Source organism: Vidua chalybeata, chromosome 1, assembly GCF_026979565.1.
Source record: "Vidua chalybeata isolate OUT-0048 chromosome 1, bVidCha1 merged haplotype, whole genome shotgun sequence".
Lineage (NCBI taxonomy): Eukaryota > Metazoa > Chordata > Aves > Passeriformes > Viduidae > Vidua > Vidua chalybeata.
In genome coordinates, this window is record NC_071530.1 from 139598374 (window position 1) to 139670462 (window position 72089).

The 72089-nt window shown below is 40.5% G+C and overlaps 2 protein-coding genes across 2 annotated transcripts; both read left to right on the plus strand.

The window, feature by feature from the left end:
* The first annotated feature begins 21252 nt into the window (after positions 1 to 21252).
* On the plus strand, positions 21253 to 40919 carry COLEC10 (collectin subfamily member 10). The gene is made up of 6 exons (XM_053946788.1): positions 21253 to 21509; positions 31861 to 31932; positions 33334 to 33405; positions 35047 to 35100; positions 36066 to 36161; positions 37636 to 40919. The coding sequence occupies exons 1-6, from the start codon at positions 21362 to 21364 to the stop codon at positions 38025 to 38027; spliced, it is 834 nt and encodes a 277-aa protein (XP_053802763.1). The 5' UTR covers positions 21253 to 21361; the 3' UTR covers positions 38028 to 40919.
* A 12441-nt stretch (positions 40920 to 53360) lies between these two features.
* On the plus strand, positions 53361 to 64203 carry MAL2 (mal, T cell differentiation protein 2). The gene is made up of 4 exons (XM_053946801.1): positions 53361 to 53536; positions 55665 to 55835; positions 59823 to 59981; positions 62330 to 64203. The coding sequence occupies exons 1-4, from the start codon at positions 53402 to 53404 to the stop codon at positions 62408 to 62410; spliced, it is 546 nt and encodes a 181-aa protein (XP_053802776.1). The 5' UTR covers positions 53361 to 53401; the 3' UTR covers positions 62411 to 64203.
* Positions 64204 to 72089: the final 7886 nt, after the last annotated feature.

A 72089-nucleotide genomic window follows, 5' to 3' on the forward strand; every position in this document is an offset into this window, starting at 1 on the left:
ACTTCAGTCATTCAAGTTACCAAAATAGTGACTTTTTTGAAGATGTATCTATTTTGCTAAAGTATCAGCAAGCCAAGATAAATTAGCAGATCTTAGTCAAGTAAGTCCCCATTATATCAGCTCAGCTAACAAACCACTTGATACAAACTCCTTCACAAAAATGTGATACCTCTGCTGTACAGCTTTGACCAGAACAATCATAACTACTTCATTTGACTTTGCATCAATCGTTTCTCATTGTGCCTATATTCTGAGTACCACATTGCTATCTCCAACAAGATAGCAGAGGCAGAATTCTTTCTAGTTCTTGGGAATATTTCAAAGTGGGGAGTAGTGAGGAATTGTTTTGAACTGCCAAGACAATCTTGGCAATGAGAAATGGCATACATGTTTGGGTTGACCTACAAATAAAATATGCATTTTGGCATAAAGTTTATTCACTTTACTGGTCATTCGGAAAAGAGTAAAGATTGAAATCACTAACTTCTTCCTCATTTAGTTCCTCATAACAGAGTCTGTTGTTTCTCAGTTTACATACAAAACAAGCTTTCATGCTAGAACTGATGTGGCTTATTTCAGTTTCACACTTATATTTCCCAGGGCTAAGCAAGGGACTCCAGGGAGTCCAGCAATAGCTCTCCTTCAGCAATGAGAATAAGGGAAGGTTTGGCACTGGAACATCCATCAAAACAGAATTCAGTGATGACAAATATAAAGGGATCCATCATCTGCTTTCCTGTATATATTACAGACCCTGAAGCTCCCTAGTTTTCAAGATCAGAGAGACTAAAATGTGTGGCAGGATATGAGGCTGAAAGTGCTATTCAAATTCTCCATGTAGCAATGAAGTAGGGCTGAGACAGTACTGAATTTTATGCTGGCTTCCTGGGCAGGTGTGCTTTTCACCCTGGCTAAGGGACATAACATTTTCTTAACTCCCAGCAATTGTGGAATGCATTGCTAACCTCACCACAGCCTGCCACAAGTGCAAACAGCAACCTACAGCAGCATGACAAACCTACCTCCGTGTCCAGCTTTGAGCAGCCTTCTCCTTCCAGCCACATGCATCCTGGCAATCATTCAGTCCCTTACTGTCCCTCACCTGCTTTTTGTGAAAACAATGTAATTTCCATTACTGGCATCCAAACCCCAATGTTACAAATATAAAAATCAGACGGCTATTCCCTCTTTGTTTATGGGATTTTCCAAGATTGTCTTGGATATATTTAGTATTCATGTGTAATGAGTCAGATTGTCCACCTGTGGTCTCCATAAACCGATTTTGTAAATAGCATTGACTGATGTGACTCAAAAAAAAAAAAAAAAAAAAGGCCAGTTTCTGTTTTCCAGTTTTAGTCTGAATTCAAACACTGTTTGCAGTTCCAAGAACTCTGTGGGTTTCATGCTCTGGGTCAGTGGGTGGGGAATACTGGAAAAGGCACACTCCATCCTGTCCCCTTGTTCCGGTGGGCTGTAGGTCTGCAGAAAGATGACTTTATTTTACAGCACAGCAAACAGCCTTTTCATTTAGCAACTGTTTAATATGGAACCTGTAGAAGTGGCCCTGGCATACATATCTTCCTGTGTCTCTTCCTCACTTGGACCTTGCTTTTGAAAAACACTGAATTTTTATCCAGCACAAATGAATACAGAAAATGAGCTGAAGTCTGCTGAAAAGTGTGGAAGGATGTAAGTCTGACTTACATCTGTAACGCTTTGAAGAATGTGAGAGAACAAGTTACTTCAGTGTTCTGTTATCTAAGCTCAATTTAGCCTCATGCTGATAGAGGTGGCCACACTGTGAAGTGCATCTAAACTTCTTAGTTCGGACTGAAGTTACTTGCGTGTGTTGTGAGGTCCTTTGGGGCTGCAACAGAAACACAGGATTCTTAAGGTTGGAAATGCCCTCTAAAATCATGGAGCCCAACTGTTAACCCAACCCTACTGTGTCCATTGCTAAACCCTGTACCCAAGTGCCAAATCTACACACCTTTTGAACACTTCCTGGGGCAGTCCATTCAAATGCCTGACCACCCTTTCAGTGAATAAATTTCCACTAATATCCAATCTAAACCTCCCTGAGTGCCACTCAAGGCCATTTTCTCTTGTCCTGTCACTTATTGCTTTGGAGAAGGGATCGATCCCCACCTGGCTACAGCCTCCTTTTAGGCAGTTGTGGAGAACAATAACGTCTCCCTTGAGCCTCCTTTTCTCCAGGCTAAACACCCCCAGCTCCTTTAGTCGCTCCTCCTCAGATTTCTGCTCCAGACCCTTCACCATTTCCATTGCCCTTCTCTGAACATGTTGCCCTTCTTTGGACAGCACTTGCTCTTGGTTTTTGAACAGCTGAACTGTGGGTCTGAAATGCTCCTGTATAAATTGAGAGGCCTTTTTGGTGCAAGAGAGAAGTTTTGGACAGACAGTAAAAGACTAACAGCAAAGAGGAGGAGGCAGCTTGTATCCTGTTAAAAACTGAAAAGTTGTGTTAGTTGAAGTTTAGATTAACCTCTCTGGCAGATCAATATCTCAAGTTAAAAGAACCATCATGCATAATGTAGAGATATATAGATTTGGGTTTAAAGTCAACTATAAAAGGATAACTGAAATCAGCTCTGCAATGATAGCAAACCCCATCTCCAGAAAAGATATACCTGAAACTCAGGCTTCAATTTAAATTTTGGCATTTCTTAAGACATTCTTAAGACTTTTCGTAAGTTGTTGTATTAAAATCTTTCATCTGCTTCCTTGGTTATTGCACAAAACAAGCAACTTGACACGTGTTATATGGTTGCTAAAGAACACTATAAAACCAGTTCAAATTAAGGTGTTAAAAAGATATGTAGAAGTGCGTAGGTACATGCAGTATAAGCCTGTATATATTAAAAAATAACCAAGGAAATAAAGCAATAGGATATGCTGAGTGATTAAGCAGTCAGTTGACTTTAGTGGAAGTTTTGGCAAAAGCTAAAGGCAGGCTGGCCACTTCCTAAACAATTTAATTAAATAATTGATGATTATGGCAGTATCCTCTGTGTTTCTTTTAGTTTCTGCATTAAATGCATTGTGTTTAGGGCTTAGAAATAGACCCCTAACTCTCACATGTGTATTAAAAGGTCCATTAAGACTCATAGAGCTTTTGAACCTTAATAACCAGCCTTAATAACACTGCTTATTTTCCTTTACCACAATTTTATGAAATTTACAGTTAGCATGTCTTCATTATGAAAGTCAAGAAATGTGGTACCTTGAAGGATTTTTACATTAATGCTTCACAAACACTTGAATCTGGTTCTTAAAGAAAATTTCAAGGCTTTCAAAACCACTCAGGTGGGAATGTATAATACAATGAAAGACAATATCTGCATGACTCTTTGCCAACTGAAACCACCCAGCACCACACAGATATATTAGGACATGATTTTGCCAGGTGCTGACGTGTCTTGTGAGTCATTGTGTACTCTCAGCTCTTTGAAATCAACAGAACCAAGTGAAGAAACAGCCAGGACTTACTGAAATCAGGTTTCTTACAGATCACTAAAACAGTTTTCTGCTATATTCTTTGAATAGAAGAACAAATGCCAAAGCATCCATTTGCAGACATCAAAATACTAAAATTACCAGGGAACCAGCATTTCTCATGTTGTGATGAATGCAAAGCAAGCAGCTGAGATGGCAGATAACATGAACCATGCTAATTTGGAATTACAGAGGCATTTGATAGTAAGGCAATGGCTTAAGTTCTATCAGCATTTGTATTATAATCATAGAAATCTACTGAACCACCATAGAAATCTACTGAACCCAGATATTTGGTGTGTGCTTTCTGAGTTTTAGACTCATTCTAATGTTTTCATTTGATCAAGTAGTTTCCACTGAATGAAATCAAATCAGTTATAATAACTGGCATTCTAGATAACAATTCAACTGAAGTTTAGGATAATTAAATATATTTGCACTTCTGGTACCCAGCAAACTTTGATCTTTAACATTAACATTAATTGCAATGCTTATTATTCCATAATTGTAAGAAAGAGCGTTCTTATTTTAAAAATAACCTGCAAGAGTAGAGCAATTGCTCATTATTTATGACTTTGTGCTGTGTTCCTGATGTAGATACGTGTGACTGACAATTTCATCTTAGTGTTAAGATATGCACTAGAAATAAAATATAAGAACTACTTAAGTCCATTATGTCTTCTATGTGGGAATGGTGTCTTCTGCCTATTGTACTTCATGCTTTTTGGTGTCTGTGATGCTATGTCAAGATTTTTTACTGGCATAGTACAAATTTCCAGTCTTCCTCAGGCTAGCAGTATATCCTTTCTTGCAAATGAACTCCAGTAGGCTGGGCACTTTCCAAATACAAAAGGCAGAACAGCTTTTTTTTCAATGGTGTCACAAGCTAAAAAGGCATGACTGAAGCAGCAACTCAGCAATTAATAAAATCCAGCCAGGTCCCCTTGAGCATTAAGCAAAGCCAGACACCCCTAGAAACACAGCAACTGTTATGGCAATGCCAGCAACTTGGCACAGAACAAAGGGAAGGAAGTACAGAAGAAAAAAACATAGGTGATTAAAGTAGCCAGAATTTTAAGGTAATTACCCAGCCTGTAATACAGCCCAAAGCCAAGATAAAGGCTGCTATTCTTATGACAAGTGTCATCCAATATTTTACAGCCTGAAGTGGTCAGGACTCAGAGCCTCAGTGCTGGGATTCACCTGCAGGAGAGCACCCCAGCAGGGCACGAGTGACTCAGGGTGAAGAATGTCATTTTCTGAATCATGATGCCACTTCCTGTGTCGCTTTGTTTTATTTCCAGGATTCCCCTGGCTGTCTGAAACTACTACTAGTTTGTGCCCACTGCAATACAGTCAGTGTTGCTGGCTTTGCCTCCAGATTGAAGGTTTCTTTTAATTTCCTCTAGGCCTTATAAAGGTAAGAATGGTAAGTCTAATTTTAAAATATGTCCCTGTGTTTTTTAAGTGTTGCCCAGCCTTCTGGTTCTGTAGTCATTTAAAAATTAGTCAGTGCTTCCATTACAACTCCACTTTCAGGGATTTATCATTGCAAGAAAAACATGCTCATGGCATATATATACTCACACAAATTCTCTGGTGAAGGAAGCTGAATTCAAGTGTCAAAAATTGCTGTATTAGAGCAGGACACAAGGAAAATGACAAAGAACTTGATTCTGAAATGAATGCAAAATACTTGGGTTAAGCATCTGAGGAATTCTATTGAGTTCCAGAGCTTTGTTTACATTGTTAATAAGCAAGTACAGGGATCAGAGTATTAATACTTATTTTAAGAAAAGTAATAAACAAGTAAATAGACACCATAAATATGCCTTACATTCATTTAAAAAAGCCACATTTGTCTAGAAGGAAGGACATAGACACACATAGAGGAAACGACAAAGATTACAATCGTAATAGTGAAAATAGTGACATCTCAAACACATAATTAATTTCAAGTGTGCTTTTTACCTCCGCTCTTGTTCAATTTAACTGTAAGAAACTTAAGCTGTTAAAAGAGGTTTGTCTCCTACCTTCTGAAGGTTTGATAATGCAGAGATCCTTATGCATCTTCCTTCTACCTGCTCATAATATCTATTTTGCATAGATATAGTAGGAAAAATTAGTATATATTACAGTTATTGAAGGAAGATTACTGTGTGATGGAGAGAAACTGAAGGATGTTTCTATAGATAACTGATTCTTCTTCTGAGGCTAGATCTCTAATCCAGCATTCCCTCTCTATTCTTTCATCTTGTACCACACATGCCTGCTGAAGGGATTAAAGACACTATTTGTAAGAGTTGCTTTGAAGGATAAGGGAAGAATCTGGATAAAGTCACATCTTTTTCACATACTCTGCACCAAGTCCCAGGAGTAGATGTATTCCCAAAACAACACAGCGGTGCACTTATATTGCACTGAAAGAAGTAAAGCAGGTGAGGATAATCTGATGAACAAAAACAACAACAACAAAAAAACCCTAAGCCAACATCCAGAAAACCAAACCAAACCAACCTTCTTAACAATTTTCCCCGTGGAGGTACTAAGCTATTTCTTTAAAATTCAAATCTATCAAAATGGTCCTTTGGCCTGAAAACTTTTTCAAGTGCCATGCTGCTTAAGACAAAAAATGTTTTACAGTAATATCTTTTGAAACTCAATTCACTTTTAACCATTAGTTTATAGTTACAAACAACTGGAACACGCATGCCTTTGGGCACTTGCATCAAAAAGCTTTTACTGAGAAATGGTAAACACACTCAGACCCAGCAAAGCACTGCTGATGTAGACAACTTTGTCATATTTAGTCAGTATGTTACGATAAAGAAAAGCCATCTGGGAAGGGCTCTCTTAACATCTCAAATTTTGTGGAAGGATACTTGTCTTAACAATTCAAGTGTATCTGTTCACGTCCACTGGCACCACAATATGCAAAACATCAGAAAAAGATTCTTTGTGAAAAATAAAAAAATAATTACGGTTGAAAATCATAATACATTGTTATTATTAAATTTGCCCTGGGGTAGATATCCACATGAAGAGAAAGTCATAGGAAAGGGACAATTTTTCATAAAGGCCTACTTGGTAGGCAAAACACTAAATGTCTGGGTCTGCTTGTGGCAGGCAGCAAGCCAGTGACAAATGACACCCTGGAAGTGTTTAAGAGGTGTCTGAGTCTGGCACTGGGGGATGTGATTTAGGGTTTAGGGGTTACAGTGGCATGCTGGGTTCACAGTTGGACTGGATGATCTTTATGGTTGCTTCCAACATTGACTTTCTATGAAATCCAAAATCAAGGAGCAGGTTTGCTAAGCCTCAGCTCAGAAGCCTGGTCCAAAACTAAAAATAAAGAACTATCTATAATACTTAGTCTTCTTTATGGCTGAAGCTGTTTTTTTAAATCTTCTTCATAATTTGATTTGGGGTCTGGATGGGTTATCTTCCTATTGATTTTAAGTATCTGCCAGTTTTCCTACAATTCCGCTCTACTGTTCAGTACAAAGGCTCAGTTTCTGCTTACAGCCCACCTATTATTTTCTTTTCTCCTTCCCATGCCTTGGAGCTTATACTTGCCTCTGGTTTAGGTTCTGGAAAAGTGACAGGTACAAATGAATGGATGACTGATCCATTAAGTGCAGCAAGGCTGTATTGGTAATCACAGTCCATGCACATCATTGATCCTTTCAGGTCATTGGATTCAGTGGGTTTTTATACACCATGATACTTTGTGTTCAGTCTGGCATGACTAAATGGGGAATGGCAGGCATGCAACATTGCAGAATGAAGGATTCTTGGGAAACCCCAGGTTTGGTACTTCCTTATTTCAAAATGTTGATTTTGTAACCAGATCTGACTTCATGTGAATCAGGACCCAAGGGAGCAAAGAGTCCATGAAAAAGGCAACTGAAGATTGTAGCAGGGCACAAAACAACCTGGCTGAATTTGGATTGGCCAGATAGGCACATATCTGGCAATTCTCAACTTCAGAGGACTTGATTTTGCACCTAAAAATGTGAGTTTCAAGAGTATATTGCTAATTTATTTTGTTTAAGAAAGTCCACTCTGTTCACATGAAATCACCTCTCATCATCAGTGGGACATTGATTCTGACTGCTTGTGATTGCTGCCTATAAGCCAGCTCTCTGAGCAATAATTTATACACTCAGCTACTAGCCACACACACCTTATTTCCAGTGGAGAGAACTGATTAAAAATGGGTTGGAGAGGGCTCCTAAAGTGGGGCAAAGGAAGGAGCTTTTGCCAGCCCCCATGACTCAGAGAGTTGCTCCAGCATCTCTGGAACCTCTTCTGCTGTGCTGGCTGCAGTAGAGCTACACCAGCATCAGCTTGTGGTGCTGGCAAGCTGTCACAGCTTTGTAAGACAAAAGTTAGCATTTCTTTTTACAGTAAGAGCTTCTCCTTTTTGTCCTGCCACATACATGTGTGCACACTACTTCACCACACGACAAAGCCCTGCTAAAGCACCAAAGATGTTAAAACTTCTCAGGATGAAGTAACAAGAACATTTTATGCTGAAATGGGTCAGGGCTCCCAGGTGTGCACATAGAGCTGCCACCCTGATGATTAAAGCAATACAAGATACAGCCTACCACAGGATGGAGAAAAATTTCCTCCTTTCCTCCATAACCACGTATGATTTGCAAGTTGCTGGTCCAGACTGTCCCAATAGAAGTGCTATCACTGTCAACAGGGTGAGAGGAGTTCTCATCAGGTTTCTTGTCTGGTCTTCCTGAATTAATGTGAATTTTATATGTGCAAAATAAATGCTGAGTATCTGCCACAACTATTACAGGAAGAAAAAAAGAATAATGTCACATAATGTCTCATGTCTCTCTCAAGGCGCTTTGATGTCAGGAAAAAAAATATGCAAGCACAACTATTTTTCTAACTTATTTATCTTTGGGGGTTGCCAGAGGAAGGTCTTTTTTGCCTCCCAGACCACCACAAAGTTGAGACATGGGGAACAAGTGATGATCTACATGACTCTTCTGTGAAAGTTCTGGATTTTCCGAAGGGCCGTTTACAGTTACATGTTTATTCATTTTTCCAGTCAGTGAGCATTATAAAAATAAAGGACAGAAAAACAGAGGTTATGCTAATAATTCCCAAGGGACTATCAAGAGCATGCAGTTTCAGTCTCTGATGCAGATGATAGCAGAGTTTCTCAGGAAGCTATGGGAAGACACAACCTAGCTTTGTGAAATTGCTTAGAAGCTGGTAATTTGTAAAATTTGTATCCATAAGTTCATATCAGCAATTGATTTTTAGGTGATTCTTTGAATTATTGGTAGCATTTGTCACATTCTTTGGCAGATATCAACTGTAATATTTGTAGTTAGGTAGTCAGGAATTTTCCATCAGAGCTGAAAAGCCTTGATGGTCAGCAAATATATCTATGACTTAAAAAAAATAAACCTTTTAATTGGAGAAACAGTACCAAATTTCTGGTCCTCTCACATTCAGAAATATTCTTTACTTGATATCTGACATTTAGACTGTTTTATTGTTCATTGGATTTTCTGTCTTACAAAAAAAACCAAGTCAAATTAGAAAAATTCTGTGAACTTGACTAAATACTCAGAATGTTGGCCCATTTTACTGCCCTCCAGCATGATTGACTGAATAATCCAATCTGTTGCCTTCCTTCAGTGGAGGTGAAATAAACTATACCTTGCTTCCTCATGGGGATGTTGACAGTAGATAAGCTGTTCATCTGCATTAAATGTAACAACTCTTTGTGATTTCTCCTTTTTGGAAACATCTGAAACTTCTGAAGAAAACAATACAAACTGCTAAGCCATGCCAAAACAGAAGCTGTTATGGACAAAATGTTGTACTGTTGGGCAAAAGCACAAAATTGTCTTCAGTGGCACCTTTCTGCATAAGTCTCACTATCTTTATCATATTATTTGTCTTGTGATTTCACCCTGCATTTTTTTCTACTTTCCAAAGCAAGTGAAAACCAGTCATTTTTAATGGAAGGACCTTTGATGTGTCCATTCTTATGTTCTTCTACATATACCTGTTCCCATTGTGAATTTACATCTTTCTATTGAAATGAACCTGGTGAAGAGGTGAGGTCATATTTAAACACTCCTTTTTCCATTCTATATTCACAAAGGATTTAGTACAAAACTCGGGGAAGTTGATGGGGGTTTTTCATTCATTTGCATTGAAAGACGTGCTGGAGAATCTCATTCCAGTTCTGTAGCTTCCATTTATTTTTTCTCTTTATTTCTTCTTTCCACACAAAAGAAAAAAAAAGAAAAAGAAAAAAAAAAAAAAAGGTATTTGTGGTTGCTCCCATGTCTTTTCCATTTGCATCATGCATCCTTCCCAAACCTTGTCACACACCTATCAGGTATAACAAGGTGTGTCTGAAAAAGCTACCTGGCTTTCTTATTCTCATTCGTAGTGAAATTTGTTTCTCCCACATACAGGACAAAGACAAATGATTTGTGGAAATCTAATGGAATCAACTCTCCACTCTGGAGTTATGAGATACAGCCAAAGGAAAAATACAGGCACATCTTCTGGACCTGAACTGTTCTTGGGAACAACTGCATAAGCAGTACTGTGGCATTGTGCCAAAACTTCTTGGCTTTGCTGGATGTAGACTGACTCACAGGATCATCTTAGCTCTCTCTGTAACCACTGCACTGGTTGATCTGCAAACCAAACTGTCTTCCCCTGCATAATGGGAGATGACCTTTATCAAGCTAATTGTCTGTGTCATCTAAAAGGTTATTTGGGCAAAATATTGAGGTTTTAACCTCAGATAAAGATATTTGCAAATATCTTAATTCTATCCTGGTTTGAGACTCACTTTTTTTTAAACAGAGACAAAATGGAGCATCATGTGAGAACTACCAAGGTCACTGGGAAAGCAAGGCATCCCCAGTTTCCTCACCACTGTGGCCATATGAAAAGCAGAAAAAGCCTTGTCTGTGTATGCTCTGCTCAGCAATAACAAAAAACATCTCTATATTATCAACCCTATGTTGATAAGAACAACATCTCAGCCACCTCTCTAAATGAAAGACAGAAGTAAGACAAGGCTCTAACTTGAATAGCTGTGGAGTTGTCATGAATACTGTATGCTGCAGAAAGTTAAGGCAGTGGGCCTTGGGACTATTATCTAATGGAAACAGATTGAGCATGGCTGTAGGCTGTAGGCTGGAAAACTTCACTGGTAAGAGTTGCACTTCAGGAAGAAAGCTACTCTCTAACTGTAATACATCATGAGATAAATCAGCTTTTAGGAAAAAGGATGTAGAACTAGTTGGCATTTGGGCCTAAAGTTGGTAGAAAGTTATAAATACAATTTTTTATTTAAACAGGTAAGTATATTAAATATACTTTACTAAATATGCATTTCAGAGATCCAGCAGGTTACAAAACAATGATAACTAGGCATTAGAACAGGGTACTTGTATTTTCACTTGAAGTAGTAATATAGAGATGACACATCTTCCAATGACCACCAGCAGCTCTGAGCAGGAATCATTATGTGAAATTAATTCCCAGGCTTATGTTACGTACATGTGCTTGGTTTTGGCTGGGATTGAGATAATTTTCTTAACAATGGCTGCTGTGGGGTTGTGTTTTGGATTTGTGCTGAGCACAAAGTTGATAATATATCAATTATATTGCTTTTGTTATTGCTGAGCAGGGCTTGCAAAGAGCCAAGGCCTTTTCTGCTTTTCATATGGCCACAGTGGTGAGGAAATTGGGGCTGCCTGGGAGGTTGGGAGGAGACACAGCCAGCACAGATGACCCAAACTAATAAAAGGGATATTCCAAACCATATGACATCATGCTCAGGATACAAAGCTGTGAGAAAGCCAGAAGAGGGGGAATGTCGGTGTGATGATGTTTGTTGTCCCAAGTCACCATTGCACATGATTGAGCCCTGGTCTCCTGGAGAAGGCTGAACACCTGCCTGCCCACAGGAAGCAGTGAATTGATCCTTGTTTTACTTCACTTTTGTACAAAGCTTTCACTTTCCCTATTAAACTGTCTTTATCTCAACCCACAAGTGTTCTGGCTTTTACTCTGCTGATTCTCTCCCCACTCCTGCTGGTGGGAGAGTGAGTTAGGAGCTGCCTGAGGCTTAGTTGCTGGCTAGGGTAAGCCACAATAATAGGTGTGCTGGTTTTGACTGAGATTGAGGTAATTTTCTTCACAGTAGCCGGTATGAGGTTGTGTTTTGGATTTGTGCTGGAAACAATGTTGATAAGACAGGGATGTTTTAGTTACTGCTGGCAGTGCTTACACAGTATCAAGGTGTTCTCTGCCTCTCACTTCACCTCCACCACAACAGTGGGAAGCCAGCCTGTACCACCGTAATGATCCCTTCTGTTTTAAAAGCTCAGAATACTATACGTAATCCCTGTAATTAATCTAGCTCCATAGGCTTCTGTTTACGTGTCAGTTATTTTGGCTATGTGTATCAGAAGAAATAACTGGTTGCACCCAGTCAGAGTTTATTGAAAGCAGGGAATTACTATTTGGAGCAAAGACTGTTTCTAAAAAGCCTGCTGTATAAGCTTATGCTCATTGGAAACACCGAAGTTGATCTTGGTGACACATCCTATTTGCTGAAAGTTTACGGTAGATTGACTCATGCAGTTTTATGTTGTGCTCAGTTCAAAACACTTTTTTTTTTTTTTTTGGTTGAGTGGTAGCTGTTTCAGTGGTTACCTTTTGGTTTGATGGTTTGTTTTTAGAGGGCAGAGAAAGTTTACCCAAATTACGAGCAGTTGCCAGTATTGCCTGAAGAAAAATGTCATCCTGACATTGATTTCTTTGGGGAATGAATCATGCAGCTATATAACTTTTAGCAGAGCTGTCTGTCTAGATTTGTGATCTTTTACTTGCTTTTAGTACAAAGTTTGTCACTTGAAACAATGTGTGATGTCTCGTCTTAAGCATATTTATAGTTTTCTCCCTGTTTACCAACAGTTCTGTTCTGTGTGTCATTCGTGTCTGGCATATGCATCATCGCCAGTTCCATTTCAGTATAGAAACCCATAATTTCACTTTATATTTTGTGCATATGCATCATTTTTGTGGCTATGTTTTATCCATGATGGGGAATTACAAGGAGGCCTTCTTAATGATAGAAACCATAACGTGTCCCGAATATAGCACAGTATGGATAATTGCAGACAGGAGTTTAGAGGTATTTTTGGTTTTGACAATTAATGACTGCCTACATGGAAGTTTTATTGAATTGCATCACATAAAAAAACATGAACAGAAAACCAATGACACATTCCTTTGGAGAGCTCCCTTGAGGTCATCTAATCCAAAGAAAATCAAAATGGCCAAATCTTTAAATCAGCACAAACAGAAAACCTAAGTAATGAATACAGCTTGATGGATTTCTTCAGACCAGATCCTGTTCACTTGAAGTCTTCCCACTTACGAGGAAAGGACTGAGGAATCCCAGGAGCAGCAAGATCAAAGCAGCAGATGTTTCTATTCTGGTTCTAATCTCAAGTAGTTAGAAAAACAGATAAATCGTAACTTCTCACTGCCTCATCCCTGCTTTCTTTTTAAGATCGGTAATTTCCTTATTTCCTTGTTCTATTATTGTGGGTCCCTGTTACTTACTATTTATTAAGTGCTGATTGATGCAAATCTTCAGAGGTATAAAGCCATAATGTTTGCACTGATGTTCAGGGCCTCTAGACAAAAAATCTCATCTCTTGCCTTTTGTTTCCTTGAAAAAGAGCAGCTCAGCATTCATTTTCTGACTCCATTGCCTGCCTGCCCCTCCATGGAGCAGCACTCACTGGACATGTGCCTGTCTGTATGGCAGAGCATGACAGCAGGTACACTCATCACATCTGAGGAAGCTGTCACTAAGCATTCAGTTACTGACTCATTCCCCACCACAAATTCTTCTTAAAATAAAACATGTGACTATCTTCCTAGTGCTAATTGGCAGTAATTCACTTTCAGATTGATTAAGCCTAGAATTTTTTTTTTTTTTTAAAGTTACAGTTGAAAATTAGCCAGTTCCAGCTGGGGAACTGGCAGAGGCAGCATTGAGCAGAATGCAAGTCAAAATCTATTTCCAGTGCTCGTCTGTACCCTTGTGAAATTGTCTTCCAACCTCTGTGAGCAGGCAATGTGCCATCCTGCTGCATGGGGACAAGGGTGGGCAGCCAAGCCATGGTGTGCACACACTGACTGTGGGCAGGAAGGGCACAAATCCAAGCCCATGAATGTGGATGCAACAGCATGGCTGGAGTGTAAGCACAGATTCAACAGTAAATGGACCATATCAACAGCATGAAGCTGAAATCACCCCTGATATCAGCCAAACAGCCTCCTTCTCTGAGTGAAGTAATTTTCATTGCCAAGGAATCAAGACATATACTGCACCAGAAAAGAGGTGAAGAAGGAGAAGAGCAGTCAGATCTTTGTCATGCTTTCCCTGCTCTTTGCACAGCCTTTTTGCTTTTGATTAAGTTGTTGCTCTTTGCAAAGAGAGCAACTGCTCTGTGATGTAGCATTGCGGATGCTTTGCATGGCAAATCTCTTCTGTGCTGTAAAGCCAAGGACCAGTTAATGAGAGATAATCTCTTACCATTTACCCAACTGCTCATAAGTTCAAGTTTATTCTTAACTAGTTCTGGTAAGAACTTAAGGATGTGCTTTAACTGCCTGGGGAGTAAGACCTCTTTACCACAGAACAGTACAAGAACCTGCCAGGATCTACTCTTTGCTCCAACTTGTGCTGCTCTGACCAAATTGCAAGCATCTAGCAGATTGTGGCAATTTCCTGTCCCTTAGACTGAAAGTGACCTTGAAACCTATAAGAATAAAGCTGGAATCTCCAAAACACTTGGAGAAATGACAGTGCTACATGTTTTACTGATACTGTTGGACACAGTCCGACACTGTCTTTGGAACTGATTTAATCTTACTTGTAAACTCATAAATTCTTTTGAATGCTGTCATAAAATTCCATACATTAAGCACAACCATGCCCCAGTTTTTGGTGATGAGAATTACTGTGGTGATTTATGAGTCTTTCTTCTATATCTCTACTTATATTGTTGCAGCCAGAGAGCAGGTAGATTAAAAAGCAAAGCATCCAAGTAGGCGTCACTTCCCATGTGGGGATGAGGCAAACAAAAATATGAAGTCTAGGAGAATCCTGCCTCAGGGAAAAATGCAGAAAACTCTGTGGTTCTCAACAGTTTCCATTAATGACAAAGTCATTCCCACTCAGAAATCTTTTTATAAGCCCTGTAGCACATTTTTTTCCTTGCCAGAGGTGGCTCAGCAGTTATTCCAAGTTATGTGAATGACTTCAAATTGGTGGAAGTCACAGCAGTCCTTTTATCCAGTTTGTGCTAGTACTGTACTTTATATATTAAAGCACTAGTAAACTAAGACCCAGCTATAATGACATGACATTGTACCTAAGCAAGTATCTACAATTCAGAGGCATGCATATGAATTGGGGAGTGGAATCCAGCCTTCCAGTTTCCAAATTACATGTCAAAATCTCCAGAGGTATCAGCAGTAATCATCACCGAGTAGGAAAACCTTGTATTTTTAAAATCTTTCTTCATTACACAGAACTTGAACTTGTAAAAAGACTTATTCATTAGCTGGTTAAAAAAAAACCCAAAAAAACTAAAAACAAAAAACCAAACAACAAAAACCCCACAACAAAAAAAAAGGGCTTTCTGAGTATGAACTGAGTGAAGGAGGTTTTTCCTTTAGATTTGTTATGTTGTCATGTGGAAAATAAGCCACCACCATCACCCTGCCTCCTTTACACTAGCAAACAGTCTGGCAGACAATAACTAGGAAGATGGGAGAATGAGACTCAAAACTTTCTTTTTCTTGCCAGAAAGACACCCACACAGACATAAAACCAATGTTACAACACATTACACAACACTGTGCGTCCCCAAACAGCAGGGAAACAACTTAGGACATAAGATAGAGTTCACTGGGCAGGACAGATATCTTGAGACACATTTGGTAGCAGAGTTCAGGCAATGACCAAGGCCAGGAGCCTCTGGCCTTGGAGGGAGGTTTCAAGCTTTCTCTGTTTTCCTGCTCTCTCATTTTCCTCACATCCTTGCCCTCCCTTTTAGCTGGATTTTGCTGGAGAAGTAGCTGCCTCCTGGTTTGTTGGGGTTTATTTTGCAGACTGCCAAAGGAAGAGCTAAAAGCTATTTGGCTCTAGCTCTCTTCAGAAGGTATGCAGCAGAGTTGGAACTGAAAAGGAAGAAAAAAAGAGAAACTAAATAATTATAAATCTAGATGATCTGTATAATAAGAACTATAAGGTTAACCTATAACATGGGAAATGCAAGACACATCAGCTGAATTCTAGGACCAGGAGAGTAAGATCAAGTGGGATTGGTAGAGCTTGTGGTTTGAAGTTTTGTTGTTGCTCTGAATGATAAAAAGGTTTCATATAAAATCCACAGATCAGCACATCACCTACGTACCACTTAGTCATTTTAGGGTTTTCTCCTGGACACAAGCCTAACATCTGCCATCTCCTGTGACTATGTCTGTCCCCATCACATCGCTTTTTCCAGAGCACTCCACACAGTTCATCACTTCATGGAAGGGTTTCAGAGCATGCTGGAAAGCAAAGCTCAGCTTTGCCCTAATCCAAGGCTTTGTACAAGGTTCTGTCCATTTGTGTTGCAATGTCAGCCACTTTTCTGTTCTCTTAAGAAGTGTTAAAGAGAGCAGAATCAACCTTTTTCAGTTTGTCATGGTGGGAAGTATATCTATTCTCTTGGGGCAACTTGTGCACAGCTTTGCCACTAATCCATACTATAAACTTAGAAAGCAAACACAAAAGACTGCACACCAGTGCTATTTCAGTTCACAGCTGTGTGCCCAGGTCTATTTCATTCAAATATTTTCATTAGCCATGCAATCCTCTGTTTAATTGTTTACATGATTTTTTTTTTTTTTTTTTTTTTTTTTTTTAAGAAAGGAGCCTCAAACCAGGATGGGAAGGGTATAACTAGGCAGGACAGAAGAGTGATTCCAGGCAGAACATTATATTTGGTTCCTATTTCTGCAGCCCAAAATAACAACTCTCCAAAGAGCATCAGGGATGTTCAAATTCCAGAGACAGAAATAAGCTCCATAGCTCAAGACACTATATGATCTCTAGGAGGAGAGCAAAGAACTCTAATGACAGAAATGCCTGAGATAAGAATGTAAAAATCTGAGGCTGGGTACATGCTCGTAATCTCTCATGTGTAAACAAACAGTTAAATTTATGTCAGGGAGCAGCATGTTTAGTTTTCTGAAGAAGACATGTTTCCCAGAAGGAATTACATAAATATTTATGAAAATTAAGCAGGAAATATTTTCCCAGGGTAGGACACTGTTCAGCACTGCATCAGGTCAGTAGAAGCTGGGGTTTATTTTGTCAGTCTTCCCCTGGAACTGAATCATTGCCCTCTTGTTTGCAAAAATCTGTTCTGACACAGGAAGAGGCTGCACTTAAATAAACACACTTACAAGCCACATTGAGTATTTCATTTCTATCACATCTCTGACTACATATGTGAATGCCTTACATTTTTGGATAGCTTCTCTGAGTGATTGCATGGAAAACAATAGCAATAAGTATCTCTTAGGCCTCTCTGAAAGCCTGGTGCCATTATGTCAAAGGTGTCTTCAGCAGAACTGAAAGCCTGCAGGCTAACAGACAGAGAAGCATTCTCAATCCAAGTGTTCACGATAGAAGTGTTCATAAAACATTCACTGTGAGCCAGGACATTCTTGCTAAGTGTAAAAGTTAGAAACAAAGAGTTGTAATGCAGTGCTACCTGAGTGAGCAGAAGTTACACACAATTGAGGTCTGTTTACCAAATGAGGTACAGGGCTCAGTGCTGCACCTCATAAAGCATGCAGCAGCTCTCCAAATCCGTGGTCTGCAATGTGAGCTCCTTGGGAGAGTTCAGTGCTGACCAGCAGTTCTGTTCTCCTGCCTCACAGCAGATACGTACAGCTGGAACTTGTGTCAGCTTTTCTGTTTAAGGGCTAAAAGCTGAGGGGAATAGGAGTGGGAAAGGAGAGGTATCAGCATACCAAGAAGAGGTTGTAAGCTCTAGTGCAGACCTAAGGTTCTCCAAGAGTGCCATCCTTGTGTCAGACCAGAAAAAGCTCACACCCATCCCTCAAGGTACCCAACTCAACAGAGAGCCAAACTCATCAGCAAGAAACCAGAGAGATCGTAGTTGGTAGTGGAGCATAAATTTCCATACAGCTGAGGCTGATGAAGTCTCTCAAACATCCAACAAGATGTTGGATGATGATCTATAATCATTAGAGACCTACAAGCTCTGTTTACTAAACATATAAGCCATAAGATTTTGGACAATTTTGTCCTTAGGTTGGTTGTTTTCAGGCATATCAAAATCTAGTCATTGTTTATATCTTAATTAGAAGAACAACAACTGGTGGAGATTCTGTTTAAGGCTTGAGTAGCCATTGCATGGTGTCAAAACCAAACTCGGCACTTTACAAAATAGCCCAGCATGACAGAATGAAACACCCCAAATCATCATGACCCCTGATACGAGAAGAGAAACCATCTAGGATCCCAAAGCAAAGGAATATTACACATATTACACTTTTTTTTTTTTTTTTATTATTCAGGTGCTCCCAAGTTTATTCAGTATAGTAAGGTACACAAGGGGAATGTTCTCCTTAATGCTGAATTTGGGTCAGAAATTATTCCAGTGGACTCTCAACACTTATGGCTGAATCAGCCCATGGTTACAAGCAGGATGTATTAACCTGCAGTCGAACCACAGGATCTGTGACTCTATAAATGGTGAAAATTGGCTATAGGAGTGGCCACCTTTTTATGAACAGTATTTCAGCATGTTGTCTGTGCTCCTTACAGTCTGTTTACATTTAACTACTAACATCTGAAGAGAAAGCAAATGAAGGTTATGCAAATCTCCAAGGAAGTTACTTGGACTCTAAATAGACAATGCACAAGACAAAGGTTACCTGCTAGTGCTCATCCCAAAGAACAGAATATTTCTGGATATTTTTTGTGCCTTTTCAGGGTTTCCTTGTAAAACATTCATGCCCTTGGAAGCATTTGTTTTGTGACTTTTATGTCTGGATGATGTGGCCTAGTTTGTTATTCTTCCTTGCCTACAGTAATTTTTTAAGCCTGATTCAATAAGAATTAACATGCACAATAGGCACTCTGCTTCATTAAATCTCCCTCAGCAATGAAGCTGCTTGAAGATTTTTCAGTGAAGCTGGTTTGATAAATATTGATTTGCCAAAACCCAAGCTTTTGTGGTAGTATGTCAGTTTTGATGGATTGCCTGTTAAGGCAGGTTTTCTAGCTCCAGAACAGCATTCCTGGTCCAACACATGGGAAGACATAACTGATTAGCACACACCCTTGTAGTAAAGCAATATAACCTTAAGGCTCTACTGCAAACACTGGTTTGAACTAGGCAGAGAAATAATTAAAACCTGGATCTCATACATTTTGAGTAAGTGTTTTCATTTACCAAGTTTTCAGATCCATTAAATCTAATTTCTCACAGTATTTTCAGGGGGCTTGTGACTGTCAGGGAAGGTGGGGTGGGGGTGGGAGGTGGGGGTTGGGGAAGAGTAGAGTCTTGATTTATTTTCTAATGTGGACTGAAAACATTTGTAAATGATCACACCACTGTCAGAAAAATGTTCCCTGCTTAGTCCCAGATAGTAATTGAAGTAGTTAAACAAATTATTTCCTCTCTCATTTACACTTTAGCCCTTTTTACCCCTGATAAATAACAAACAAGTCACTGTAAGTCTCTCAGTACCATAGAACAGATAGCATCATTCATGTCAGTTTGGCAACATTTCCCAAAATGCCTCCTCCAACACTAAGTGCACTAGCTTCCCACTCCTACGCTCTCTATTCTTGCTCTTACATTGACCTTCTGCTCACAAAATGGAAAGTGAAGAGAAGAAAAAGCTAAATAAAACAGATTAACAGTGTACAAGTCAAAGGCACAGTGCCCAATGCAAATCACAGAGGAACAAGTTTATTTCTGGTATGACTCTACTCAACCATAATCCTGGCTTTGTCTTTCCTCCCCCTCTAACTGTGTGTACCCATTATCAAGGCCACATTTGAGGGGGTATGTTAGATGGACAGAGACCACTATTTATTTCTGAAAAACACTGTACACAGTTTAACAAGAAAAAAAAAAAAGTATTTTGGAAAGGGGGACAGTCTGTGAGCAGGCTAGAAAGAAAAAGGGAGAGGAGTATCTTGACCCTTCTTGGGACTTTGGCCAACCTTTTATTACAGATGAAAGCCTGAAGTCAGAACCTTTCTTCAGACTTTAAGTAAAGGTATTTGCTTTTACATCAGTACTGCTACTTATTCTGTATTTACTAACTTTTCCGATCCATTAAATCTAATTTCGCAGCCTAGAGGCTGAAACACAGGACTAGGGAACCAAATACTCTCTTAAATAATGAGGAAAGCCTCTCAAAAGCTATTAACATAGGAAATGCATTTTTTTTCCTAAGATGGAAAGCAAACACCCTCTCACACACTACATAGCTCAAAAGCCTAGTTCAGCTTTTTTAGTAGCTATCTCATTGTGTGAGAAACCAGAAGTTTACAAAATTCCTGGAAATATTACAAATAGTCATCTCCCCATTCTTTTCTGCCAGGCTACCTTGAACATTCTCCTATCCCTGGTCACTGTGCTCTCCTTAAGAGAAAGCTACAGCTTTTTCTAGAAGGGATAGCACACAGGTATGTGTTTGTCATAGCTCCTTCCAAAAGGAAGGATGCATGCAACCTGTTCCTCCACCCTACACTGGTTTCAGGGTCCCAGCACCCAGCTGAACACCTGAAGGTTACCTCAGGACTCAAACCAGCTGGAGTTTCCTCTGGACAAGCCAAAGATAATGTTGGGATCTATGCTACACCACTGTCCTGATATATGGCCTCTCCCAGTGCGTGGGAAGAGTGATATGGGAGAAGGTGATGCAGTCATTCAAGCTCATCTTGTTCTGTGTCTTCCGTCCTGAAGTTTGTCCCTTCTGTACTCTGTCTACCGACACGATCTGGGCTTGGGGCTAGCATTGTGGAGCTACCTGTATGCATAAACCCATCATTTGTGGGTTTCAGGCTAAAACACCCATGGATAATGTCAACTTTTCATTTGCTACTCTGGGGGCTGTGGGTACCTGACACCCAAAAGGTGAGATATAGCACCAGGGATTTCCACCCACGGTGGACTGACAGCTTGTCTGTTGTCACTAACAGTCTCCTTGGTGGAAAGCTTTTATGGAAATGTATCTCTACATGTTATATGAAGTCTGCATTACTCTTCCAGCACACAACCAGCCAAATGTATCCTATAACTAATTAGTACACACTTGGATACAATACTAAAATCTTTTGTCCCTTGAGTAAGTGAAATGCTGGGCATGAAGAATCAGTGCCGAGAGGCAAAAAAATTACAAGAGAGAAAAAATTACAAGATATTCCCATATGTTGGAGAAATTTTCCATGGCAAAAGCAGCTAAATGTCTCACTCAGATAAGAGATAAATTGGAATAAACAGCTGTCAGTGTTAAATAAATATCCTGGATAATGTGCAGGACAGAAATAACTACAGCATTGTCAAACTCCTTTCTTCACTTTATTTAGCTGTTCTTGCATGTAGCTCTCAAGCTTTCCACTGCTCCAGTTAGTGAAGCATTTATTTTTGAGTCAGCTGCATTTCTTAAGACTGTAACAACGAAAGGCATTTCCTGAGAAACTGCAAGGATGAGCAGCAAGAAAGAACAACAGCTAACAAAGTATGGGACCCTTGTAGTGTTTTTTATCTTGCAAATTCAGATTTTTGGTTTTGATGTTGATAATCGACCTACAACAGATGTCTGCTCAACACACACAATTTTACCTGGACCAAAAGGTGAGGAATTATCAGGTTGCTAATGCTGAGACCGGTATTGATAAAGCCTGATTTTTTATCAACAGGGACTTGGAGGGCTTGTGGCATGGGCTGGGCATGAAAGATGTGAAATATTGCAGATCTTAGAAACATCTAGTAAACTGTAACTGTAACTGCAATGAGGGGAAATGAAGAAAGGAGATTTAAATTTTCATTTCTTTAGTTTCCGGAACAGTGTCACATATTTTCATATAAGTTAGAGGTGTCTTTTTGCATCTTTCTTCAGCTACACAAATCTTCTGTTAATTCTTGTGCTCATCACACAATGAAAACAGCTAACAGATACAAACTGAGGGACTTGTTTAAAAGTACCTATTGTGAACTGTTAATGGTCTGCTTTGCATCTATAGGTAGGGAGAGATGTACAGTATTTAAAATGACCAAACTACCATTATTTTCAAATGTTTATTTGTAAATACATCTCTGCTATATTCGTCAGACCTGATCCAATAGCTCCTGTTGAATTAAACAGGACCTTTGCTACAAATTTCAACAAGAACTAGATCAACTCTGACATGTACAGCTCTTTAATCTTCAAAACACTTTGCAAATATCTGAAACCAAATTTTTTGCATTAACTTACTTTTTCTGTAAGACACAGAGCACACTACTACAGAACTCAAAAAGTCAGTGGAATTGCCTGAAGGGTATCTTATTAGGTCCATGACATACAAATCTATCTTGCAGTGACAGATCTAAAATATATATTCCACACCATGGCTATTGCAGTTTCAAACTATGGCTTTCTTTTTAGTAATTCATTCTATTTTTCTATAGGCTACAGACTGAGAGGAAAATATGCAGCTGATTTAAATTTAAAGCAGAAAAATATTATCCAGTCAAGAGCACTGCTATAGATTCATTTGTTTTTATGATGGATTATTCAAATGCATGTTGCTTAAAGGACCATTTTTAATCAGGAAATTAATTTCTTTATGATTACAATCCAAGCTTAAATATTTGCTGCCACAGATATATGCAGAGAGATGTAATGATCCCCAAGGGAGCTAGTGGGTGTTGGTTTAGTTAGTATCTAAGTAATGGCAGGCTGGAGAACAAAGTTTGACAGAATTGTGTTTAACAAGTCACAAGGCTAATGAGGGGGTCTCGTGACAACACAGAGTAGCTGGGATGCCAGATGGCTTCTGTGGTCTACCTTGTATAGGGAGCATTTAAAGGGTAGATATCATTGTTCTTTGTAAGTGGAGTACTGAGAAAATCAGGATTTAATCATTACCAGTCCTATGCTTCCTGGCTGACATCAAGATGAGACCAGCAGTTTATTGGCACAGCTCAATCTACTGCTTTAGATCACCATCACCAAGATCTATGACTGGTAGAAGGAGTATTGAGTATAAATCACCTCCAAATTACTAGCTCATATCCACTGCAGGTCATCAAATACATTTTGGAGACTATGTGATATGATCCTATACGATTAATTTCAGTTCCTACCAGAGCTGAGCTCACCCAGGACAGTTACAAGTAGTCCTTAACGGCGCTGGTTGTTTTAACTTCCAGTCATCTGGGCAATTAAAGACCAAGCAGGCTGAGTGTATGAACTACTCTGTTACTTCTCAGGCATCCCTTGTAGCCAAGGATGAAACATGCTTACCTAATATGCCTGAAGAAAGTCTGTCCTGCTGTCAGTTTTCCTTCATCCATCCTATGTCTATGACTCAGAGCACATGACCCCAAGCTTATGACCACAACCACAGGCAGAACTTTGCTGTTTAAACTCTAAGTGTGATAATGGACAAGCCTCTGACTTTTGCTGCTGTATTTTTTATTCCCTGTGCTACATCTCTCATGTCCCTTTGTCCACTGTTCTCTTAGAAATGGGTTTTGACTCATCCTGAACAAGTTTTACCCCCTCACCTCCACCTGCTTGGCATCTCAGCTATGGTAAAACATGGTGGTACTTGCAGAAGACAGAGGTGCTGATCTCACACACTATGTTGACCAGCTGTTTCTACCACCACAGGCTAGATTCCTCTTGGGGCAACTTCCTCCTTCCATGAGAACATGGAAGTGTCAATGGGCCAAAGCAACCAGAAATGCAAGGAATTAAAAGGTCTTCAATAGCTGTAAGACTTCCTACAGTGTCCCACCTTGCCTATCCCAGTGCAAGGCATAAATTCTCCTATAGTCTAGATCCTATAGTCTAGATCTGTGTGCTACCAGTGGATGGACCCTGGTCCTATGCAGCAGAGATAGATACTGCTGTTTCCATCACAGTACAGTGCAGAGGAGAGCACTGAGGGAGAAGTGGAGGGGTTTGGAAAGTTTAGAATTTATAATCCTTTACTGTCTGCACTAGTGGAGGCTGCATGACTCAATCCTCTAGGCATTTACAGTTGCTACAGGAGCAAGCTCTCAACCTCTTCACATGCTCACCCTGAAAATCACCTGTTCAAGAACGGTTGTGAAGATAGGCCACTTACACAATCCACATGTAACTTGTCCAAGTTACTTTGTGCATGCCATATTTTTCCCCTTCAAAAACATCTCTTTGTTATGCTCAAATCTGAGATGTCACAAGAGAAGTATGACAAGAGCAGTGGGATGAAAAAAGGGTAATGGCAGGGTGATTACCAGAAAAATCTCCAAACTGCCTATGACAGCCCCAAACTGCCTATGACTGCCTATGACAGCCCCAGAGGCCATTGTGTACAACAGTAAGAGCTAGAAAATACTCTGGAAGACTGCAGTCTCCCAGGAAGAGGAGGAATGCAGTGAATGTCCTGTCAGGTTTGCAGGTTGTGCTGCAAGGACAGCAGTGTATCTGAGCTCCAGTGCCCGGTGCAGCAAACTCTGCAGGTTCCAGCCCCACCTCTGGTGGCTCACATGGTGCTCACCAGGTGCTGCTGTCCCCCCCAGCTGCTGATTCCCCTCACTGGGACAAGCAAATGAAACCTGAAGCTTGTTTGCCAAGAATTATGCAAAGAAATTTGCCAAATGGGCACTCCAGAAAAAATGGAAAATTAAAAAGAGGCAGATGTTGGCACTCTTCTCCATTTCCTTTTCTAAGCAACACTCAGGTCTCTTCTTAAAGAGAGGGGATTATTTTCAATGAAAAGAGCCCACTGCAATGGCTGTCTTGTACTGCCTTCCTGAAAAAAGATTTGAGGTACACAGCCAGCTGGCTTATATGGTAGTTAAGAACAGAAATGTGTGAGGCATTTTCTAGGATTCCCTAGGAACACCCCTACCCCTCCTATCCCCTGCCCTCCCCCCACCCCCCAAAAAAAAGAAAAGAAAAGAAAAGAAAAGAAAAGAAAAGAAAAGAAAAGAAAAGAAAAGAAAAGAAAAGAAAAGAAAAGAAAAGAAAAGAAAAGAAGAGAAGAAAAAAAAATGAACAAGTAGAGATTTTCAGTGTTCATAACTAGTGATTTTTGATGTTTGACCTGAGATGTTAGGAACAACTTGGTCCTAGCTGGGCTGTTGTGGCACAGGAACTCTGAAAACTTACATCTTGCATCAGCTAACACTGATTCACAGTTGAGTAACTGGGGCAGTAATGACCATGTTTTGTACTTCATTGACTTGAGTCCAAAGACAGCCAAGAAATTAAGCATAAATGAAACAATGGATTTAACAGGGCAGCCAGGTTATTGGCCTAGCAAAAGCAGTCATGGCCCTATTGCTGACTTTCTACCCTTCCAAGCCTGGAAGCAAAGCAGGCTGGCTGTTGCTGCTGCTGAGAAAGGGTCTGAGACTGCGGGGAGGCAGCAGCTAACACAGTGAGAGCAAAGGCACCAGCTGTTGTGGCCCTGGCAGCATCAGGAGGATCAGGCTCTGCCCCCTCTGCATTTGAGGGGTGTCCCAGCTCTGTCCTTTCCTCCAGCCTGCTCTCCCCTGGAGACTGCAAGCTCTGATCTGCAGAGGAAGTTTTAAGTGTTGACATAGATGAGACAGGAGTTGACCTGCTCTGAGTAAATCAGTAAGCACCAACATGAGGGTAGAAATAAGCAGAGGACGACCCAAAACTGACTTCTGAACTCCCATTAAATATGTGAGCAGGGGCTGGCACTGCAGAAGCTGGTTTCACATGGATTTATGGGATCTCAACACTTCAGAAGACTGGCTCTAGATCTTGCTATTTGTCCCTGATCCCAGTTCATCTTCTTTGAAATCCAGACACAAAAACTTTGAACGTCTTGAATCAGATCCAGGTTGAGAGACTGGAACGAGATGAAATCTGAAGAGCACCAGGAGTTTCCCATAGCAGTTTAGATGTAAAATGTTTCCTTATCATTATTTCTGACAAATGGTGCTTATAAACTCTGTGACATTGGCTGGTACCTCAAAATAGTGTTTACTGTGGTCACCAGTATAGCTGTCCATCTCTCAGCTTTAATTGTGCTTACGCAGTTCCACTCCTGGAAAATCTGAAACTCTTTCAGAAACCAGATATGCTGCTATCCACGTTGCCTTCCAAAAATATAAAATGCCTTACCACATCCTATAGCTGTTCAAATCTATAACTAAATTTCCCTCTTAGTGCCTCACTTTTGATCTGAAGAGTCCTTTAATTTCAATACATAATTCTGTTTTTCATGGCTTCCTGAATTCCTCATTTTAGCACACAGTAAATTTCTGGAAATTATCAGCCTGAGCTACAAGGCTCAGGGGACTTAAATACATAAATTCAAGAGATAGTGGGTCTGTATTTCTTACCTATGGCAGTCTGATTCCTCACTGAAGCCACCATAATTCATGGGTCTCTGAGATCATATATGAATGGCAGCGCAAGAGGCTGGGAAAATCAAATCAGGCAGACCAAGTAAAAGGAGAATCAAGAATTATTGAAATTATTTCTGTGTTATTAAAGAAATAATGTATATTCCATTAATGCACAAAAGTCCACACTTTCAAATAATACAAGTCAGCAGAGGTTCACTGAGCCTACTGATGGCTTGGGTATGCCTCATGCAATGCAATAAGAGAGGGGGGTATTTCTAATGAAGTCCCATTTATAAGTAGAAAAGCAATCAGAGATTTTTTTTTTTTTTTTAAGATTCTTTTTATTTTACAAGGGAAGGGCTTGTATTGTGTAATTTGAACCTGGGTGAAGAAAGATAATCTATGTAAGAATGCTGCATATGTAAGAGCCCTGCATGTTCCTGCAGGACACCTGGGAAAGTGACCATGAGTGCAGTTTCACACTACAGCTGAACATACTACTCAACTCTCAGATTTTCTGACAAAAAAGGGAGGCCAAACATCTTCTTTTTCTTCCACTCTGACCATGTGGTCCTCGCTTCACCTTGTGCTGGCTCAGCTATTTCACAGACTCACAGAATATTCTGAGTTGGAAGGGACCCACAAAGATCATTGAATCCAGCTCTTACACGAATGGCCCATCTAGGGATTGAACCCACCATCTCAGCATTGTCAGCACAGGGCTCTGGCCAAACCAGGCTCTTCACTGAGCTGCTTCAGCCCACTCAGTAAATTTGTGTATCTGCCTCATTGATAGTCCTCTGTTTAGGGAGATGAATTTCTTCAAAATAGGGTGAACAACATCAGGCAGAGGGAAGGGAGGCATACAGGATAGTGCTGGGAACTGAGGGGAGGAGGAAGGACAGGGAAGGGAGCATCACGTCAGATAGGCAGCTGATGTCAAGAAATCCTTCCTCACTAGCCAAATGCATATGAAAGCAAGAATGCACACTCTTATGGGAAATTTGCTAAGAACCTAAAAGACACTGAAAGTGAAATCAGAGGAAATTTTGAGTCTTTCCATTGACGTAACTGTGACGTGTGCATACATTGGAAATACCAACTGGGCTGTGTTTTCTTATTTCTTAAAGTCTGTGACTCCCTCTAGTGACAAACCCTCTCGGTAGATATTGTGCAGGCCCAAGTGCTGCAAAGGCTCTTCCTGAAGCTCCGGGTCACTCAGTGTCCCAAGCTACATAGCAAATCCTGTGGCTATCTGTGGGGTTCTTCCAGGAGGGCAGGCATTCAGTTGTTCCTCTAGGGTTCTCAAGGCTTCAGAATTATGCTCATCTCCTGATACATTTAGTTTGGATAAGGAGAGGCAGAATGCCCAGGAGAGGCAGAAATCACCTATACTCTTCACATTCAGTCTCTGGAGATGGGGAGGGTCCATCTGCCACCTCAGGTGGGACTAAGAGCATGAAAAATGGAGCTCAGCAGAACCGTGTCACATATGTAACAAATTCCATACAAAGCCTTTGTATGGAAAGCAAATTAGTCCTTGGGCCCAGGGCTTTTCAAAGACTCTTTGGCTGGTAGTGGGATTTTTTTCAATTTAGAGTATCTGGTGTAGGAGGACAACTGTGCTGTAGCCCAGCATAAGTGATGTTTTTATTATTTGAAAGGGTGGGCATGTCCTGGATTCTGGAGGGATACACACCTGCAAAAGAGAGGATGAGAGAGCATTAACATTTCTGTAGTATTTTTGCTCAGGAAATGGGAACTGGAGCTGACCTGAGGCCCTGGCACACCAGCACACCTGACAAAGTGGTCCCAGGGGGTCTCTTAGGACAGCTCCAAATGTGCTGAGAGGTATTCATGCATAAGCCCAGTTCAGAGTCTCCTCTCAGCTTAAGCCTTCAGACAGCCTGCAGGCATGGTCTCAGCCTGATGCAGATAAACATGGGCTCTGAAACCCCCAGGAATTACACCCAGGTTATCCAAGAGCCATGGTCAGCCCTTGATTACAAAACTTGGACAGTCATTAAATACCTGTGAACAATATTTATGAACTTGAAAACATCCTACGTTCAAGAATACAAACCAGATAAACTGCCTACAAAAGATTCAGCAGGGAAATCTAAGTCACTTCAAGATCAGTAAATTCTTACTAATTAAATTCTTACCAAAGGTAACCTCTCAACATTTAGTTATTTAGTGGTTTTTAGTCAAACTCCAAAAAAGACAGAGCCCCTTTCAACTGCCTAAAAATCCTGCTGGTAATTAGATCTTCAGCATTTTCCTGAGCTTGTTTACAGAAGGTCTGTGATTCCCTCTCAATTACAATTAACATTTTCTAATGGCTGCAAAATTTACTTACTTCTTATGACTTCTGCTCTTCTGCCTTGCACAGTCCCAAGCTGGGAGATTCTAGTAATTAACTACTTCAGGTGTATCTTTTGGCAATCTGGTATTTCATATCTGTGACACACAAGAAACCAATCAGCTTGAGGAAATAATAACAAGGCTGAGAAATAGTCTTACTTCGGTTAATGACTCCAAGTGCTTCTTCACCCATGCTTCAAATGCCAGTGCAGTATATTATCTGACATCCCTGAGACCACAGTTTTAAAGTGACAATCTGCTAATTAGGTTAAAATTTAACCTGACACTGCCCCAAGTGCAAAGCAGCACAAAGGAGAGGTTAACCTCTAGGTAGAGAAAACAAGCATTTGAGGTCAGGGATCAAAAAATTTGTGTTGCACAGAGCACACTACTACAGAACTCAAAAACCCAGTCTGGAGTACTAGCAGGACAGATTTTTGTCCTGGAAGATTAAAAAAAACAGGTGGCTAGTGCAGTGGGATGGCTAGTCCACATGAAGTCTTAGACGAAAGGGAGGGATACTTATGGTAAACTAGAAATAAAACCAACTCAAACCCTGCCCAAAACAGTCAGCCAACCTCTCACAGGCTCTCCTACCTGGTTTCAAATCACAGCAAGACCACAAGAGGGAGGCACAACCCAAGAGTTCACATTTCGTGCCAAAATTTGAGATCGCAGCACACGGCAGCTAAAGGAGGACATAGCATGTACCATATGAGCAGGTACTGGGCTTAATCTAGTCTTGAATTAACAATAAAATGGTATCACTAACTAATACTGTTTGTTTCTACCTTTGTTTTGTAATGGCCTACCTATTCTCAGTTGACAGCTGGGGAGAAAAGCAGGATTACCCTCTCTTAAAAATTACTGTTCTTCCCATTTTCCTGGATATGAAAAGTAAGAGAGAATGTGGCAGGCTTCTTTACACCAAGATGAAACAGGTGAGGGAACTTAACTTATTTCCTCTCCCTTAGATTTTTAGAGGTCTTAAGCAAAAATTTGAATCACATCAGGTTTTAATAAAAGTCGAGGCACTCCCTGACCTCTGGAAATCTCCAGAACAAACTGTGCCACACCTTTCACTCCTCTCACCTGTCAATTCTCAGGCTGATGGTCCATACAGGACAACGTAGCTTCAACTCCAGCAGCCCTAGGTGGGAAAGTCTTGTTCAAAATCCCTCAGGAAAAGTCACTGGATCTTTCAGTGGTTCAGAATGTTGAAACTGAGACAGGAATAAAACATCTTTAGAAAGTAATCACAGCTACTCGACTTGGATATTGACTTTCTTTCCTGGGTTCTATTTTTATTTGTTTCAGAAATTAGAAAGAGAGGGAGAGGGAGAGGGAGAGGGAGAGGGAGAGGGAGGGGGAGGGGGGAGGGGGAGGGGGAGGGGGAGGAGAGGAGAGGAGAGGAGAGGAGAGGAGAGGAGAGGAGAGGAGAGGAGAGGAGAGGAGAGGAGAGGAGAGGAGAGGAGAGGAGAGGAGAGGAGAGGAGAGGAGAGGAGAGGAGAGGAGAGGAGAGGAGAGGAGAGGAGAGGAGAGGAGAATCAGGAATGAATGGGCAGTATTTTTCAGAAAAAAAATGAGACCAATGTAATGATCAGCCTTAAAGCAACCATGGGAAGGTACTTTCTCCCCAGACCGTTAAAAAAATCATTGAGCTATTTGCCACAGGATATTTATTATAAGGGCCAAAGGTATAAATTGGTTTAAAAGGCACAACGTTAATTGGTGGAGGGAAGAATCACTAGTGGCTGTTCATGAGGGGAAGGGATGCAGTGCTTGGCTCAGGTAAGCATTGAAACCATTGCTATGAGAGGCTGGAAGTGGCTGGCTGGGTCATAGTCACCCTCAGTACACCTCAGTTCCCTGAACACTTTCTGCTGAGGCTGCAGGCACCACCCTTGGTGAGACAGGTTATTGGTCTTGTCACATACTGCTGTTCTGTCCTCACCTCTCTGGCTGACATCCAGACACACTTCCCTCTCTTGGCTCTCCATACACTGAACGACAGCCTTCTCCCCTTCTGGGCAGCAGGCACAGACACAACTGGCTGCCACTACCATGTGAGATCCTGGCTGAGCCAAGAGGCTGTGGCCCTGCTTCCCACTGCACAGCAAGGCTCATTGCCAGCACGGGCAGGGAACAATGGGAGAGGCTCTGGAAGGCTGCCCATGTTCAGTGATGGCCCTTTGGTGCAGGCGAGTTGTGTGTCTCCTCCCCACCTCTGCTGGGGGGAGAAAAAAAATCTTCCTCTTATGATTTGGCTCCAAACTAAGAAGATTACAAAATCATCTTTAGTCCCTCCATCCCTCCCCTGCTGGCATTTCCTTCCTTCCTTCCTTCCTTCCTTCCTTCCTTCCTTCCTTCCTTCCTTCCTTCCTTCCTTCCTTCCTGCCTGCCTGCCTGCCTGCCTGCCTGCCTTCCCAGCATTGTAGGCTACTTGTGGAAGGAAGTAACATTTCCTTCTGGCTCATTGCTGCCTTGCACCTTTACACTATACGCTGCACAGTGAGAGACTGTCTTCCAACAGAGAACTATACAGGAACCTGTGTAATAGGGTTACAGGACTGTACAGGAACCTGTGTAATAGGGTCTCAATTGCATTTAGAGAAATCTCTGCACTACCATAACAAATGCAATGATTTTGCCTCTTACAGATACTCTGTGTATGACCTTTCAAAATCAAGCATTGGAGTAATTGCAAAACAAGTTTCTTGTATTAACATACAAATGCCATCTGTCAAAAAATGAAGGCAAGAACTGTGTCATATTAAGTGCCAAGGCCTATGTCAAGATCTATTTCAACATGTTTGCATTCCTCTCATTCCGAACGCATCTGCATACCCTGAACACAGAGTCATTAGGAATGGCATCACTAGGAACAATTAATAAACACCTGTTGCCTCCCTTGGCAGTTTGCCCCTGTGTGCTCAAGTTTCCCAATACCAAAAGATTGGTTTATTTATCTGCTTTATAGCTAATAATGCTTAAAGTGTAGGAGTGGGAATTGCTGTTGTATAATCTTCATGTTGCAACAGCCTCTCTGAAAGGGAAAGTTTTAATTTTTCATAATGATGGTCAGATTCCTGATCTCTTTTCTGAAAATTTATCCCATGGCTACTGTGCCTTCAATGTGAAATAAAAAGAAGTCAGTAGGGAAAAAAAAACCAAAACCCATGAACTTTTCTTTCTGTATGAATAGTTATACTTACTGCACTGAGAGAAATGACCAAGATGTTTTATTGTTTTTTTTTGGAAGGGGATGAAGGTGAAAAAGGAGATAGAGGAGAAGTAGGCAAACAAGGAAAGGTTGGACCAAAAGGACCAAAAGGTATTTATGATGGCTTTTTGGCTATTGCTGGCATATCAATATCATTATACACAACTGTACTGATGCATATAATTGGTGTTTAATGCTTTTCATTCCTGTTTCACCAGTGGATTTCACAATCCTGTCAAACATTAATTGGTAAACATAACAATACTTAAGACAGCTTGGTTCAATTGCTACTGATACTTGAGACAAATATATATGGCTGTCATGAGTGTGATTCAGAAAACCTAGATCATATACATAATCAGAAAAATTACTCTTACTGAAATTAGCCTTTAGTTGAAATTGAATTTTGAGCATTATTGCCTAGCAATACATCAGGGTGCTCAATAAAATTTGGTTTCAGTTGTCTGTATTCTGCAGACAAAGCAAACAAAGCCATACACACACAAATAAAAAGTTCCTCTAATCAAACAGCATCCAAGATGAGAACAAGTAGTTGCAGATGTTTCAGGACTTGGCTCAATTAAATATGTCCCATATCCACAGTGTGACCTCGGCATATAATTTGGAGGCACCAGATGTGACCGTATCAGCCTTGTTTGCATATTCTAATTTGAAAGCTTAATTTATCTTTAGAGTTTAATGACAATGCATATCCAAGATATGCATCTTGGAGATATATATATATATATATATATCCTTCCTTGACTGTAGCTTCAGACTAATCAGTAAAGTTTTTACTTTTATAGAAGCTTTAAAATCACTCTGTTATTATTATTGTAATAAAAAAACTTCTTCTGTTTTAAATGCATTCTAATGATTTCAATTCTTACCTAAAAATTAACATCAGCTAAGATACAAGGAATTCAGGGAATCAGTCATTTACAAAGCATCCTATTGATGTTAAAGTCCTTTTGCAAACTGAGATTCCCTAGATTGGCCTGTCATCATTAGACAGCTATTTCAGAACTAACACTATTTATTAATCAATTAAAAAGGACACCTGATTTTTTGATGCTCTGAAGACTGGGAAAACACATACAGCAAAATTAGTAGCTCCCTATTTGCAGTCCTGCTTTGAGAAGGACTCCCAGCAAAGCCGTAAGGACTTAGGAAAGTGTTTTGCCTGGGGTGGAGAGAACTAAAAGGCATCAGCCGGGTTTGACTGTAAAGTACATCACTAGCAGTTTTAGTTTCTATTTTCTCTAAGACAATACGATGTTCGAACAGGTAATTTTATTAAGGTTCTGTGCAATGTCCTACTGTCGTACCCTAAAGGAGCAGAGATCTGGCTGTACTCTTCCAAATATCCTCAGGGCTGTGCTCACTTCACTTTGTTACACAGGAGACTGGCCACACTCAGGAAAAACAGCAGCAGTAGAGACCTAAATAGTGCCTCAGAAAAGAAATTACAGCAACCATCCATACTCATTTCCTCTTCGTTTCTTCTCTTAGGAAACAAAGGACTGGTGGGCGATGTTGGTGACCAGGGAATGCTTGGTAAAATTGGCCCAATTGGTGGAAAGGGTAAGCTCTGGTCTGGGAATATTCTTGGGGTTTTTCCCCTCAAGGTAAATATGTGCTTTATGAGAGCTCCAGATATGGAGCAATATTAGATAATGGTATGACCAATGCTCTCCAAATAAAGTTATGCATAAAGATTGGTGATGAGAGTGAACTGAAGTACCCTAGTTTTATTTTCTTCATGCAATATATCCAACTAATCTGGCTAAAATAATTTCTTTTATGACTTATGACATCAATCCTCTTTGATGGGTCTAGTTGAAAGTGATTCTGCTCATTGCATGGGGGCTTGACTAGATGACCTTTAAAGGTCACTTTCACCCCAATGATTTCTATGATTTTGTGGTAAAAGAGAATGGGAGAAATCCAGTTCCTGTGAAGTAAATCCTCTGAACACTCTGAGACAAGTTTGTGCCTTTGATTTGGATGCTGAAGGCCTAAGTCAATGTCCTGCTGCTGCTGAGGATGCCACACCTTCTCACCTGCAGTGCTGTGGGTCACATCAGCATCAGTATCAGACAAGAAGAAAATATTTTGACCTGAGGGATTAATTTTCAGAAGTACCTAGAAAACTGAAAACTCAGAGTTATCTCCTAAAATGTCTTAAATCCCCAAAGGAGACAAAAATTAACAATCTCACAAGTTGCTTTTCTTTATCTGAAAGTAAACCAATATTCTGAGCCTTTAAATCAAGCTCTCAACCTGAATGCACAGTTTATTTCTCTTACCGTTTTTTTCTCATTTTCTTTATTTGTGGAAGCAAAAGTCAGTGTTTAAATCTATGACTAAACGTTGGAGTTCTTAATGAAGCAAGTCTGAATTCCAGCTTGCAAGTGTGCAGTGTCAAGCACTGCTAATTAAAATGACAGATAACATCTAAATTCTTTAAAAAAATATAACCATATAAAGTAAAAAGTACATAAAAACACAGTCATCAATGAGGCAGAGAAAGGATTATTATGTTTTGACCTCTGAAGGTTTTATTCATAAAAGAGCTGACATGAATTTCAGATAAAGTCCAGCTGTTCCTGATCCAAATCACAATTGAGATTTTTTAAAGAACATATCACCTCCAGTTATACAGTAGTGGAGCATTTGGAGAAGTATTTTTATCATTTTTATAATTTACAAAAGAGAGGGAAAGCAATTGGGTGCAAATAAATCACATTTCCATAAACTGAACTGAAATGCTGCTCCTTAATGACCTCCCTCCGTGCAGGTGCCCACACATGCAATCTCTTGCATTCATTAATTCAGTGGCTCATCTCACCATGGAGCTACTGAACTTGGGGAAGGGCTCTGTCCTGCAGCCCCTGAGAGAACCCTGACTTCACCTTTTCAAGATTTCTTGAGTGCTTTCAGCCTCTCAGGATCATTTTGCAGTTTATATTTAAAGTAAGTGGTACCAGGAACCAGCAGCACACAAGATGCCTGTGTTATCAGTGAGTTAGCTATTAAAGGGTTCTCATTTCCATGCACCAGAATTAATTGTGGTTTGTTTAACTTGGCATGTCTTCCAGTACAGTCCATCAGAGCTTCCTATCAAAAGCACACTGTTAATATATTATTAAACAGGTTTTTGAATATGCTTCCCTGACATATGCACTGTCTGAGATCTGAGAATATATTTCCCTCTTTATTCAGGTGACAAAGGAGCCAAAGGCTTACCAGGGGTTTCAGGAAAAAAAGGAAAAGCAGGTATGCTATGCATCCTTCTGTGCTGAATGGTCAAATCTGATGGATCTTTGATTTCAGGGTTGGTTTGTATGGAATTCCATGAAATGTTGAGGCCCAAGGAAAATAGATTGAAATGCCCAAGTAGAATAGTTGAAATGTAATTGAGGCCCAAGGAGAATAGATGAAATGTAAGGAAGAAACTGAAAATGTTTTGTTCAACAAAACAAAGGAGCACTCTCCTCTCACAGTCCTTTGATGACTGATTCCTATGAATACACCAGCATACACAAAATATGAAGCCACCCAAGTTCATGGGCAATATTTGGTATCATGAAAACTAACACACAGGCCAGCAGTATGCATTTAAACTGGATACTAGAAGAAAGTTTCTTAGTATCAAAGGAATTAAGCCCTTTAACAGTTTTCTAATAGGTGCATTGGGATGAAAAAGTAAGTGATTTTAGACAGAAAGATAATCTGTTGTCAAATTAATGCAATGCATTTGCTTACAGGAGGAAAATTTGATTCTGAACTAGAAACCTAGTAACCTTGAATGGCTACCCACCTTGAACTTGTATACTTGTGTTTAATTTTAAGAGATTGCATATAAAATGACCATTTGGTGCTTAATGGGAAACCATCAGCAACTTATTTTGTTTCTGAGAAAAATAAAAGAACAAATAAAAGAAAACCTCTAGCAAGCCAAATTCCAGTTTAAAAAAAAATGATTAACTGAGACTTCAGTGCTTGAAAGATATTAATTATTTGGGTTGGTATTAACTTGCTTAAGCCAGTTAGCAAGGGAATATACAGAGTCAAAACATTAAACACTTTGATCAACAGAAGTGTAGCCAGTGGGTTGAGGTGAGACTGGCTCTCCATAAGTGGAGCCCAGGTCTTCAGAAGGGCTACAGGTAACTCTCCATGCACACACACACCCAAATGCTTCTAAATAGGTAAATCCTCTATCCTTTGTGTTGCATCAGGCACGGTCTGTGACTGTGGAAGGTACCGCAGATTTGTTGGACAACTGAATATCAATGTTGCTCGTCTTAACACATCCATCAAGTTTGTGAAGAATGGTAAGGATCCTTATGTATTTGATGGGATTTATTTGACTCCAATAACAGTTATCATTGCTGTTCTTCTACCATTGTTGTTCTATGGAAGTCTCCACAGATGACCCAGAGAAAGGGTCCTCTGTTTCAGTCACTCTGAAAACCTAAAAGAAGAGACAGTCTTACATATATAAGGATAAAAGGACCAGATGACTAAAGAAAAAAAAAATACAGAAGTTATCAACAGCACAAGAGAACACATCATGAAAAGCAAAAGAATGATTTGCTAACCACCTCTGCACTGTCATTCTGCTCATGTTTGGTGGCCAATCAGGCAATATAAGGCAGAAGTTTGTGCCAGTTGGCTTCAGAGAGGCAGGAAGAGCAATAAGAACCTCTTGATCTTTCTGCTGCCCAGGAAGGCTGCAGACTCAGTACTCCTAGTGTTCCCCTCAGTGCATGCACAATTCTCCTGTAACGAGGGACCAGCACTCGAGGATATGGGTTATAAGAAGGCACGTTTGCAGGCAGTGCTGTTAGGTGGGCAGTGCAAACTGCCCCACTGAAAGGAAGGGAGATTCCTGGCATAAAAGTGATTTTGAGACAGCTCTACCACTGCTTCCAGGACTAGTGTTGTATCAGTAAATTAAATGAATTTGAGACTGTTCTTTGTCACTGTGGGCATCCAGCACAGAACAACAGCCATCTATTTAAAAAATATTATGAAACTGAATGATGTATTATCAAAGAGTTTCCCTCTACTACATTCTAAGCTGTGCCTGGGGTAACTCTTGAATTGTTTGTGAGAGTGTTAATTTTTCTGGGCCAAACTCTGCTCAGGACCACTCCAGCAATCCATTAGCAGAGACAATCAATTTCCAGCAACCCAGGCATGCTCCTTGGCACTACTTAATTCACTAGGCTATAAACTCACTGGTTGAGAGGTCTGCATTTAAAGTTGCTGAGCAACCACAGTTTGCTTTCAAGTCAATGCCACAGTGCTACAGCAGCTCTGAATATCAGGCCATATCTAAAATGTCTTATCTTAGCAGTCACATTCATTTTCATCTACATGGAAAGGGCCTGAAAAGCTATCTATACCCCTGTGTTTCTACCCCTGGGCACTCTTTCACAATCTATATTCAAGAACATACAAAGCAATAGGGTGATCCAGAATTGGACATTGCCATTTGACAATTTAGCATGACTTAAGTTGATTAATACTAGACATCCAGGAAACAAAACTCAACTGTCACAGGAGACACGCCAATCAGGACTGCATAGTTCTTGTCCTAATGTGCGCTAAGTGCTTGACAAACCCATTTATCACATCAATCTCTGATCATGTCCTTATCATTCATCCTAAATACAGTAGTGGTAATACTTTTCCTCCTTCCCTTTTATTAATTCTAATGTAAAAATCATCTCATTGTCATATTGGAATAGAATAACCTTCTGCATCTGTTGACATGCCATTAAGCAATTTTCTTCTTCAAAGTTATAGCAGGTATCAGGGAGACAGATGAGAAATTCTATTACATTGTGAAAGAAGAGAAGAATTACAGAGAAGCCTTGATCCACTGCAGGGACAGAGGAGGATCACTGGCCATGCCTAAAGATGAGGCAACCAATGCCTTGATTGCTGACTACATCTCCAGCAGTGGCCTGTTCCGAGCCTTCATTGGGTTGAATGACATGGAAAGAGAAGGACAGTTTGTGTACGCAGACAACAGCCCACTGCAGAACTACAGTAACTGGAAGCAAGGGGAGCCACATGACCCAGCTGGTCACGAGGACTGTGTGGAAATGCTCAGCACAGGAGAGTGGAACGACTCTGAGTGCCAAGTCACCATCTACTTCGTCTGTGAATTCCTCAAGAAGAAGAAATAAAAGTGCCAGAGAATGTGCCTGGCACCTGCTGTACATACAATAACTCATCCTCATTCATTTATGGTAGAGAGAGCAAATCAGGGATAGGAAACCAGGGTCAGGGCTCAGTCCAGCCTTCACATCACTTGGCTAAGCAAGAGTAACTACTGTTTAATCATCATTGACTGAAAAGTCAGCACAGGTCTGCAGGGGGCATCCAGCCAGTTGTGAATCTTTATTTCATTTCTACATGCATTTTAGGGTTGGCATTTCTATATGTAATTTTGGGGAGAAATTTAGAGCATGTAGAAGTGAATATAATTTCACCAGTTCCAGAAATAGTATGATTGGTATATAAAGTACTGATGTGGTTTGCAAAGTCCACAGATGGAAAGAACATGACCTTCATTAATCTCTGACTTGCACAGGGAGTCCCAGTAATTTCCCTTATGACTTCAGAGTCAGCTCAGAGTAAAGGTTTTAAGCATCTCTTGGAAAAAATCCTTCTTTTGTTAGAATCATAATTTGAGGTGGAAGGTATCTCTGGAGGTAATTTGGTTAAATCTTGCATGCAAAGTAGGACCAACTTCAAACTTAGAAGTTGTTATACTCTCCTTTATTTGTCTGTGCAATTATATTGCCTGATAGGCACTTATCTGGTCTTCTGTAAAGCTTTTGACTTTACAATAAAATTATTTTTAAATTGGAGAGATGGATTCAATGGGTGGACTGTTAGGTGGATAAACAATTGGTTAGATGGTCGCATCCAGAGGGATGGATGATCCAGAGGGTCAGTGGCTCAGAGTCCCAATGGACATTAGTGACAAGGGATGTCCCTCAGGGTTCTGCAGTGCGACCAGCACTATTTAATATTTTCATTAATGATATAGACAAGGGCATGAAGTGCACCCTCAGCACATTTACAGATGGAACCAAGCTGGGTGGTGCAGTTGACACACCTGAAGGATGGGATGCCATTCAGAGGGATCTGGATGCCATGAGGGAAGTGGCCCATGGGAACATTATGAGGTTTAACAAGACCAAGTGCAATGTGCATTTGAGCTGGGGCAACCCCTGGAATCAGTCCAGGTGAGAGATGAACAGATTGAGAGCAGCCCTGCCCAGCAGGACTTGGGGATGCCGGTAGATGGGAGGCTGGACATGAACCAGCAATGTGCACTCACAGACCAGAAAGCCAAACCAGTCCTGGGCTGCATCCAAAGCCCTGTGATTCTGTCCCTCTACTTTGCTCTGGTGAGGCCCTACCTGCAGTGCTCTGTCACCTCTAAGGTCAGAGAAAGGCGATGGACCTGTTGGAGCAAGTCTAGAGGAGGCCACCAAGATGATTAGCAGGAAGAAGCACCTCTCCTGTGAGGAAAGGCTGAGAGATTTGGTTTTGTTCAGCCTGGGAAAAAAAAAAAAAAAGGCTTTGGGGTGACCTAATTGCAGCCTTCCAGTACCTGAAGGGAGCCTACAAGAAAGATGGAGAGAGACTTCTTACAAGGACATGTAGTGACAGAACAAGGGGGAATGAGTTTAACTGAAGGAGAGTAGATTTAGGTTAGTTATTAGAAATAAATTCCATACTGTGAGGATGGTGAGCCCAGAGAAATTGTGAATGCCCCGTCCCTGGAAGTGTTCAAGGCCAGGCTGGATGGAGCACTGAGCAACCTGGTCTAGTGGAAAGAGGCCCTGCTCACAGTATGGGGGTTTGAACTAGATGATATTTAAGGCTCCTTCCTACCCAAACCATTCTATGATTCTACGCAGAAGAGATCTCACTTATCTCTGTTTCCAGGCCATCAGGCTGGCCTGAAATATGAGGAATTAATTGTACATAGGCACACAAGCCTGCACAGCTTGTAGGCAACCTAAAAACAGATGCAGTAGTTCTAGTATCTGAAGTCCCCAAAATCTGTGATAAGCATACAGAAGTCTAGCACAAAGAGAACAGTGTAAAGGAAGCAACACCACTCCTGTAGGCTGTCAACAGGTACATGTAATATAAGCTATACCATGTGCATTGCTGGTTTAACAAGTGATTCTAGGAACATATTAACTCCCTACTTCAGAAACCAGTGATGTTTGATGTTTAATGTTAAAATCACCCATGCCTTTGTAACACAGGAAGAAACTACAGAACAGGTTTCATCCCCAAGAACCCAGATTCCAGGTGTGGTTGAACAACTTAGTCATGCAGTTCAGAGGGACTCACTAAAAATGATGAGCACTGAACATGAAGGCTCTGCTGTCACTGCCTAGCTACTTAGATGTCCATGTCAGAATGCCCACAAAGAATCACATTTTCATATCTTTGAGAATACTGACAGAGCTTTTTTTCTTCAGACACAGCAAGTGCTTAGTCATGGTTTGCCTTTCCTCACAGCAAGGAGATGAAGAGAAACCTGAGGGTCATTACAATGCAAGTCTGTAGGTTTTCCTTTCCACCTAACACTAAAAATTAAGGAAAGATATCTGGAAGCTAAGGAGAATGCTAGATGCTCAGCACCACACAGCAACATTCCCTGCAGGTCACGAGCACCAGGTGCACACAGTCCTCCTCTGGGTATACAAAGAGCTGGACATGCCATCAGCTGCCATCATGTGGAGGATCAGCTCCAAGTCTCCCTTCTGCAAAGGCAACAAAACAATCATATGTCCTCAACCTCACCCTGAACAGGAAAATTCTCCAAACCATTTGCCTGGTTGTTTGACTCTAAGTTCACCTCTCAGCATTGACCCACACAGGAGCATCCCAGGTGACTCGGTGACTCAGAACCACTCTTGTAATCTGGTTTCTCTGACACTTGTTCCTCCAGGAAATATCCTGTTGCTACCAGCAGTAAATTATCTGTGTTGCTACACACCCTCCAGGAAACTATTTAGACCTGTGAATAAAGGGGTAGGACCACATTTCTTTTCATTGCTCCACTTCTATGCTATGAGAATATTTGGGCAAGCAAGTTCACTTTGCATGATGTAACTCAGCCTGAATTGTTGCCTCTCTGGGAATTGATATTCCTCAAAACTAGGCAAAATTACACTTTTTAGGATCCACTGTAATAAACTCATTAAGCTGAACACTTTGGTTTTAGAAGCATTAATGAGTAATGATAAAGAATTAATTATTAATTCAAGAAAAAGCTTCTTGAGAAAAAATAATGCTTTTAGAAGTTCAAGTCCAAGGCTGCTGGCCTCATACACAGCAAGTCAGTTCCTACCAGTCATGCAGAAGTGGCATAGTAATATCCCTGTGGGATACACAGGCACAATCACTTCTCCACACTTCATCTTTACTTCTGACCCAAGAAACCACCAAAACATGCTTACCCAACTGGAGGTCCATATTCTGAAACTCTTGGGCCATACTGAGACCACTGGCTGACAAAATTTAGAGGTGTCCTTAATGCTACATCCATCACAGATGGACCATTTTCCTGTTCTTTAGGAGAAAACTCAGAGCTGGGAGAAGGTGAAAGTGGAGCAATACTTTGCTGCAGGATCAAGCTCTGCCTTAGATTAGACCAGCTGCTCTCCAAGACATTCAAAATCAGGAAATACATGTCTAAATTGAAACTTTAGGGGGTTTTTTGTGACTATGAGTTATGAGTAATCCTGGACTATGCTCCATGTACAGGAAGGAATGACTATCACAGCCTCTGGCTCCATGGCTGAATGATGAAGTGAGTGAGGAACTTGCGCTGGATTTCTACAATGGAAAGGCTGGGACTGCCCAGTTCTTCCATCCTCATACTCTACTACCACACCAGCTTCATCATTACTTAAATAGAAAAAAAAAAATAAACAAACCCAAGCCTTTTACCCACTATGTATTATTGGAACACTGGGGAGAGCTATGCCAGCTGAAACAAGCAGACTTGGGATGGCAGTTCCTTTGCTAACTAGAGAAGAGGGACAGCAGAGGAGCACAGGAGATGTCCAATGTTCCAGCCAGCCAGGAATAAGTGTGAGTAGGTGCTTGTGCAGCCCATTCCTGCAGCACTAGTCCCAGTTAATAAATTCTGCCAAGAAGCTGAACTCCTAGGCCAGGCCAAATAAAAAAGCCCATACCACAGAGGAAACCTGGCAGGCAGGTGCCTGCCCCATGCCTTGGACACAGACTTGAGCCTTAACTAACTGAAATATTATTGCCATGTTTTACAGAAGAAATATGCTTGCTATAATTAAGAATTTGGGCTACATCAAAGGTTTCCACTGCTAGCCAATGGAAATTCACTGTGGTGGGTAAAGTATCTTTCATACATTAGGTGTATGGAGCCAGGAACATAGGAAATGGTGCCTGACTATTCACGATTTACGGTCCGTTAATGTATGACACCTAAACCATTTTACCCAGTCCCAGTATAACTTTTTCACATGTTTTTCTTTCCATTATTCCCAGGCTGAATGTTCTTGTTTCAATTTATGCTTGCTGTTTCTTGTCCTTCCACTACTTAACTTACCACTGGCTTTGTCTTCTAGAAGATACCCTCATAGGTGCTGGCAGGCTGCTCTCAGGTTCACCTGAAGCCACCTCTTCTCCAGGCTGCATAAATCTAGTTCCTTTATCTCCTCCTCACATGGCTCTGACTCCAGCCATTCTGGGGAGTCTCAGCTAAACTTGGCTCCAATTTCTCATTGCCTTTCCTGGAGGGTCTCAAAAGGACACAGTGCCTAGATGTGGTCTGACAGGTGCTGAGCAGGAGCATAATCCCTTCACACAAGCTCCTGGCTGTGCTCTCTCCAGCACAATCAGGATGCCATTACCTTCTTTGCTGACAGGGCACACTCCTGATGCACAGGCCGTGCGCTGTCTGCCAGGACTCTCCAGAGAGCCCTTGTACTGCAGAGCCCTTGCAGTAAAGCCAGTCACCCTCAGCATGTATTGATGGAAGGGCTCAGCATTCCCAGGTGACAGGAACTTTGCATTTGTCCTTGCTGAATTTCATAAGGTTCCTCTTAGCCCATTCCTCCAGCCTGCCTGGGTTCTTCTGTATGGTAGCACTGCCCACAGCATATTCACTGTTCCTTCCAATTTGGTATCATCTGCAAATCTGAGGAAAGTGGATTTTATGACCTCCTTGAAACACCTGGTAAAGATGTTAAACAGGACTTTTCCAGTCTCTAGTTTCCTGTGGCACTCTACTAGGTAAACAGGAAAATGCTGTCTGGGTAGAGAACAATTCATTCAGCCATTCTCCTCTGAGCCAAATCAATGAATTTTTAGCCATACAGACCATAACATCCATCCCAACTGGGGTACATGAATTTTGTTGGAGACAATGTCAAAAGCCTTGCTAAATTTGAGGTAAATGATCACCACTTCTCTTCCCTCATCCACAAATCCAGTCATAGAATCATAAATACAATCAGGCAGTCAGGCATGATTTACATTTGGTAGATCCATGCTGATTGTTTCTGATCACCTTCTCTTTCATATGCCCAGAAATGCATTCCAAGAAGATCCAATCCTTTAAGTTGCACAGGGACCAATGCAGGGCTGATCAGTTTATAGCTCCCCAGATTGTTTTTGGCCTTCCTGAGGAAACGGTGCAACATTTACTGATTACCAGTTATTAAGGAAACTTCCGTGATTTCCATAACTCTTCTGATGTGATAGAGTGGTCTTGCAGAGACATCTAGTCTTGGTTTTTTTTGGCACCTTGGATGTGGTCTGTCTGCTCCCATGGTGTTTTCTGGTCAAACTCTCTCAAGTAACCCCCAGCTAAACACTCATCCACTGCTGGTAGTTCTTTTTGGACCCTTTCCCTAAGCACAGATGATGCATGGGATAGTTTGGTGGTAGAGATAGGAAATAAACATTAGAGTACCTCCATTTTATCAGTGTCTACTGCTACTCCTACAAACTCAGCTAATATTTCTAATTTTTCCAAATTATCCCATTGTAGCCTGTCCTTGCTTCCATCTCTTCTATACTACCTTTTCACATTGGAGCTCCATCAAGCTCCCTGTTCAGCCACACCAACCTCCTGACAAAGCTACTTGTAGGTGTGCAGTGAAAACAGGAACGCTGCCTAAGATAGCAAGACTATTTCAGCATGCTTCCTGCTCTTGGACAACCAGGATTTTATGATCTTCCATATTCTGAGGAATGTCACTCAGCACAGGCGTTATCATCCTGTTCTCCTGAGGCTCATAACATACATAAGGCACAGATATCAATGGTAAATACAATGTTTTAGAAACTAACTCTAATAAAAATGATCACAGAATCAACATATCCCATTAGAATACATTTTCCTCAAGCATTTCAAACAGTCTCACATGGGCATTCAGCTGATCGATTTCTTTCTTTCTACTTCTTTTACTCCTTTTACTAACTCTTTTTTTTTTTTTAAAAAAAAGCACCTAGAGCAATAGATTGCCAGATACTTGACCACAGCCACAAGAATATGTAGGCATCTCTATGTAGTTTTACATACAGTCTTAAAAAGTACATTGCAACTGTAGTTCAGCTGGGTGAAATGGTTATTGAGATGCAATTTGACACCATGTGTGATGACAAAAATAGTAAATGTGTCAGAGAGAGGGATTGACATGGTTATTTGGAAAGCATTGCTCTAGATTGTCTTGATTTAATAGGTTTTCATGTGTACAGAAGCCATAAATTACTATTTCTTTTTTTTTCTCCTTCTTTTCTTATTTATTAAAGCCATAAACTACTCAACATGGGGAAAAAAGAATGAGCAAGATCAAAGTAGTAGCTTAATCTTTGTTTCTTTTATACTTTTGTAGCAAGGGAGAACAGCAAATTGCAAAAGAATTTTTACCTACCTGCTGTGTGCAGTGTGCCCAGCTAAAGCTTCGGGCCCCACCCACTCCTGGCCTGGAAAGGTTGCTCCATGTAGATCTTTCAACATAGGGTGGAAAAGTTTCAATTGATTTTTAGGTGGGTGGGACCAGGAAATCACATCACTCCATTCTGCAGACAGCAGCAGCAGCCGACTGAAGCACAGTGGCTGACCACACAGAGCTGTCAGTACCTGGGCAGTGTGTGTGAACGTGTGCATTTTGAGTTCTGAATCCCTAAGGCCCTTAGTGCTGTACCTCAGCATCCCCAGTGCCATATCTGTGCTTAAATCCCACTGAGCTCCTGTGCTTAATCAAGTGCAGACCTGCAGATGCTGGGGGAGTCAAGGAACTGTAGCTTCTCATTAGTATGAGGCGGTACATCATGTATGCATCTGCAGAGCCACAACCTCAAATGATGGTATTTCATTATATGTCCTCTTTTTTGTCACACTTTTCTTTACTTACATGTTTTGCAAAACAAACACAACTTTTAGAAAGTAGCCGGATGTCTATCATTACTTTGGTTTCATTGATGTGGACACAGTTCAAACCTAAAGAGTTCTAAAAAGTGTAAATAATATTTTTTGAAAGCAGATTTCAGTGATGAACCCCCTGTTCATTTTTTTTTTTTCTCTTACTAGATGCTGCAAGTTTTGCTGTCTTGTTAACTTCTCAGAAGTAAATTGTCTAGCAAGAGATGCTAATTTCCCCAACTTCATACAATAGAAATCCTTATACCACTTTCCCACAACATTCACAGACTGCATGGAACACTCTACTATGTGGAGGGTGGAAGGAGTCACAATGATATCAGTTAGTCAGTAGAAGATTAAGTGAAACATTGCAGAAAAATGTGAATACAGAGTTAGCAGATGCTTACCATGTGAGCTGATGGATTTATTTCCCACTGTGAGCTAATTTCTAGGTCTCAAAAAGGTTTTAAAGTTCATCAGAGAAAATCTAAAACATTGTCAGTAGGTCCAACAAGAAATTTCAATTCAATAGCTCAGAAATACCAGAGCTTTCTGCAAGTCCATGTTTGCAGGAGAGAGAGAACTTTCTCAGGACCTGAAGAAGCAGAAATACATTTTCTGCAAAACCAAGGACAAAGCAGACACAAGTGATTCCTATGATCTATATCCAAATACCTACTAAAATGCAAAACAAATTGTTCATCAAACAATTGCTTTCCTGCCATTGCTTTCCTGTTTGTAGTGGAGGGTCTAGCCAGATACACATAGGCACTTGATCAGCTGAATCCCACCCTGCTTTCTTTCAATGTGCACCAGAAACCCAAAAAGACTTCATGTGAGGTTAAGCATTTCTTTTTGAGTATAGCTAGATGTAGAGATGTATGAACATACTAGTCCTGTACAACAAATTACATCTTCAAAGTACCCCATAAACACTAACTACACAGCAATTGTACTAGCCTATTAGTAAAATAATGCACAGAATGCTGACCTATTTATAGTTTTGCTATTATGTAAAATTAATGAGCTGTGTTTTTTGACCACTGATTCATCCTTCTTCCAAATACCTGTGGATTAAAATTTAAGCTACTTAAATAGCACCACAAAACTACTGGTAGGCAGCAAAAGGCAAGGCTATTCAAGTTTTTGAAATGCACTGCTACAGACTGTAAACACTCCGAAGGATATGTGAACCTAAGGTCCCATTCAAAATTCCAGGGTAGAAAAATAATTTTGTTTAAAGGTGTAGGTAGTCTACTTAAAATTTGTTTGGTTTTATTCTTTAATTACTGCCCTGTAAATAAATTATAAAACTCACCTGGTAGCCAATTCACCATCCCTTTCTCTCCCCTCATCCAGCACATCTGAGAACAATGTGCAAGTCCACTGTCAGGAGTTATTCACTGTAGTGGATGAAAACACTCTCTACATATGTGAAGCATGTGCACAAGCATGTCCATCCTGAAAGATGTCGGGAAACAAAGCGCAAAGGCAGACACATTTCTTGAATACAAGAAATCATCAACAGCTGTGAATGAAATAAAATATTCACATGGCTGTCACACTAAAAATCGTGGAGGGAAAGTGAGGTAGTTTTAAACTTATTTTTCATAGTCTGTACCACATCTTAGCAGAGTTTGACTCAACATGAGGATAGCACAAACCACCTCACCTTCCTTGATGATGTGTAAGCTAAACCTACCAGTAGAACCACAGATTGTTTTCTATCCAGAAATTGCATACAGACTGTGTGTAACACTTATTTCTTCATGAAGGACGTCAGGCCAACAGGAATGCAGTTTAACTGGTTTAGATTTATGAAAGAAAGAAAAGAAAAAAAACCCCAAACCTGTTTGCTTTCCTGTGAATCAAAACCTACTTGATCAAATACTTATACTTACAAAAACATTGTGAAAGAATCTGAGGTGAGGTTCAATAGGAACTAAATAGCTGAGATAGGCCTTTGGAAATATATTCACAGTAATTCCCTCAAATAAAGATATTGTTCTCATGTGTTATGTTAATTTCTGATGTAGCTTCAGGACTTGATGGCTCAGAAAGGGTTACTGTTTAGAACTTGCCATCACTATCAGGACTGGCTTTTGGAGGATCTGAGCACATAAGCAGGCAGCACTTCTCAATCTGACATAAGAAAATCAAGCATTAGAAGGAAGGTTCATGTTCTGTAAGGGGCATCCAGCTCCTGAAAATACCTGACTGTCCTACAGAAGTTTACCATTGCAGAGGATGGGCAAACTCAAAATCTAAAGTTCAAGGTTAGAGAGCCTGTATTTGTGCTTACTCTAAGTAAAAAAAAAAACCCAAAACCAAGAGAGACCAGTGCTGATATATCTTGAATCATTCATGTCAATTGAGACCCTTGGAGTCCTCCAGGATATAAAATGTTGTAAACGTCACTCAAGAAAATTACCTCCAGGTACCAATATCACTAAAATCACCTATACATAAGAACAGTAAAACAACACTTTATGAACAATTTGAATTTTATAATTAAATCAATATTCTTTTAGTACAAACAAAGAATTTATAATTTCATTTTTCCCTTTAATTAATATGGGAACAGCAACAGAGTGTCTAAAGGTGCAGAAGCCTGGCTCAGACCACCCAAAGGTTTCTAGAAGCTGTATGAGCATTTCTTATCGTAAAGAAAAATCCCAATAATGGTTTTCCATCTATCATTTAAAAGAGTAAAAATGTCCATGTACTGTACATTCCATAAAGAAACTAGAATGTGGCAGTGTATCTGACTCATAAGTTTTGTGTTTATTTTTTAAACTGTTCTGTTAGTACTGAAATTAATTAATTTTGTGAACACCAGAGGCACTTGGATGCTTGGAGACAGTTTTGAAATGATGCATAGTCAGTAAAAGGATTATAGGTCTGCCAGTGATTCAGTAGCTGAAGAGCTCCCTCAGCCTTAGAACTCCAGTAGTTACTGTAAGTAACAACAGATTTAATTAGAATAAGACCCTGCTGTTTTAAGCAAACTGAAACTAACTAACAATATAGAAGTTACTTATGATTCCCTTAATGATGCCTATACTTACATACAAAGGGCTCTTCACCACCCTACTACCAGTCATCAGGTAAGTTCTAATTATGTGTATATGTTGTAACACATATAAATCCTTTTTATTACAAATAAATAAAGTCAGAGTGCTTTGAAATCTATAAACTCAGTCCTTTTGCAGCAGCATTTTTATGCCATTTCAAACCATTACAGTGCTTTTTTATACAAACATATTTTAATGTCTCCATGCTTCTCCTTCCTGAATTTAGTCATCACAAAATAAAGACACCATTGTCTTTTGCCTAGTTATCCTTTGCCTTCTATTGGACTTTTAGCCAGGATTTTGCTCAATAAAACAAACAGTCCCCAAAAGGCAAACAAACTGCAACTGAGGAAAAAAGTGACTTCCTGAAAGCACTGATAGTTCATGAAAACAATGGATACCTACTGCTGCCCTACTGGTAAGATCAGAAGCCAACACGTTATGAGCAAAGTTTATTACATCAAGTCTTGAGTGCTGACAGAGTGAGCAGAGGCCTGTGCTACCAGCAGTACCAATGGCACGGGTCTGTGCTGCATCTGCAAAGGCAGCACTTGGCACATCCTCCTTCAGCCCCTTGGCACATCCTCCTTCAGCCCCCCTGCAATCAGCTGAACTGGTCCTCTTTTATACCATGAAGCTGGAAGGGGACATGAAAAAAAATTTATTGCTGCTGTACAGTCTATCCACTGTTTTCCCTGGGCAATTCGGTCCTAAACAACCAATGCTATTTACTCATCCCTCATCTCCAACAATATCATGCTCCCAGTTTGTACCTCTGAGACTTTCACACTCTCTTCTGAGGACAATCCATGGAAACCATTTTTCCTGCTGGCTCACCTGTGCCAAGAACAGAACACTGACTTCTTGAGACATTTTCCCATTAGGTAACTTGGCTTTGCTCTGCCATGTCCCTCTCTACCCACCTTGACTCCTGCACCATCTCAGGTCAGGATCTTCCTCTATGCTATGATGAGATTCTGCATTTTTACCTTTGCAGCACCCTCCTACATCTAAAAGGAATTTCTTAAAGTAAATCAAAGGAAAATTGGCCTTTGGCTTTTATACTGCATTGCTAGAGAACAGCAGTGCCATAAAGTCACAAATGAAGTGCTGGTAAGCTTAGGAACATGGAAACAATGTTATGAGAAAAGGTGAGGAACCTCAGCCTGACCTCCCTAACACCAGTTTACTCCAGGAAGGTCCCTGGCTCTGTGCCAGCCTCCAGCTGCGTGGTGCCTGTGTGAAGGGATCCTCAAGCACCCCTAACCAGCCAGCAAAGGATTCCCTGCTTCAAAGGGTACCCTGAGAGCCAAAGCAGACAGGCCAATGCTTTTCACCCCACAGCTCTGGGCACAGAAGACACTTCTGCAGAAAGAGGCCATGTCCAAAGTACCACCATAGCCTTATGGGCCAGCCAGAAAATGCTGCTGAGAGCAGCTCTGACACTGCTTGAAGATGCTCCAGGGACTGGTTTGGTAACCAGCCATCCCTGGCACTGAGGGACCAAACAGGTGGCACATTTATCTTCACTTCCTCTCCTCAGCACACATCCCATGCTCAGTTTAACTGGATGAAGTGAGAAATTTCAACAGTTGTTTTTCCCTTAGTGTAATGCTGCAAGAAGGGGCAGCATGCATTCACAAGTTGGCCCTGCTTGTTAAAAAAAATTAAAACTGTTGCACTGCCTCCCAAGAAACCTCAACAATGTGGTGGTATTTGCATACTAATTCATAATATGCATAGGTCCAACCATGACCCTGAAGTTCTGTTACCACTGAGTAAATACACTACAACAAATGATGCTACAGGCTTTCCTTATCATTCATCTTATGCAAACCAGTTTTATGCCAATTTAATTTCACTGGCTAAAGGGGAATGACCCCAGAGTTTGTACCAGTGTGAGATAAGAATCCTGCATGCAATATCCAGGAGCATGTTAAATTATTTCATTCATAACAAAAAGCCTGTGTTGCATGATCAGCTCCAGGCTTTCTATTTTTGATATGTAACTAACTATAGGATTAGGAGAGTTTGTATTCCATCTTAAGAAATAGCAGCTTTGCAAATCTAAAAGAAACACAGATGACTATAGGGGGCAACTTCCTCCAGAGCAAGAAAGTAACTGGAAGAAAGAAGCAGATCCTGTCTGGAAAACCTTGCTTAGCTCCACTCTGGCTCGGGGAAATCTGCTTGTGCATAGACAGAGCCACAGGAAAATAGGGTTACTATCAATGATTTGGTTTGTATTTTCCATCTCTTTGACCACTTTGGCAGACCACCCTGGTGCACACTGTAACATAGGACACGAGATAACATCTCTTCCTGAAGTGCTTCTGATAACATACTCAGATATGGTGTTAAGGACCATGAATTCTGAAACTGACATTACTTTCACCTGTTATTCTAGTATCCTTAGTAATATTCAGTTCTTCCAGAAGTATCGTGCCATACCTCACAAAAGGTAGTCTGAATCTTGTTGCATAGGACTGCTGTGTAATTTTCATATCCAGTATGATGTACACATTTTTTCAAAAATACTGATTTATCTTTTATTATCGCTGACTACAGATTTTCATAAGTTACTGCATTTTTCTAATGGTTGGTCACCTGGAGTAGAAGAATTACAGCATAACAAAAATAAATTTTAATTTCCACATATAATATGCAAATCATTACATGTGGAATTAAATAATCAATTATTTTTCATAATCTAAAATTGATAGCAACTGGTTTAGTAGTTTTGTGACAATTCCTCCTTTACATTAGTCTGCCATAAGCATAAGAACATGAAGGGAATAGAGCTTTTTACAGCCATTTAACAGCAGTTTTTAGTCCTTGTGGTTGTATAGACAGACTTTCCAACACACTATACTTCTACACAATATACTTCTGCCTACTTGTTGACTTTGGTGGACTGGAAGCTGCATCATTAGTTCACCTTGTAACATGCCAAGATGCAATTAGTTACACAAAAATGCTATTAAAAAGCAGTTGAACACAAACATGTGCTTTTGCATGGAAACTTAAAAATGCAATCCTCACATTAATCTCTTAAAAAATCCAGTTCTTTAAAGAGTCAAACAGTACGTGAATCAGTATAAAAGCAATCCCACATGGCACTGTAGCACATCTTGCCTGAACACAGCAAAAATAATTTAAACAGCCACTTTAAGGCTTTAGGAAAAAGCACAGAATTAGGCTTCAGGGAAAAACACAGCCAAAAATCTACTCAGTAGATCTATAACTAGTTGTGAAAGTGAAATTTGGATTTTTTTGTTAAAACTGACTAAATTTCAATAAAATAAGTGTTATAAGGAATGTGCAAGTAAAAATAAATGGGATTTACAAGCAAGAAAAAGTGACTGCACATGGTATGTAATCATTGGTAAAATCCAGTACTGCTGGAGTTCACACAGATTAACTATGCAGCTGGATAATAACACTGGAAATGTTTATGACCAAGTATTATTTGTACTTCCTTTGTGTAAGATAAGGACAATCACAATTCTTGTTCTGAATCATAAACCAACCCTGTTTTCCACCCTCTCAGACTTCTCCCTCTGCAGGGCTGTTTTAACAGATTTAGGGCCACACTGTAACATTAATTTGACATATGGTCTCCAGATCACAATCCCAAGAGCAAACGTCCTACACCTAATCACTTAGGCACAAGTATGAACCCATTCCTTTCCAAAACACACCCAAACCAGGTCCTGTAGGCATGCACTTCCAGAGCCTTAAGCCTTTTCCTAAAGATAAAACGATGGGACACAAGGTTCACTTCTAAAATAGAGGAAAAAAATATTATATCATTGGATAGGTGATGGGGTAAAGCACTCAGAAAAGAGGGGAGGCTGGGCTTAGTGCCTTCTTCAGCCTAATGGGGATTCAATCCCACATCTCCTACTTAAGAGTTCAAGAGGCACCCAGCTACAAGAGCCATAGGGACGAAGACAGAGCACAAGAATGCAAGCTTTTGCTTCCTCCTCCTCTGGAAGCCATGATTTCAAAGCCAAGCAGTTATTAATGCATTTCAAAAGCATCACAAATCTACTTATGTACAGAATGGTATGGCAGAAACACAGATGAGTCCTGTTTTGTGGAGCCAACTGCTCTCCACCTAGGTCTTGGATTGGGGTAGGGAAGACAGGCATCTCAGGATGTGGCATTTCTTGTCATCACAAAAGCATATCCGAGAAACATCATGCGTCGAAAAACAAAGGAATATAGTCTTCATACCCAAGCTAGTTCAACTTCCAGAGCAGTATACACACTTGCATGAAACCTTCTTAAAATGTTATCTTGAAAATCGCAGCTGTATGTGTGGAGGATAAACGCTGAATGGGACAACATTGGGTGAAACTCAGTCTTGGTCATTCCAGAGGCAGGACATCTCAGCCTAAGGCACAACAGGAGAAATAAGCGAAGTGCTGCTGGATGGCATATCCTTCATCTGGAGAAGATGCTTGTACAAAGAAGCAGAAGAAAATAAATGGATTATAGGTGGTCTGATGAATGTTTCTCTACCCCGAAGTTTTACAAACATTTTCTACTACTTTTAAGCAGTGGTGCACAGTTGAGCCAGACTGAGCAAAAAGCAGATACATATGAAATGTTTTCAATATTTTGAATGGATAACGTAGTAGGCGCCTTTAAATTAAACAAAAAGTGCAACCACTCAATTTCGAAGCCCGAATATCCGTAACCAGAAGGTAAATAACAACCTTTTGCAAACCAGCATTAGGAAATCACGCCCCGAGTCCGGCTGGCCTGATTCAGGACTCGTGAATGCGGAGCGCCGCGCTGCTGGGGAAGCCGAGAGGCAGCGACCGGACACGGCCCGGCTCCAGCTCCGGTGCCCGGCACGGCGGGGCCGCGCCCAGCCCCGGGCGAGGCGCGGCGGCTGCGGGGCGGTGCCGGCGCCGGGCCGGGCAGGGGGAGGCGCGGACCGGCCCGCCCGCACCTGCGCCCGCCCTCGCCGCCGCCTCCTCGCCCACCTGGCCGCGCTCGGCACAGCAGCCGCCGCCGCAGCAACATGTTGCCCAGGGGAGCCTCGTCCATGCCGCCGCCTCCCAACCCCGCTCCCTACTTCCCGCCTCCGCGGGTCACGCTGCCCTCCGGCCTGGAGATCCTGCGCACCTTCTCGGGGGCCGTCATCTTCCTGGAGATCGTGAGTGCGAGGGGCCGGGGTGGGGAGCGGCCGCGGGCCTGCCCGCGCTGCTCACCTGCCATTTTGTGAGCGGGGCAGGTGTGGGGGCCGCGGCCGGGCCGGGGCTCTGCGGCAGCGGCCCCGCGCCCTCCGGCCGCCCGGTTCGCTCCTCTCGGGCCGGGGCCGTGGCGCGGGCGGCCTCGCACACAGATGGGTTTCGCGGGGCTGTTTGAGCTGTCGAGGGATTTGAGCCACGCTCTTCCCCCGACTCAAAAAGGCACCACGGAGAGTTACACCAGGTTCTGTCTGCGCGCGTGTTACGCGTCCTCTGCAAACTCCTACAAGTGTGTTCAATGTCATGTGTGTGCTAGACCTTGCTGGTGTACACAGGGCTGAGGACCTTTGAGCTGAGGTTGGATATGACGCTCTGTAGTGCCACTGATTAGTGGGAGATGAAAAACAAAAAAGCTTGGTAGAACTCATCTGACTTTATTAATTTTTTTTTTTTTTCTTATGGTCAGAGCAGAATACTGCTTGGGTCCCATCTTGTGAGCTGGATCCCACCTCACAAGCTGTAAAATTGTACCTGAGCAAGGAGCAAGTCAAAACTTGAAACACAAGTCCGGGCACTAAATCAGGCCCAGAGGCAGTAGGGACAAAAGGTTAATTCAGTTGGCCAACCAATTGTACATCTGACAGGCAAGCTGTAGAGGACAGGTGTAGTGTGAGGGAAGTAGCACAACAGTGGGTGCTGAGATTAGCAGTCTCTACAGTACAGTTCGAAATTTTTTTTTAAGGAACCCTGCAAGTCTGCACGTTGAAAATACTGAAAACATTTCATGTGTCTCTGTTTTTTGTTTAACAGACACTTTCTGCTATCCCTTTTGCTTCCTCACTGCCCATCACTCTCTGGTCACCAAGTAACAGACTTGCACCTGCAGTCTTATGAAAGTAGAGAAAGTTTGGTTCTTCACAGCTAAAAAAGGAACCCTAGAGAACAACTTGAACAGTAATACATAAACCCATGGGAGCTTTGAACTGAGAGTAGCAATGCATCTTTACATGTGTGCTGCTGCAGTGTAACGCCAGAGAGGAACCAACTAATTTTCTAGCAGGCATCTTTTGAAAGGTATCTTTTATCCAACCGTGATACGAAAGAAAGCTCTCTGAATATGTAACCTCTGACTTCCTGGTTTGTAAATCTGTAGAATTCAAACAGGAAAGAAGTAACTTGCGCTTGGAAATGTATTTTCATTGACACTGTTCAGCAGGTTGGATTATGAAGTTCAATCTTTCTGTCATAAACAAACATACTTGGAGTGGATCATAATTGTCATCTATTTATGCTTTTTTATTAAGAGGTGGGATTTGCAGGAAGAAATACTAGTGTTCCTTAGGCCTAGAGTTGATTAAGCCAGGGAAGCCTTAGAGTACGTAAATTCTCCATCAGGCCATCCCTAGCACAGTGTCCCTACCACTCATTTGCTGTGAGGAATCTGCTGAAATGAAAATTGGCACTGCTGAATTCTTCTCCAAGTTATGATGATTCTGGAAAGCTCTATATTTTTCTAGTCTTTACAGCATAGTTTACAACTCACCTTATTCTGTATTCTAGTTTTTTTTGCTTTAATGCTTTCTGTCCTCTTTCAGCTTGGTATTACAAACACGTTGAAAAAATGAGTGTCTTTTTATCTCCTTTCTGTATCTCATCTGATTAGGACTACAAAGCAAACCAGTATGAGATTGAATCCAAAGTAGTAGAAGTACATCCTTTTCGTACTAATTTGCGTATATAGAGCGAGATTTGTGTGTGTGTATGTGTGTGAACTGTGTTTTCACATTTCTTATATTTTGCTCAAAATTACAGTAAGGGTAAAATTTTCAGCAGCAGCACACAAGTCACCTGGGTTTGTAAATCCCATTTTCAAGACTATTTTAAGAGCTTTTAGGAATTTCAGAGAGGCTTTGTCTTTTCACCACTTAGTTCCTATCATTTCTAAGAGGACGACTTGGGCTCTCTGAGTACTTTTGAAGTGTTTCCTCTTGATTCCTAAGAGTCATCTGACATGTAATGTGTGATATCAGTTCTTAGGCAGAAAGGACTGAGTAAAAGTTGTCCAGTTTATTCTCTCTATTCCTTTCCTTGCAGCTTTTTGGAACAATAGTCTGGATTTTGGTCGCCTCTACCCAAATTCCACTGCCACTGCTGCAGGGATGGGTAATGTTTGTGGCAGTGACAGCGTGGTTCTTCTCCATTGTCTTCCTCTCTGTGTTCCTCTTTGGTTATGCAAATAGAATTGCTGTCAACTGGAACCAGGCGGTAAGATTTTTCCTTTATTTAAGGATTTTATAAATTGAAAATTATTTAATGAGAAGTGTTGATCCTAAGTCTTAACACCTGGCTTTCTGCTTTAGCACAAAGTTTTTCAAACAGGAATTCAAAACTGGAGAAAGAAAGAATGGGATTACAGAGGTGGCAGAGGAAACTGTTTTATGATGGAGGCTAAAGGAGCTTTTGAAGCTGTTTGAAGGAGTACACTTGTCCTCTCTGAGCACATAAAATGTTTGAGCAGCAGGAAGACGACTAACTTAACAAGGCGTGACAAGAAATTGGTTTAAATGGCCAGGAATTATTGTGCACTGGGAATCAGAAAATACTTTTTGACTATTAGAGAAGTGGTAGTAACACCTCGTGAATAATGAGATGTAGAAAGATATATCAAATATTATAAAGGAAAGGCTGCATTTGTGAACATGCTGTGTGATGTGGTTGTCTGAGATAGCACAGACTGGACTTCAGCACCTAGTTCCTAAGAAAGTCTACTGGTGACTTTTGGGTCAATCCCTCAAAGCCAGGGTAGCAGTGGTGAGTGGCTGTTAGGCCTTAGGTGGTAAAAGACATCATAACCTGCACTATGATATATCTTAACATCTTATTAGGAGACTTAATGTCTTCATCTTTCTTAGAGGGAGCTTGGTGAGACTACAGATATAAGTATTCTTTGCTGAGCCTTTAATTTTGAAGGCAGAGCCTGAATCTTGCTGTAATTGATTGTTATGGTTTGTGCTAGTAGTTCTCAAAGACTATAGCTTCCTGTTAACAAAGGAAGTTTTTTGTATTAGTTTTTGCCAACCACATTAGTTTTTGGATACATCAGATTATTGACTGGTAATTTACATGCTCCTTTGTTGTCATTAACTATTTTTTACTTAGAGTTTTTAGTACTCAAGTAGTTAAGCATGAGATTATATCACACTCTCTTATACAACTGGAAGTGAATAGTAAGAGGTGGTGTAACTGTGATCAGAATTTTTAATTTTCAAAAAAAAAAAATCTTCCAAAAGGACTGCAACTTCTAAACCACTGAAGTATGTCTGCCTGTAACTGCTGATCACCTTCACTTTGCTCCTGGGCAGCTTAGTTTTCCTCTTGACACTTCCCTTGATCATAGCTGGAATTGCATGCTTCAGTTTCAGGAACCGTGGCTGTTTATCTGTTCAGGTAATTTATGGATAGGCCCTTAAAATAAAAGTTCTTTCAAGCAAATCATAAAGCCTATGAGTTTGGAGCTCTGATAAATCAAAGCCCATCAGTGCTAACAGACTGGATTCTATGAAAAAACAAACTTCAGCACTTTGATAGTGAATAAATATACATACTGCATCAGCTTTCCAGCACAATACAGGCAGTAATTAGGCTAATAATCAGTTACAATCATAGACCTTTACAGGGATTTATGCTGCAACATCCTCACAAATTATGATGCAACATAGCCCTTGAGTATAACTAAAGTAAATTAATAGTGTCCTGGGTTTCATTGAAACTGTTTGCCAGTTTACAATCATGCATCTATTTAAGAGTTGCTGGGTAAGGACAAAGCCTTTTATAGATTGAAAATGCTATACAAATTTCATCTTATAACAATTGTGTATGTGTGTTACGCATTGGCTACTTAATGCTGGCAGTTTGTTGTAAAGTTAATTTTGTCCCTTGTATATAACAAATTGCTGGAAAATTTTGTGTATCAGGAAATGGATACATGACTTCTATAAAAACTGCATCTGTAACTTTATCAAAAAAGCTGTCATAACTCAGTCAACATCTTAAATAAAGGCAGAGGGAATTATTTTATCTCTAACTTGGTAGCTGAAACCCAGCCCCTTCCACCTGTCAACAAAAATAAGAGAAGACACTTTACCACTATTTTCAGGTACCCAAATGTTTTGTAACTTGTTGACACTAAACTCTTTAGCAACACTTGACAAGTTGGGATTTTTTTACCTTCTGTTATAAATAAATAATTAATTACTGGAAACACAAAAACTATTTTTGTTACTATAAATGCAGTCCTGGATTTAGTAATGCCTTACACTGTAAATATATCTGCTCATACTAATAGAGATGTTTAAAAAATAAGATGGTACACACTGGAAAAGATGGACCTTATGGAGCTCCATTGCTCAGTACATCAGTGTGTTAAACCAGATGGTATGACAAGTACTGCCCTTTACAGCCTGATTCACAACACACTCATTTACAAAATGAGATGTGAACTAAATTATCATGCTGCTCTGATAGTGTTTTCCATGCATGTTGTGTGAGGTTTCAATGATTATACAAGTGTGGGAGCAAGGGAGAGTTAAGGCACTATGATAACAATTAATAAAACCCAAAAAGAGGTCCCTCATAAGGTCTTGGGAATTTTGGTCACAGAAACCATAACCATGTAAATGTAAAACCTTACTGATGCTACAGAGCTTCACTATAAGTGCTGCCAGGAGAAGGAAATTAGAGGGTTGGGAGAATGAAGGAGATGAAAGAGTCTCTCCTGAAAAATATCTCTCCTGTATGCAGTCAGTCCTGATCTAAGTGGAATGGGGAACTGTAGTAGCAGCTTATATCATAACTTATCAAAACTGACTAGGGTGTGCTTTAAGTAGCTTTAGCTGCAATCAAATATGGAACAAGTAATGAGTTTGAAAAGAAGATTCTTTCAATTAAAAGAAAATCTCACACTAGAAAATGCATTTCTCTGGACAGTGTAGTGCAGCACATTCTCACCGCTCTCAGGCAGGCAGGAGGTAAGGATGTTGCACAGTTATTTCTAGTGCAGGCAAGTGCTGTCTGCTGGAGACACATAAAGTATCCTGGGTTCTCACTCTAGGCATACTGATGGTTCACTGCACTCAAGTGAAGTTAAAGGTGATAAAGAACTCATTAGTACTGGAGTTAGACTGCGTATCATAGGTATCATAAAGCATACATGTACTTGCATATATTTTAAAAATTGTATCTGTGGCTTTTGCAGAATTTCACAGGTATAGCCACAAAGTATATGTTGTATGGATCAAAAATTGAGTGCAATGCAAATGTCAGCTTTTCAGACTGAGTAATAGAAGGAGATGTTGGAAGAATACTTTAGACATTTTAGACTGCACTGGAACATGCCTTAGATCTTGCTGCTGGAACACTGGGCTCTGAACTAGGGCCTGCAAAGACACCAGACCTTTTTTATGTGTATCAGTAATAGAACCCAGAAATTAAAGTTAGTTGTTTAAACCTTACATTCAGTTAGCATTCATCATAGAGGAGGGAATTGCCTGGAGAGGGCTAGGAGAGAAGTATATTTGAAGTAAATCCTAAAACCTGTCCACACAAGTCTTGGACATTTTATTCCACAATATCATGAAGAACTGTCAGGTTACTGACTATTGGGTAGAGCCAAGTCAGAGACAGTTGTAGAAATACCTCAATTCTTGAATCTCATTTTGTTGGGACATTGGACATTTCAGTTGGGTCAAAGCTGAGTTGTTTCTGGGCATTTAGAGAAGCAAAATTTAAGCCTGGAGGGAAGATTTTTGAAGCTTTGATTATAGCTCAGAAGGGACTTACGGGACTGCAAGACTGTATTGTACTGCTTGAATTGTGATCAAGTTGGCCTGTACTTGTCTTTTTTTTTATCTGTCTGAAGGGAGATTTCTGTAAACTCCACTAACTTTAAGGTGGTCTAAAATGTCAGCATGTGTATATAAAGATGAGCATGTACTTCTTAATTTGAAAGAATATAAAATTTGGGGAGAGGGAGAGCTACCCTTTATCACTAATAATGCTAGTGAGTTGCTTATAATTGCAAGAAACTGTGAAAACATGTCCAGGTTAAGCTGTCAGATGGATTTAACACTGCTTATCTCAAGTTAGTGCTATCAGTTCTTGTTTCATGTTTCAGTGTTGGATTTCATTTATACTGAGATGAGAAGAATTAGATGTGTATTGGAGCCCAGACTGATTCTGTTATTTGCTTTTTAGGATTTTATTTTCCATGGGGCTACTTTTGTCTTTTATTTTGGAGCATTTCTACTGCAAGCAGCAACTACATCTCTGCATTACTTTCCCCGCAAATTCAACTCCACCACACAAGAGACTATTCTAAGTGGTCGTGAATACAACATAAGCATAGCAGCCTCGGTATGTATTCCATGTATTTGTATCAGGGGAACAGAAGTCTGTAGCAAGCACTTGTAGCCAACCATTCAACTTGGAAATTTAACAGCAAATTGGAATAGAAAGAGGAGCTGTGAGAGGAAGAATTGCCTTTGACAGCAGCAAGTAGTGTCTAACCAGAAACATGCAAAAAATATTGGTATAAGCTAATGCTTATGGGATAGCAACTTACTCTTCAGTATAGTATAGAGTTCATACTCTTCACTGTAGTGTTTTAAATATATGATCACTACAGCTTATGATTTTTAGACAAGGTGTTTTCTAAAAACAGTTTTGGTTATTAGAAGAAAAAGAATAACTGAGCTTTTATCAAAGGATAAGGTCTGAAATTTACACCTGTGCTCAAAATTTCAGTTGCTTTTTTTATACCATTTAGATAATTCTGAACATGCCATGGAGATAAAAAAATTAGGACTACATCTTTGTGAGACTCATATATGTACTTACTGCATCAGGACCCTGCTGTCTCTTATTGCAATTATTATAGTGCTTTTCTTGATAACCCAAGCCCAGACTACATTTTTCTCACTGTCATTGCATCATCACTGAATCAATGTTTTTGGTGATGTGGGTGTGCATAGCTGAATCAGAAAATGTATCAGACTTTAGTTTTTATCCTGGCTGGACTCTTCAGGAATGAGTAGAGGTGTGTCAGGCTTAATTTTAAAAACTGAAACAGCTGCTCTTAATTTTTTAACCAGAGATTTTCATACCAGAGAACTGTATATATTTATTAAGCTTCTAAACCCTCTGTGGTTATCTGTTGTCCTTAAAACTCTGTGCACCATAACTTTTGCACAGTAAGCACTTTCAGTACACCTTAAGATAAAAACCAGATGGACTAAAGGTATAAGGTTCACACTCTGTCTGCAAGAGCAGAACAGAAAAGAGAAGCCTTTACCTTCGGCAAGCCAGGCCCTGAAGAGGTGAAGTGGGCATGTCAGTGTCCCAAAGCCAGAGTTCCTCACATCACCCACCTGCCAATAACACACTCGAGCACATCTGGAACAAGGAGAGGTGGTATTCCAGCTGTGCCTGAACTAAGGGGGATTCTTTATACTAAGCAAGTATCTTAAATTCTACCCCTAAGTGTACCTCTTCAGTCCTAGTTTAGTGTGTTCAGATCCCACTGAATATATGGTCACTGCAGTCATTTTGTCTGGCAGTAGAATACTGGGCACTCCAAGAAACGATTCTAATGGTTCTTCCATACTAATTTTTTAAGGGAGAATTCAGTTCTTCAAGCCCCTCAAATCCCTGTCAAGATACAGGAGGAGAAGATTCTTTTGTAACTTGCTCCAGTATCTTAATTAAGAGTAGCTGGAAAGCAGTGAATGAGATAAATGTAGTCTGAATTTTTTGCAGAAGTATATATTTAGGAAGTCAAAACATACAGAAAAAAAATTTGGATCTTTAAAATGCATCATTAAAAGAGTCTTGTCAGCCACATGACAAAAAGAAAAAAGGTTGCTAGCATTCTGTCTTTTAAGATGACATTTATGTATCATAATTAGAAATATATATATGTTCATTTGAACAGGTGATGGTTCTGTGTTGCAGCATTTATTCAAAACTTTAATTAATAAAATTAACACTTGCATGTAAAGCAAAGGATGATTGAATTGGTATATTAAAAGAGACAGAATTCATTGTTATCACAGGAAAATATGAGAAATGTTTTTTTTTCAGAAATTCGGTTTCTCATTTCTTCTGTCCAGTGTACATTACATATTCACTTTCATTGTGGCATGACCTTCAGTTCAAATCTGTCCAATTCAGTTCTTAAGCAGGAGCAACTTCCCTGGCATTGCCTGGGAAGTTGTTCTAATGGCTGGATGTCTGGTCAAGGAGGCCAGATGGGAGTTGTTTCTGTGTTTCTGCAAGTAAAAGATTTATGCTGTTTAGAGAGATGTCTTCTTTGATGTTTGCTGGGGTAAAGGCATTGTTGGAAACATCTGAGATGTTGGAAACATCTGAGACTGATGTTTGATCAGTCTTGATAAGAGAACTGAAATACACAGTGTACATACCCATATTTACTTTCTATTTCATATTCTATTTCTAAATGCTGAAGCAAGCAAGTGAAAAGTAGTAACAGGAGGTAGTAGTAAAATGTGGTTATTACAGAGAAGCTCCCGAGAAAACTTCAGAGGATCCCAAACCTATCTTTACCTTATTAAGCATTTTGATTGGGGGAGGTACCTTTTTGAATCACTTCTGTTCCTGTATTCATTTAGAATAGAAAAATACTGTAGAACAATATGTGTGATTTACTTTTTTCTTCTTTTTTCTTTTCTCTGCTCCTCCTCTAGATTTTTGCCTTTGCAACAGCTATTTGTTATGGTTGCAGCACAGCCCTGGCATTAAGGAGATGGAGGCTAAATAACAGTTGAAGAGAGGTTAATGCCCACGTATTCCACTTCAGATCAAATTATGTGCTACTTGTCTGTTTTACTGTAATTTAATTCTAAAAAGACTTTTTTTTTTTTTTCTGTTCAAAATCTGCTTTAAATGCAAGTAACCCCTAACCAGGATTTCTTCAACAGAAAAAAAAGTTTCCATCTCTGCCCTTTCTGATAATTTCTTTTACAGTGTACATTGCAAGGTATTAGAGAGTAAGGTATTAGAGAGTTTAGAGGTAAAGAGATATGTTATTAGCAGACAACAGAGCTCCAATGCTACACCAGAAGAGGAAGAAAATGGAAACTAAGCCTAGGTGTTAACTGCATAGGCAGCTAAAAAGCTCCCCCCTTGTTAAGCCTTAGGATTAAGTGCTTTGCAGTGTTACAGCGCACTCCACACAGGTAGAGTCTTGAGGCTCCTGGTAGAGTCATGGGTGTTCTGTGTGCTGCCCTTTGCATGATCAGAGCCCAAGCTGACTTTGAAATTCCAACTTAGTATATATATCTTATTAACTTTGATGTACAGAGAAAATATTTTAAAAGACACATCAGTGAAATCTTTTTATACTCTCTCTAGCTATTTCTGGTTAGGGTCACCTGAGCCTTAAAGCTTACTGTGTTCCATACTAGATGAAAACTGGGACTTCCAATCAGTCGTTTATTAGTTTTAGGAATTCAGCTTAATCAGATCTATTTAACTACAAAACAAAACAGTGCATTTGTGTTTTGTGTGTATATACATGGTATATTTTTGTTTAACAGGTATTTTTGCACTGTTTAACTTTGTTGGAGTACAGCTTTGTTCTTGCTACTTCAAGTGCTGCATTATGTGAGTCAGTATCATTTGAATGGAATGTTACCAAATAGTGAATAATGTCTGACCTCAATTCTTGCAGTGTGTTATTTGTTGCATTCTAAAGCTGCAGTGTTGTAAAGGTGTTCTTATTTGGACAGATGCCTATACAACATCTTGCTGAAAGCAGTGGGATGCAAAACAGTCTGCCCACTATGGAGTTTGCTTTTCGCACTAATGAGGTTTAATTGAGCCTCTCTTGAATATCCTGGTGTATGATGACATGCAATGTTATATACAGGAAATTGATTTAGCAAAACTAAACTATAGCATTGTGCTCTGCTCCCTGAGACTCATGTCGTTTTGCACATGGTGAATGAAGCTTTTTGTTATTTTGCTAGTAAATGATTTTTGCTTTTGTGAATAGTGCCAAAAAGATAATCTGGGACAATAAAGGCTCCCTGTCATTTGTAAAACAACTTGTTCACTACAGCTTGCCAGTGCACCTGATTATTCTGCAGAGACCAGCAGTGGTTGCGTAAGGGAAGACAGGATTTCCTTCATTCCCAGGTCTACTCACTCTCCTTGAGCCAACAAGGGTGTCTGCCATGGAGGTTACTTTATCAAACTTGTCAGGTACAAGGATCTCTGAGGGGCAGCCACCCTCAGCAGTGCCCTGTTGACCCAGGGCAGGTTCTTGCGGGTGGCACAGGAGTGAGTGGCACCCTTTTGTCTATGGAACCACTTGGTCGTCCTGAATTACTACAATGGGATGCTGTCATATATCTTTTTTCTAAGATTTTGTACTCTGCCTGATTTTTTTCCCCTAATTCTCTCATTGCATTGAAACTTTTTGTGAACATTTTGTCTAGAGTCATATACTTATAAAAATACTACGTATTGTACAAAATACATTTACACTGGAGTATATGGATGAAAGTATATAACAAAGACTTATGCTAAGCAGCATTAAAGTTACTTAATATATTTATGGCACTAGTCTGGTTATTAATTTTGTCTTTGGAAAGTATCAAAAAACCTACCTTGGTACTCTGACTCACCTGATACTAGACATACAAAATTGAGGCTAGATTCCATGAGAAGGCACAGGTGCACAGGGGCTGATTTCACATATTCTTAATTAGTGTCACAGGTACTTTGCCATGTGACACTGTGTGGATATTGGTGAGAAGAGTAAAGTCAATGTTTCAACATTACAACGTTTCAAACAGATGCTGATCTTTGCTTTGGTTTCTCCTGTGTCCTGCAACCTGGCTGTGCCCTGCACACCACAGACTGTGCATGCCACAGCTGCAGTCTCTGCAGCCAGCTGAGATCATGGAGAGCAGATCTTAATGTTTTGCATACTTAAACCTACAGAGTATGAATCCTTCACATGGAGTCAATTAAAGAGCTATCCAAGCTTAGTTAGTATTTGTATTTAACCTCCAAGTTCAAACCTGAGGTGTAAAACCCTTGATTGGTGAGTGCTATTCAAGTCTCTTAATCTCCTCATGGAAGTCCAGATAGCAGAGTGCGGTTAGCGTAGCCTGGAAACTGTTTGCATAGTGAGGAAAGACTGAACTTTCCCTCTTAAGTATCAAAGACAAACAAAGGACAGAGAAGAGATAAAGGTAAAAACTACAGTAATGAAGAACAACTTTCACAGCTAAAATGGAGTGAAAGAATAGAATTTTTGTGTTACTAAGGACAGAGTTTTGCTGTACTTTGAGGAAGATCTATGGACAGTCAAAACGGAATATGCAGTTATGTTCTTTCAAAAAAAAAAAAAGGGAAAAAAGTCAATAGTTAATTTTTTATTGCTTTATACTAGGAGCTAAAAAAGTGGGTGTGACTTAGAAATGGTATGTGCGTGCTGGATGTGTGCAAATACTGATATGGGTAAAATATGTAATCCTTTTGATAGATATTCCAGGGAAAATGTGCAAGCTGGTTCTAAAAAATCTTCCTTGTAAAAAAATTCCTCCAAGCCTATGACCTTCAAGGACACAAGCTTAGACCTCACCTAAGAATGGAAGGCATGGGGGGGATATAGGGAGATAATTTATCTCCATTCATTTAAGGTGAAAGGAACAAGACCACAGATGCCTAATAAGTGTTTTCATCAAACATCTCTTCTTGATGTGAAGCTGCAGTGCAGCACTATCTAAGGTACCATGCAGGTCCCTATTCTTAGAAAGTATTTCATGGTGTTTTGGATAGCACTGTGTGGTAGCTGCTGGTAAATAAAGAGAAGGAGCCTCAAAGGAGACTTTCCTCCAGAGGGTGCAGAGATAAGCAACAGTTATTGCAATTATTCTCTCTCTAAAGAGAAGTGAAAGTGCACATGTTAGAAAGCTGAAATTTCGTTAGAATTTTGGCAGAAAATATGCACAGCATTGAAGTCCTGACTCTGCTTCTGCCTTGCTAAATGTCTGGAAATGATCCAAAGTGACACAGGTCCCGCAGGATTATTGATCTGCACGGGATTAATCTGTTCAGCTTCTCATGATTTCTCTGGCTGGGTGTACTTGTTATAACTCCTGATGTGAGTAAAGTTATGCTACTGTAAAGTGTTTCCTTAAAACACAGCTGTAAAGCACAGCTTTTAAAAGATAGAGGCAGAACCAGTGACTACACAAACCTGTGCCCTTCGTAAAAATAAAAGAAAAACCACTGGATAATCACTAGACTTGTGTTGTCGCTTTCACTTCCAGAACCAGATGACACTGCTGACTCCTGTTGCACTTGCTCTAATTGTTGTAGTTTTGCATTTGTTTTATAACCGTAAAGAATTTTGACATTTATAATTTCACCATCTGAATTTCAAAAAATAAGAGAGCTTAAAGCTTTAAAGCTTGTTTGTTCCATTTTTATCTAAACACTGTGAAATTGGTCTTTGAACAAAAGCATCCTGATGCATTTCATACTCCTCTGCCAGGAGCAGCCAACTTGCACAGAAAGGCTTCCCAGGTTTTTGTCCAAAGATAACAATGAACCATTAGTTCTCAGACTGAGATGCAAATAGAATATTGCTCTTTTCAGTCTTACAAAAAGAAAAACTTGAAAGTGAGAGCATGTTGTCTTTTCTTAGCTGTATTTGTACAATTGGTCACAACACAGTAGTCTTTGTTTAGACATAAAGAAAACCAGAAAGAAATTGAAAAAAAAAATAAAAACAGAAGAAAAATCAAATCTTACGTACTAAAATTAGTAAACAGAAATGGAAAGTATTTAATTATTTTTTACAAAGCTGAATTCAGCATGATTGTTCTCTTGTCTCCCACCTTCTTTTGGTCAATTTTGGTGTTTATCTAAACATCCTTATAACCTGACCAGGTCAGAATCTACCTCAAGGTGCTCCTGTAAAGAAGGTAAGTGCTGTTCCCATTTCTCAGGTGGAAAACCTGCATGCAGAGTCACTGAAGAACAATTTGCTTGCCAGAGGCCTCTCTCAGGAGATTTTTGGAGCAGGAAGAGGAAACCTGGTTTCTCAAGTGAGAGTTTCTTGGTGCCTTGCCCAGCAGCCTTTACTGCTGCCCACTGTGGGCTGGATGCAAGCACTGTAGTGGGGGTTGTGTGTGACCTGACCTCGCTCCTGTCTCAGTCATGGTGGTGTTACTCTGGCAGTTAGTTACACGGGGTTAAAAGGTAGAATGACTGTTTGTGGAGGATTTTGAGTCAAAGGGAGGTTTCAAATGCCAAATCAGCATTCCTAGATCAAACATCATAGTTTCTGGGTGTTATAACAAATTTTGGTTATCCAATTTTAAGTAGACATGGAGTTCCTGTTTGAGGTGCTGATCTACCCTCTGCATCTTAAGAGAGGATCTCAGGAATCTGTAGGTTTCTGATGCTTCCTGCTGTATGATATGTTTGAGCCTTAAATTTTTGGTGCCAGCAAAATACTACCTGCCTGGAGCCTGCCAGGCCACAGCACCTTTCAGTTCAGAAACCTGAGCTAAGTTTTGGCAATTAACCTGTCACGTTACCTTTCAAGGGAACACAATGATCAAACTAGGTTGTGTCTAGGAGTGGTTTTAACATCTTCTTGCCATGGGATAATTGCAAACGTCAGTAAAGATTCTGGAGAGTGTGGACAGTATATTCATATTCTTATGTCCAGAGTTACTGTGCCTGGCTACACAAAGGCTCTTAAGGATTGAACCCTACGGGGTTTGATTATGGTTGCAACATTATTAGTAATCTTAAAAGACCTACTACAGATTTTAATCTCATCCAAAACACATTTTCCTGGTCGTCTCAGCAAGGTGTGGTTTCTGTCATTGGACCAGTGCTGTGACACAAGAAACAGCAGCTCAGAACAAAGCTGAGGAAAGCTCTGCATAACTTCAAAAGCATCAGAATAGTTTGGCTTTGGAAGAGATCTTAGAGGTTCTGCGCTCCTGCTGCAGAGCTGGGACCTCCCACAGTGTGTTGCCCTGTACAGAGGTGCTGGGACTTCCCAGTGATCTGATTGCCTGCTTGAGCAGTTCTGCTTGCAGTGCCCACCAATGACTGGCTTTTAACATCCCTTTGTTACAGGTGGTTTGGGTTCAATAAGCTTTACCAAACAAACTAATGAGGCAAAAAGTGGTTTATTTCCATATAAAATAGAAGTGTGGAAGATTTGCTGACTCATGTTTTGTCCCACACGGGGATCACAGCCATCTTTTTTCATTTTTATTTTGAAAGTACAAAACACACTTTAGCATAACTTAATAATGTAATTAATGATATCACAGGTCTTACTACTCAAAAACTTCATGGCCTGGAAGTATTTCCAGACTCCTGGGTCCAGATGAACACCCCAGCTAGGTTGCATCCCTATCCTCTGTAAGACCTAAACCAGCATCTTCTCTTTTCCCTGCCTCTTACCCATTTTTTGAAAGCAAAAAGAGAGCTGCGGCATGATCTAGACAGGCTGGGCAGCTCAAAAAACTAATGTGGTGTATTGGAGTATGATTCACTCTTCAGTAGCACTCATGGGCATAGACAGTCTTGAGGTGTTTCCACCAAGATAAAAGACAAAGTTACGGCAAAAGGGGAAATGGGGTGGGAGGTCTACCGGATAGAAAAGGTGCCTAAGAGCTCAGTACTTGACTACAATTGCTTCCTCTATAAAGTCTGGCATCAAATCCAGCACTTTGCTCCTGAATATACCTGTTTTTCAAACTGTTAATACCTTGGCCTGGGATCTAAAGCCCTGGGGAACCTGTAGGGCCAGCTTAGAGCTTTGGGTTGTTGGAATAAGAGGCAAGGTGAATCATCACCAGATACTTTAACTCAGAATTCAGGAGCAGAGGAGAAAGAGATTTGTTTGCAGGTCCCTTTTCCAACTTGTTACCAGCTCTAGGAGGTGAGAGAAGGGCAGGAATAGTTTTCTTCTACCTTCATTCCTTGGCTACAATCACCATGGACCTAGAATGAGCTGCAGGACAGAAAATATGAGGACTTGTACAGTTTAATCTGAGATACACCTGACCTACCCACAGCAGTGACAGCTGTTCCTGGGCCAAGTCCAAGATCTATCCACCGACCTAAAATAAAAATCAATAAAATAAATGAATTAAAATAAAGATAATGACATTTTCAAACAACTAGTCTGAGTCTTAGCTGGAGCAAATGTTTGTAGAAAAAGACAGAGTTACCTCAGAGAGAAATTTAATGGTGAACAAGAAGCCAAATTGTTCTTTTACTTACACAAATGCAACTTTTTGAGGTCTAGTTGCCAGTGAGGAATTTCACTAATGGAAGTAAGAGCAGAATTTCCCCTCAGCACTAAGTAGAGCTGACCTTTGAAACAAATGGAATTAGGAATTCCTTGGCCTTATGTCATTTGGTATTTCTACTAAGGATCCTGCTGCTAGGGTGAATTGCTGCTGGGATATGTTGCTGCTGCTCTTAAGGGACAAATAGCCTTTGTGGCCATGGCAGGCTTAGAAAGCGTGAAGATTTCAAGATAAAAATCCAGCACTTGTAGAATCTCATTATTTTGGAATTCTTGACTTACAGCTTGTGAATGGTTTAGGGTCAGCAGTGCTGGGCAGGGTATATGAGGTACAATGTCACATAAAGCTCCTGAGAGGAAAAGCTTCTACCTTATAATCAAGTTACAGGCTGGCTGAAAGGATAGCAGGAGAAGAGCTCCATTCATTGTGAGTTTCCCGTAAGTCTTTGCGAAGAGGAGACCCCCGAAGGGGAGAAGCCGCTGCCGGTGCCCGGGCGGCGCTGCCGGCAGATGGAGCCGCAGCGCCGGGAGCCGCCCGCGGGGACAGCTCTGCCAGCATCACCGCGGAGCGCCTGCCAGGCTCACCCTGAGCGAACAAAGCTCCCAGGACTGCAATTAGGGCTACTCACTGTAACTTAGGTGATTCATCTGAAAGAACCAGGCTTGCTTTTTCATCTTTTTATTATAAGGAGACATAGCAAAAACTTAGCATTGTACATGACTTCATACTTCTGTTATGGTTGTATTACAAACTTCATATTTATCAAGAACAATCCCAGGACACAAATACAATGCAAAGTCCCTTTTTGTGATGGTAAAAAGTAGCTGCAGACAGTATTCTTCACTCTTCTCCCTGCAGGACACAACTGGATTTATTGCCTTCTACAAATCATTTGTGGTTGAAATCCATGTAGCTCCACTAGGTTAGAGAAATAGAAACTAGCCTTCAAGCTAGGAGGTTTTGGAGAGTTTTCTTTTTCCTAAGGAGTTATAAAAGTTAAACAGATCAACTAATATAAAATGACAACTGAACGAGCTCATACCATGGAGTCACTGTCATTGCATTGTTTGGGGCTGATTCTTTTTAGATAGTCAAGTTCTGGGCAGGCCATGAAGACATCACCAAACTGAGTTGGCTCAAAGGTGGCAGATGAACTTTAATATAGATAAATCTGGGGCAATGCATCTAGGAAAAAATTATCCACATTAGACCTGGAACTGAGAGTTATTAGGAAAAAGACCTCTGAGCCATTACTGATGGTTCTCTGAAATCATAAGCTCAGTATGCAATGGCAAACAAACTCCAATAAAATGTTGGAACTCATAAGAAAGTTGTTAGGAATGGGAGAGAGGGTGTAATGTTACTGCTACATAAAAACCAACCAAACAAAACTCCAAAAAGCCCTGTGGTGCATTCTTGTAAAGGGCAGCAAAAATAGCTGAGGTGTTGAAGCTGCTGCCTTATGAAGACTGAAAACACTGGGACTACACTCAGGAGTGAAGGAGACAGTGGAGTGAGGTAATGATGATTTACCAAATGATGAACATGTTGGTTAAACCAAACATGTAACTTTTGTTTACAAGGACCTTGTATGGGATCTAGGGGACACTTGAGGCAACTACCAAAAGATAGGTTTAAAAGAAATAAAAGAAAATATTTGCTGACACAGTGAGTAGTGAACCTCTGGAGCTTGCCAGCACAGGAGCTTGTGGAGGCAGTGTTAGCATGTTTAAAAAGGGATTAGACAAATAAATGTGTCTTTCTGCTGAAAGGATAAGGCAGGAGCATAGCCTCTACTATGCCTAATACAACAGTTACGAATGCTGCTTATTAGGGAAAAGGACAGAACCAGCCTCACATGGTCTTCCTAAACAACATTTCTTTTTGCCACTATTGGAAACAGAGCAGTGGGTAAGGAGCTCATTATGTGATCAACAGGCTGTGTCTTACATGCAACTTGAGACTTCTTCCCCTTGGCAAGGTTCCCCTGTGAGATACAGCCTCCCCTGCACTCGGTCCTTGCTCCATCACCAAAATGCGGAGGTCATTGGCCAGCTGATAGTTGAAAATCAAGGCAGGTAAATTAAAGTTTCTTGGAAAAGGTGGAACTTGCATATCCTAACATAAACAGTCCTGCTTGCTTTGGTACAAATGAATAACAGTGTTGGCTCCTGGTCCTTCACTAGGCAATGGGAGAACAAGAGGTAAAATCAGGTCATGCTCTTATACACAGTTTTGGGAGCAGTAAATAGGTACAATAAAGATGCCCAAGTCAGCTGAGGAGGTTCTACCTTACTTTACTGCTCCTCAGACTCTCTCCAAAAACATTTTGCAACAGTGACAAGCTCAAAGCTATTTGTCAAAACTAATTATATGTATGAAGTAACTGAAAAAAAGATTAATGAAATTTCCATGTTATCTCCTAGATACTTCCTGGCCTGTTTTTTCTCCCCAGTTCATTACTTTTTCTTCTATGATTCTGCAAGGGCTGGGCTGTCTTTACACACATGCTCATGCTTGCAAACACACAAACTCACACTTCCTCATCCCACTTGGTTCAGCCATCCCCTCTCCTCCATCTCTGTTATTTTCTTTTAATAAAGTCTCAGTCTCCTCTGTGTAGTGTTTTTGGGTCCCACATGCCTTGCTGATGTTTCATCCCCGCCTCTTCTCACAGTCCTTGTGTCATGTTTTAATCTGCCCTGTTTTCAGGCTTTAACTAACTCATCACTTGTGTTAAGACACAAGACAGGGATGTCATGCTCCAAATGACTTGAGCAGGGCTGTGGGACTTCAGGTAATCAAGGAGTTACACTCTGCTGCTGGACATGCCACAGTTCTGTGTGTTGGGTGAGGGGCCTCAGAGGTGGTCAGGTACCTGCCTTTCCCTTGTTAACATCCAGCTGCTTGGCAATATGGATTCAGGATTATTTTCTCACTATAGGCAAAGCAGTTTTTTCCCAGTTACTCTTTCTGAAAGGATTGAATGACTTTTGATGAAACCTTTCCCAGATAGTTCAGCAGAAAATAAGCAAGCAGCATGGAGAATTGATTTAAAATCTGGGAAATCATAAGCAATTCAAAAAGCCTTTCAAAGGAAAGTATTATGTTTCTTTAATGATAGGCAATGCTTCCTACTCTGGCC

Bases quoted from the DNA above. Each gene is read 5' to 3' on its own strand.
- COLEC10 (XM_053946788.1), top strand. From the start codon at position 21,362: ATGAGCAGCAAGAAAGAACAACAGCTAACAAAGTATGGGACCCTTGTA. The intron at 21,510-31,860 runs GTGAGGAATTAT...TTTTTTTGGAAG, and splicing joins AATTTTACCTGGACCAAAAG to GGGATGAAGGTGAAAAAGGA. The intron at 31,933-33,333 runs GTATTTATGATG...TTCTTCTCTTAG, and splicing joins TGGACCAAAAGGACCAAAAG to GAAACAAAGGACTGGTGGGC.
- MAL2 (XM_053946801.1), top strand. From the start codon at position 53,402: ATGTTGCCCAGGGGAGCCTCGTCCATGCCGCCGCCTCCCAACCCCGCT. The intron at 53,537-55,664 runs GTGAGTGCGAGG...CTTTCCTTGCAG, and splicing joins CCGTCATCTTCCTGGAGATC to CTTTTTGGAACAATAGTCTG. The intron at 55,836-59,822 runs GTAAGATTTTTC...TTTGCTTTTTAG, and splicing joins CTGTCAACTGGAACCAGGCG to GATTTTATTTTCCATGGGGC.